General features: G+C 36.6%; 1 protein-coding gene across 4 annotated transcripts; it reads left to right on the top strand.

Moving 5' to 3' along the window:
- Window positions 1-18,143: 18,143 nt before the first annotated feature.
- Window positions 18,144-48,924, top strand: ZNF566 (zinc finger protein 566). Of its 4 annotated transcripts, none has more exons than XM_032614601.1 (5): window positions 18,144-19,396; window positions 28,488-28,549; window positions 31,760-31,886; window positions 32,187-32,285; window positions 46,862-48,924. In XM_032614601.1, exons 2-5 carry the CDS (start codon window positions 28,541-28,543, stop codon window positions 47,884-47,886), a joined length of 1,260 nt encoding a protein of 419 aa, XP_032470492.1. In that variant the 5' UTR covers window positions 18,144-19,396; window positions 28,488-28,540; the 3' UTR covers window positions 47,887-48,924. The 4 variants fall into 4 exon arrangements, with proteins under 4 accessions (XP_032470492.1, XP_032470493.1, XP_032470491.1 ...); XM_032614602.1 differs by having other exon boundaries at window positions 32,190-32,285; window positions 46,862-48,720; XM_032614600.1 differs by lacking the exon at window positions 18,144-19,396 and adding an exon at window positions 25,335-25,402 and having other exon boundaries at window positions 32,190-32,285.
- The last annotated feature ends 14,915 nt before the right edge of the window (window positions 48,925-63,839 follow it).

The following is a 63,839-nucleotide window of genomic DNA, read 5'->3' as shown; positions in this document are numbered from 1 at the left end:
AAATATTTGCAACACACATATTAGTATCCACAATAGAATCCACAAAGAATTCCTACAACTCAACAACAAAAACAAACATACAAAGAAGAATTTATGCCTATCCTCAAACTATTCCAAAAGATTGAAGAGGAGGGAACACTCCTAAGTCATTCTATGAAGCCACCATCAACCTGATACCAAAACCAGATAAAGGCACTATCAAAAAAGAAAATTACAGGCCAATATCTTTGTTGAATATAGTTGCAAAAATCCTCAACAAAATATTAGTAAACCGAATCCAACAATATATAAAAAGGATCATACACCATGATCAAGTTGGATTCACTCCATGATCACAAGGCTGGTTCAACATATGCAAATCAATCAGTGTGATATACTGCATTAACAAAAGTAAAGACAAAAACCACCTGATCATCTCAGTAGACAAAGAAAAAGGATTTGACAAAATTAAACATCCATTCACAATAAAAACTCTCACTAAAGTGGGTATAGAGGGAACATATCTCAATATAATAAAAGCCATTTACGAAAAACCCACAGCAAGTATAATACTCAACAATGAAAACTGAAAGCCTTCCTGCTAAATTCAGGAACAATACAAGGATGCTACAGCAATCAGATAAGAAAAAGAAATAAAAGTTATCCAAATTAGAAAGGAAGAGGTAAAACTGTCACTATTTGCAGATGACATGATACTCTATATAGAGAACCCTAAAGTCTCCACACAAAAACTACTAGAACTAGTAAATGAATTCAGCTAGGCAGCAGGACACAAGAGTAACATACAGAAATCTGTTGCGTTTCTTTACACTAATAGTGAAATATCAGAAAGAGAAAGTAAAAAAAAAAAATTCCGTTTAAAATCACATTAAAAAAATACCTAGGAATAAACATAATCAAGGAAGTGAAAGACCTATACACTGAAAACTATAAAACTTTGTTAAAGGAAATCAGAGATGATTCAAAGAAATGGAAATAATATCCCATGCTCTTGGATTGGAAAAATTAATATTGTTAAAGTGGCCATACTACCCAAAGCAATCTACAGATTTAATGTGATCCCTATCAAAATACCCATGACATTTTTCACATATCTAGAGCAAATAATTCTAAAATTTATATGGAACCACAAAAGACCCAGAATTGCCAAAGAAATCCTGAGGTAAAAAGAACAAAGCTGAAGGCATAACCCTTCCAGACTTCAGACAATACTACTCAACTATGGTAATCAAAACAGCATGGTACTGGCACAGAAAGAGACACATAGGTAAATGGAACAGAATAGAGAGCCCAGAAATAAACCCACACACCTACAGTCAATCTATGACAAAGAAGGCAACAATATATAATGGAGAAAAGACAGTCTCTTCAACAAGTGGTGCTGGGAAAACTGGACAGCTACATGTAAATCAGTGAAATTAGAACACTCCCTCACAGCACATATAAAAATAAACTCAAAATGGTTTAAAGACCTAAACATAAGATGTGATACCATAAAACTCCTAGAAGAAAACATAGGCAAAACATTCTCTGACCTAAATCATAGCAATATTTTCTTAGATCAGTCTTCCAAAGTAAAAGAAATAAAGGCAAAATAAACAAATGGGACCTAATCAAACTTAAAAGCTTTTGCACAGCAAAGGAAACTATCAACAAAATGAAAAGACAACCTATGGACTGGGAGAAAATATTTGCAGACAATGAGACTGATAAGGGGTTAATATCCAAATTATATAAAGAGCTTATACAACCCAATACTGAGAAAACAAACAACCCAAACAAAAAATGGAGAGAAGACTTAAATAGACATTTCCCTAAAGAAGACATACAGATGGCCTAATTAAAGGCCACATGAAAAGGGACATGGAAAGATGCTCAGCATCGCTAATTATTAGAAAAATGTAAATCAAAACCACAATGAGTACCACCTCACACCAGTCAGAATGGCCATCTGTAAATGGCCATCTGTAAGGTCTATAAATAATAAATGCTCGAGAGGGTATGGAGAAAAGGGAATCCTCCTACACTGTTGATGGGAATGTAAATTGGTGCAGCCACTATGGAAAACTGTATGGAGGTTCCTTAAAAAACTAAAAATAGAGCTACCATATGATCCAGCAATTCCACTCCTGCGTGTATATCCTGGAAAAATGAAAACTCTAATTCAAAAAGATGCATACACCCCAATGTTCATAGCACCACTGTTTACAATAGCCAAGACATCAAAATATCCCAAGTGCCCATCAACAAGATAAGTGGCCTAAGAAGATGTGGTATATATATACAATGGAATATTACTCAGCCATAAAAAAGAATGAAATATCGCAATTTGAGGCAACATGGATGGACCTGGAAAATGTTATAGTTATTGATGTAAGTCAGACAGAGAAAAGACAAATGCTTTATATCACTTATATCTAAAAAATAATACAAATGAGTCTATATACAAAACAGAAAGAGACTCACAGACATAGAAAACAAACTTATGATTACCAAAGGGGAGAGGGAGGGGGGGTAAAAATTGGGTGTATGGGATTAACAGATACAACCTATTATACACAAAATAGATAAATTACAAAGATTTACTCTACAGTACAGGGAATTATATTCAGTATCTTGTAATAACCTATAATGAAAAATAATCTGAAAATATATATATGTATAACTGAATCACTTGCTGTACACCTGAAACTAAACAATATTATAAATCAACTATACTTCAATTTTAAAAATTGTTAAAATGGTAAATGCTGTGTTATGTATACTTTACTACAATAAAAAATCTCTTTCCTGGTAATAAGTATGCAATGAGTAAATGTTAATCATAATTATTATCTAGTATTTAAATGAGTAGTCTCACATCAGTAAGTTAAAAAATGATAAATCTACAATATTGGTCTAAGCTATGATTAAAAGAATAATATTTGTTCAGAGAAGGTAGAGACTAATGCTAATTGAAAGAGTTTTTTCATCTCAGGTAGGAATGCAAAATTAACATCAGAGGAGGTTTTTATATGGACAGAGCATATAATAAAAGAGGCAGATGTAGGGAAGAATACAATGTGAAAAACTTGAAATGGAGTACAGGAAGAGTAAATCTTGCCAACTCCAGTATAATTGATTTTCCTCTCTAGTACCTCAAGCCCTTGAAGGTTTTGAATCCAGATTCTGTGACCCAAAATGCCTTCATTTGGCATAGTCTCCATAGACAACCTGGGTCATGAACGGAAACTATGTGAAGTGATCCCTCAAATGTGAAAAGGAAGGGTATGTCTGTCAGGCAACATTTTTCCCATCTTGCAACCATAGAGACATTTGTTGAACATCTACTATAGCCCAGGCCATTGAGGAGCTATGTGTTTCTAGAAAAGCCTCAGTCATATACTTTACCAAATGTCCTAAGTATGAAGTGCAAAATGTCAAATCTATTTTTCATTCAGTTATTTATTGATCCCATCATTGAATCAGGTCCTGCTGTTGGCTAATGGATATGGAATACACAGTTTGCTCCCTGAGGCTCACATAGTGTAGTACAGGAAACAGATATAGGGTTAAATAATCATAAATGTTGTGGAATAGAAGCATGTGAAAGATATGCAAGAGTACAGAAGAGCCTGTGACAAATTTTGAAGCTGGGTCTGGGGAGGCTTCTCAGAGAAGGTAACATTTAAACTGAGTCTTGAAGGGTGAGAGTGACATCATTGGGCAGAGAAGGGAGAAAAGATCATTCCTAGGCAAAGGATAACCTATGTACAATTGGTCAAGAGCTATATTACAGAAATTGTAAATATGCTGTCCCCAAGCTAGAAGCAGCTTCCCACCCACTTTACCTGACTGGTTCTGACTCATCAGCTCAGTGGTTAGTTTCTCAGGCAAGTAGCCTCTGTGATACCTGATTAGGGCAAAACTGCTATTTTTACTGGTCATCAAACAATATAAATCCTCGTTGTAACACTTAAAACTGCTGAGAATTTCCATTTTTTTATGACTGATAGATATCTGTCTCCCTATGTATGCTGCAAGACTCAGGCACAGTCTTAGCACAGTTTCTGGACCACAGAAGGTGCTCAATAAATATCTGAGGAATTAATGAATGAATGAAGTGAATAAACCCCCTCAAGACATGACAAGTGAGTTGCCTATGACTGATAAATAGAAGACAAAGACAAACCCCCAGGATTCCTGATCTCTGGCCAGGGCTCTTTTCAATAACAAAAAGCCCTGGGTTAGGGAAAAATTTTGTAGATATTTTGAAATTCAGCATTTTCCATCAATATAAAGACAAAGTTATATTCTTCTTAAACCGCTGTACCGTTCTTTTTTGTCGTCATCTCCAAGGGCTCTCAAATGACCTTGAAAGGTCACAGACTTTGGAAGCAGTGATTTTTCTCTCTCTCTTTTGGGTACTGATATTCACACTATTCCATCTCTCAGGGAACTGTGAGATGAGATCTCAGATTTGACAAATATTTCCATTATCTGCCCTGGATAAAATGGGAATGACTTCTACTGTGCTTTTTTACTCTCTTCACACAAGTGATTCATGGTGTATTTGTGAATGGAATACTAGGACAAATGGTATCTATATTTCTATATTTATTAAATATTTCCAAATTGCATTAAAATTGTTGTACCAATTTATATTCTCTTAGCAATGTATGAGAATCCCCACTGATCCACATCCTCACCAACCCCTGTTTTCACACTAATTTTCCCAAACATATTGATTGTGGAATGGTAGATCACTGTGGCTATAATTGGCATTTCTTTGGTTATTTGTGAGGATAAGCTTCTTTTCAAATGTTTCTTGTCTATCTAGTTTCCTCTTCTGTGGATTTTCTGTTCATGTATACCCTTCACCCACTTTTTTTTTTGCATTTACAAATAATTATGTATGAATTGTGTATATAATCTGAATACTAATCTTTTGTCGGTTATACATGTTGCAAATATCTACTCTCAGACTACAACTTCTTTTTTCACTTTATGATATTTTTGGATGCCCAATAGTTTTAAATTTTAATATAATCACCTTACTCTTTTATGTTTGCATTTGGGATCTTGCTTATGAATTATTTCCTACTCCATGGTATCAAAGCTATTGTACTATATTTTCTTTCAAGAGTTTAACAGATTTGCTTTTCATAGTTCTTTCTCTTTTCCCCCTATAATTGATATGTAACATTATATTAATTTCAAGAATGCAACATAATCATTTGAAATTTGTATATAGTGTGAAATGATCATAATAACACTAAAATCCATCACCACAGTTACAATTTTTCTTTTATTGTGATGAGAACTTTTAAGATTTACTTTCTTTGAGACTTTCAGATATACAATACAATATCATTAACTATAGTCACCATGCTGTACATTACATCCCCAGGATTTATTTATTTTTTAACTGGAAGTCTGTACCTCTTAATAACGTTCATCCATTTCACCCACCCACCCCCACTCACTCCAGACCTCTGGCAATGACCAATCTGTCCTCTGTATCTGTGAGTTTAGTTTTTGGATTTTTTTTTCCCACATATAGGTGAGATCATATGGCATTTGTCTTCTGTCTGACTTATTTCACTTAGCATAATGCCCTCAAGGTCCATTAGTTTTGTCACAAATGAGATTTCCTTCCTTTTTTGTAGCTGAATAATATTCCATTGTATATAGAAGATATACAGATGGCCAACAGGTATATGAAAAGGTGCTAAACATCATTAATCATCAGGGAAATGAAAATCAAAACCATGAGCTATCCCCTCACACCTGTTAGAATGGCTGTCATCAAAAAGACAAGAGATAACTAATGTTGGTGAAGATGTGGAGAAAAGGGAACCCTTGTGCACCGCTGGTGGGAATGTAAGTTGGTGGAGCCACACTAGAAAACAGTTTGGAGGTTCCTCAAAATATTAAAAATAGAACTACCATATAATCCAGCAATCCCACTTCTGGTATACAGTTGACCCTGAACAACATGGGTTTGAACTGCCTGGGTCCATTTATATATGGATGTTTTCAGTAAATACATACTACAGTACTACACGATCCATAGTTAGTTGAATCCTCAGATGCAGAACCGCAGATCCAGAGGGCTGGCTGTAAAATTATACTTGGTTTTCAACTGCATTGGGAATTTGTGCCCCTAACCCCTGCATTGTTCAAGGGTCAACTGTATATCCAAAGGAAATGAAAACAGGATTTCAAAGAGATATCCCCACTCCCATGTTCATTGCAGAATTATTCACAATAGCCAAGATATGAAAACAACTTAAGTGTCTGTCAATGGATGAATGGAATAGAAAGACATGGTGTATGTACAATGGAATATTTTTCAGCCATAGGGCTTTATTTCAAAGGAGCAACAGGATTAGTTTTCAGATTCAACTCTTTTGAATGTTCACTACTTTGGACTTTAACTTTTGAGTGGTTTTAGTTTTTAGACTTTAAACAGGAAATATGAATGGAAGGAAAATTTTCTCAAATTTGGTACCTCTTATGTTGGGTATTTCATTATTCCTTATTGCAGAATCTCTGTGATAGGCTTTATTAGACAGTAGAACTAAGCATAATTTGGGATGGAAAAAAAATTATAGACTGATGTGAAAAACCAGAGCTGAACAGTAGTTAAGATAGTAAAAATACATTTTATTCAGGACTATATCAATAGGGGGAAAGAGACCTCAGGCTCAATTCTGAATACAGCATGGACAAGTGGAGATTTATAGCCAGGGAACAGGATGAGGGTCAGTGGATGAAAAATTCTCAGAGGAAACATCAGGGGTAAGGGTGGTTCTGGCTAAATCAACCTAACAGGATTCTTGTTGAAGGCAGGCCAGCATGATCTGTCATCACTTGGGGGATAGCAGATGATGAGGAACCTGATCAGATATCAAGAGTGATCAGATGTCAAGGGTGGAGGGTTCTAGTTCAACTGACTTAGCAGAGTTCTTGCTACATCTAGATTTCATAATAAGTGCACAGATAGACCTAGGAGATGGTTCAAGAATCTGACTAAAGTTTGGTCAGGCAAAGAATCTTTGTCACAGGATTGTTAGCATTTGGGCAAAGCAAGACCTTGGGGTTAATTAAACTAATGTGCTATGAATGACCCAATTCAGAGACTTCTGGAGGCAAATTATACATTTTTATTAGCAGTCCAAAAGGATGCCCCAAGTAACAAGGGTTGGTAGTGGGGCAGTGGTCTCACGAAGATGCAAGCAAGGCTATACTAATAAATTATTGACTCCAGAGGGTTTTGGCCATATCCGTTGAGTTAACAGAACAAAACCTGGGGAACGTTAGCGAATAATGCTTCTTTCCCACTAATCCATTTTTCAAGAGGAGAGATTTTCCCTAAATATTCTTGGCTTCTTGCCTTACCTCTTATTTCTCTCCTGGAAAGGTGGAGCAAAATAGCTGATTAGAGAATTTATTGCTGCTTAGCTCCAAATTAACCCTTTGTTGCCCGATCTGTGAGAAGAGATCTTTCTTTTTAAACATTTTTTCTTTCACCAGCTAGCATGATGTTTAGTTTCGTCATTAGAGAGTGCTGGAGAAACAATGCAGCAGGAAGGAGTTCTTGGTTCGAGTGTGGCTCTCTCTCCAAGTTCCTGAAAATAGGCTCTCTTCTCTACTGCTTGGTTCCATAGTTTTCTCCAGTACAAAGTGCCTTTCTGGCACAGCTTTCTCCAGCATTTGGCCACCATGTTTTCTCTAGTTCTTTACTCAGTCACAGACATCATAGCCGAGCTCTTCAAACAAATGTGTCTGTGTCCCAGCCAGGGCTCTACTCCCTATGCCCTTTCTAAAGCCCTACAAATGCACACTTGGGGGACCTCATGCACCCAGCCATCTAGCAAGCCAGTACCTGGCCTTTATCAGCTGACAGCTACCAGGAGCTGTCCTGGCCCAAGCCCTTCATGGATATATGCTAGGTACCTACAAAGGGAGGCCTCTATAGCTCCACATTCCAGTAGTGTCCATAGTGATACCCCAACTCCCTGTACATGTCTATCTATCAGCTTCTGCTCATCTCACTGCCTGGTGTAAATCATATCTGGGGTCTGAGCGACTCAGCAAACTTCTCTGCTATAGTTGGTCTTTCATGAAGTATGAACTCCTCTCCTTCCAAGTTGGTCCTTCCTTAGGTACACTGCCTCAGCCCCAGAGACCCTTGAGTCCCTTTCCATCTCAACAGTATATAAAAAGAGCTCTATATAATTACTATTATTGCTTAATAATTCTTTATATTAAACTTCCCTGTTTCAGTTACTGTGTAATTTCCTGCCTTCTGATTAAACCTAGACTGCCCTGGCCCTACTTCTTTTCTCTTCTGCTGTGGAATCTGCCTGTCTGCATAGAGCACAAAGCATGCATTCCCTAGGCCACGCCTTGGGACTGGGTATTAAGAGCCTGTTTTTTCCACTGCCATGATTTACTAAGCCAGTCTATTTATTTCTGGAGTCCAGTCATGAATCTCATTGGACTCCCACATAAACCATCCTCCAATTTGCCTTTATCTACAATAAAGGCAATATTTAGCTTCCATATGTCTTAACACTTTGTCCCAAATCTCAGTTAAATAACAATTCATGGGAGGAAATGGGGTGATATATACTTGGCCTCTTCAGAAGACCCAGCACACAATGTCACATGATATAAAAATGTTACAGACTATCCCATGCTTTTATGATCTTGCTTATAGTAATTTCCATAAATAGCTTTTGGGAGGAGAAAAATCCAGACTTGCCACAACATGATCTATAAGAATGAATGAGAAAGTTTCTATTAGGCAGCAGTGGGATGGACAGAACTGGAAGTGTTAAGAGAGAGGACTGAAAATGATTAGTGAGCATTTCCTACTATACTCAAGCCTCCAGTCCGGTTGTCACACCCACATTTTGCTCACTCACTCAGCCCCCTCAAAAGGTAGACTCAGATTAAGAAGCCAGTGGAGGTTTGAGTTCAAGATGTTGACATAAGAGGCCCTTTAATATACAACCTCCCACAGACACACCAAATCTACAGCCACCTATGGAATAATTCCCTCTGAAAGAAATCCAGAAATGAGCTGAGTGACTCCTACATATCAGGAAAATGAGAAAAAATCCACAGTGAAACAGGTAGGAAAGTCTGAGACACAAACTCGCCATAAAACCCACTGCTGGCACAGTGACACACAGTCAAGAGAGAACCCAACTCCCAGCTTCTCCCTGAGGGGTAAAAGGTTTGGACCACATATCTGGCACCCTAACTTTTAAGAATTCCACCTGAGAGACAGACCCCCAAAATATCTAGCTCTGTAAGCCAATGAGATGTGTCCACAAGACTCACAAGGCTATAGTGAACTAAGAAACAGTTCTTAACAGTCTTGTGAAGAATCACTGTGGCTATTCTCCCAGGACTTGGCGCAGAAACAGCAGACTAATTTTGTCTTTTAACCTTCATACTAGATTTATAAGTGATTAACCCACCACCATTACAACACTAGATTATTCTGGACTTAACTAAATAGTTACTTTTACCAGTGAGATTTATACTTTCGTATGTTTTCCTGTTACTAATTAGCACCCTTTCTTTCATCTTAAAGAAGTTGGTCAGACAGTAGCTTTTAAAGTATGCAAATATATACTTCGCTGGTGGTCCACTGGTTAAGACTCTGTGCTTCCATTGCAGGGGGCATGGGTTCAATCCCTGGTCAGGGAACTAAAGACCCTGCATGCCCCGTGGTATGGCCAAAAAATTAAAATTAAAAAAAAACGTATGCAGATATATCTCTTCTGGGGAAGACTAGGAGATGGCTGTTTCTGTCTGCTCCCTCTGTATTAGCCCCTGGAAGAATAGCCAGTTAAGAACTGCTTAGTTTTGTTTTGGTTTTTTCTACCATCCCGTTGAACCCATGAACACAAGCACCACTGGCCACCACAGTCAGGCTATAAGGAATGTGTCCTCTGGACAGCAGCCACCATAACCAGGGGGCCAGACTTGTGCACAAGCTCCTTTCATGAAGACTCCAGCATGCAGACACAGAGGGAGAGCATAAAGATGGGGCCAACTGGTGTCCTGGTCTCTGGGGAGAATTGCAGTTAGCCCCTATATATGTGTTAAATTAGCAGCATACCCCTCAGGCCGCAGCTTTTAAGATGAGCAAATAGACCTCTTTCACTGAAAGACTGGAGTTTCAAATAAACAACCTAACTTCACACCTCAAGAAACCAGAAGAAGAAGAACAAATTAAGCCCAAAGTTAACAGAAAGAAGGAAATAATAAAGATCAGAGTAAATAAATAAAGACCAGAAAAACAATAGGAAATATCAACAAAACCAATAGCTGATTTTTCAAAACCATAACCAAAATTGACAAACCTTTAGCTATACAAAGAAAAAAAGAGAGAAGACTCAAATAAATAAATAATAGAGATGTTCCAACTGATACTACAGAAATACATAGGATAATAAGAGACTGCTATGAATATGCCAACAAGTGAGATAATCTAGAAGAAGTGAACAAATTCCTAGAAACACACAACCTACCCAGACTGTACTGGGGGGCTTCCCTAGTTGCGCAGTGGTTAAGAATCCGCCTGCCAATGCAGGGGACACAGGTTCTGGTCCAGGAAGATCCCACATGCCGCAGAGCAACTAAGCCCGTGTGCCACAACTACTGAGCCTGGGCTCTAGAGCCCATGAGCCACAACTACTGAAGCCTGCGTGCCACAACTACTGAAGCCTGCATGCCTAGACCCTGTACTCTGCAACAAGAGAAGCCACCACAATGAGAAGCCCTCTCACAGCAACGAAGAGTAGCCCCCACTCGCCTCAACTAGAGAAAGCCTGTGCACAGCAACGAAGACAGAATGCAGCCAATAAATAAATAAATAAAATCTATAAAAAGACTATATTAGGAAGCAATAGAAAATCTGAACAGGCCAATAATGAGTAAAAAAAGTGAATCTGTTATTAAAAACCTCCCAACACAGAGAACCCCAGGACCAGATGGTTTCACCGGCAAATTCTACCAAACATTTAAAGAATTAATGTCAATTGTTCTCAAACTCTTCCCAAAAACTGAAGAGGAGGAACATTTCCAAACTCATTTTACCACATCAGCATTAACCTGATACCAAAGCCAGAAAAGGACAAAAAAGAAAACTATAGATCAATATCCCTGATGAATGTAAATGCAAAACTTCTCAACAAAATATTAGTAAACTGAATTCAAGAACACATTAAAGGATTAAACATCATGACCAAGTGGAATTTATCCCTTGAATGGAAGGATGGTTCAACATTCAGTAGTCAATAAATATGATACTCCACAGTAATAGAATAAAAGGTTAAAATCACATGATCATCTCAATAGATGTAGAAAAATCATCTGACAAAATACAATGTCCTTTCATGATAAAAACTCTCAAGAGGGGGCTTCCCTGGTGGTGCAGTGGTTAAGAATCTGCCTGCCAATGTGGGAGACACGGGTTTGAGCCTTGGTCCAGGAAGATCCCACATGCCGTGGAGCAACTTATCCTGTGTGCCACAACTACTGAGCCTGTGTTCTACCACCCATGAGCCACAACTACTGAGCCTGCAGGCCACAACTACTGAAGCCTGTGCTCCTGGAGCCCATGCTCTGCAACAAGAGAAGCCACCACAATGAGCAGCTTGCGCACCGCAATGAAGAGTAGCCACCACTCGCCACAACTAGAGAACGCCCACGGGCAGCAATGAAGACCCAACGCAGCCAAAAATAAATAAATTAATAAATAAATAAAATTTAAAAAATATGTTAAAACCCTCAAGAGATTGGGTATAGAGGGACTATACCTCAACATAATAAAGGACATATATGACAAAACCACAGCTAACATCATACTCCACAGTGAAAAATTCAAAGTTTTCCCCTATGATCAGGAACAAGACAAGGATGCCCACTCTCACGACTTCTATTCAATACAGTACTGGAAGTCCTAGCTAGAGCAATTAGGTAAGACAAAGAAATAAAAGGCATACAAGTCAGAAAAATAGTAGTAAAAGGGTTTATTTGTAGATTATATGATTTCTATATATAGAAAATCCCAGACTCAACCAAAAAAACTGTTGGTACTAATCAATAAAGTTGCAGGGTATAAAATCAACAAACAGAAATCAGTTGCATTTCTATACAACATCCACGAAATATTTGAAAAAGAAATATCCCATTCACAATAGTATCAAAACCAATAAATACCTAGAAGTAAATTTAACCAAGGAAGTGAAAGATCTCTACAATAAAAACTATAAGACTTTGTTGAAAGAAATTGAAGAATACACAAACAAATGGAAAGACATCTTGTGTTCACAGATTTGAAAAATTAATATTGTTAAAATGTCCATACTACCCAAAGCCATATATAGATTCAATGCAATCCATATCAAAATTCCAGTGGCATCTTTCACAGAAATAGAAAAAACAATCCTAAATTTTGTAGGGAATCACAAAAGACCCCAAATTGTCAACACAATACAAGAAAGAAGAACAAATCCAGAGACATCATACCCCCTGATTTCAAACTATACTACAAAGCTATAGTATAAAACAGTTATGCTAGTGACATAAAGAGAGATACATAGTCCAGTGGAACAGAATAGAGAGCACAGAATTAAACCCCAACATATATGGTCAACTAATATTCAACAAGGGAGCCAAGCACCCTTGGTTTGGAGTGGGGAAAAGGATAGTGTCTTCAACAGATGGTATCGGGAAAACTAGATAACCACATGTGGAAAAATGAAATTGGATCTCTGTCATACATTACTAACAAAAATTAACTAGAAGTGAATGGAAGACTTAAACATAAGACTTGATACAATAAAGTGCCTAGAAGAAAACATGTAGAAGAGGCTCCTCAACACTGGTCTTGGTAATCAGTTTTTTGGATAGGACACCAAAAGCAAAGGCAACAAGCAAAAACCAACAAGTGGGACCACATCAAACTTAAAAGCTTCTGCATAGCAAAAGAAACAAACAAAATGAACAGCAACCTAAAGAATGGGAGAAAATATCTGCAAATTATATATCTGATAAGGGGTTAATATCCAAAATATATAAGGAATTCATACTACTCAATAGCAAATAAAACAAACCCATCTGATTAAAGAAATGGGCAGAGGAACTACATAGACATTTTTATAAAGAAGGAATCCAAATGGTTAACAGGTACCTGAAAAGATGCTCAACACCACTAAACATCAGGAAAATGCAAATGAAAACCACATTGACACATCACCTCACACTTGTTACAATGGCTATCATAAAGAAGACAAGAGATAACAAGTGTTGACAAGGATGTGGAGAAAGGAACCTCTTACACACTGTTGGTAGAAATATAAATTTGTTCAGCCACTAAGGAAAACAATATGGAAGTTCCTCAAAAAGTTAAAAATAGGGCTTCCCTTGTGGCGCAGTGGTTGAGAGTCCGCCTGCCATGCAGGGGACACAGGTTTGTGCCCAGGTCCGGGAAGATCCCACATGCCGCGGAGCGGCTGGGCCCGTGAGCCATGGCCGCTGAGCCTGCGCATCCGGAGCCTGTGCTCCGCAGCAGGAGAGGCCACAACAGTGAGAGGCCCATGAACCGCAAAAAAAAAAAAAAAAAAAGTTAAAAACAGAACTACTATATGATCCAACAATCCCACTTCTGGGTATATACCCAAAGATAATGGAAACAGGATACTGAAGAGATATATACACTCCCATGTTTATTGCATCGTTATTCACAATAGCCAAGGGGTATGGAAACAACCTAATTTCTCTTCAACAGTGAATGGATAAAAAAGATGTGATATATGTATATATATATATATATATATATACACACACACATATATATATACACACATAAACACACAGTGGAATATTATTCAGCCATGAGAAAGAAGGAAATCCTATCATTTTCACAACATGGATGGACCTCGAGGACTTTATGCTAAGCGAGAAAAATCAGGGAGAAAAAGACAAATACTGTATGTTATCACTTATATATGGAATCTAAAAAAAGCCAAATTCATAAGAACAAAGAGTAAAATGGTGGTTACCAGGGGCTGGGGGCATAGGAGAGACATTAAAGATACAAACTTGCAACTAGTAGATAAATAAGTCCTGGTGATCACTGGATCACCATTAGCACAGTACATAGCACAGTACAGTGATTATATGCAACAAATTTGTATTATAAACATCACACCAGCTAACAGACTAGCTCTTAATAATTCCCACCACAAAAACGAAATGATAATTATGTGACATGATAGAGGTGCTATCTAATGCAACAATGGCAATCATATTGCAATATATGAATGTATCAAATCATCATGTTGTATACCTTAAACTTACACAATGTTATATATCAAATATAATTCAATGTAAAAAAGAAATTAAATTCATAGTTTAAAAATTCCAAAAAGAGAAAATTCCAACCCAGATGGTTTTGCTATTGAAGTCCACCAAATAGTTAAAGAATACATAATGGGAATTCTGCATAATCTCTTCCAAAAAAACAGAAGGGAAAATGTCCTAACTCATTTTATGAGGCTAGCATTACTCTGATACCAAAACCAGACAAAGACAGCACCAAAAAAAAAAAAGTAAAAGTACAGACCAATACCCTTGTTAACATAGACACAAATCTGCTCAACAAAAAGTTAGCAAATCACAACTAGCAATACAGTATGTATCACAAGCAAGTTGGGTTTATCCCAGGAATGCAAAGCTGGTTTAATATTCAGAAATCAATTAATGTAATCCACCATATTAAACTAAAAAAAAGAAAAACCATATGATCATATCAACTTATGCAGAAAAAGCATTTGACAAAATTTAAGGTCTATTCATAATAGAAACTCTCAACAACCTAGGAGTAGAAATGACTTTTCTTAACCTAATAGAGGACCTAACACTAGTGGTTAAAGATTGAATGCCTTCTCTCCCAGATCAGGGATAAGACAATGATGTCCACTCTCATTGCTCCTATTCAACATCATACTGGATGTCCTAGCCAGTGAAATAATAATAATACCCCAAAGTCCACTGCAGCACTATTTACAATAACCAGGACATGGAAACAACCTAGATGTCCATCAACAGAGGAATGGATAAAGATGATGTGATACATATATACAACGGAATATTACTCAGCCACAAAAAGGAACAAAATTGGGTCATTTGTAGAGATGTGGGTGGATCGAGAGTCTGTCATACAGAGTGAAGTAAGTCAGAAAGAGAAAAACAAATATTGTATATTAACACATATATGTGGAATCTAGAAACATGGTACAGATGAACCTACTTTCAGGGCAGGAATAGAGATGCACAAGTAGAGAATGGACATGTGGACACAGGGGGGAAAGGGAGGGTGGGACGAATTGGGAGATTAGGATTGACATATATACACTACCATGTGTAAATAGATAGCTAGTGGGAACCTGCTATAAAGCACAGGAAGCTCAATTTGGTGCTCTGTGATGACCTAGATGGGTGGGATGGGGGGGTGGGAGAGAGGTCCAAGAGGGAGGGGATATATGCATATATATAGCTGATTCACTTCATTGTACAACAGAAACTAACACAACATTGTCAAGCAATTATACTCCAATAATAATAATAATGATAATAATAACAACAATGATAACAATATGAAGAAGGAGAAGGAGAAGAAGCAGCAGAAACAGAAGCAGCATACTGTGGAACACAGTACGGTGGTTCATCAAAAAACTTAAACATTTAATTACCATATGATCCAGTAATTCCACTTCTAGGTATACCCACCAATTAATTGAAAGCAGGGTTTCAAAGAGATGTTTGTATACCATGTTCACAGCAGTATTACTCACAACAACCAGAAGATGGAAACAACCCACATGTCCTTCAAGAGATAAACGGATAAACAAAATATGGTATAAACATACAACGAAATATTATTCAGCCTTCAAAAGGAATGAAATTCTGATACAGGCTACAACATGGGTGAACCACGAAAGCATTTATACTAAGTTAAATAAGCCAGGCACAAAAGAACAAATATTGTATGGTTCTACTTACATGAGGTACCTAGAATAGTCAGATTCATAGAGACAGAAAGTAGTATAGTGGTTACCAGAAGGGAGGGGTGATCACTAATTATTGTTTCGTGTGTACAGAGTTTCAGGTTAGGATGATGAAAAAGTTCTGGAGATGGATAGTGGTGGTGGTTGGACAACAATGTGAATGTACTAATGCCACTAAACTATACATTTAAAAATGATTAAAATGGTAAATTTTATCTTATGCATAATTTATCACATACACAAAAAAGATAGGCCTAGCATGGAAACAAATCTGTTGGTCATGAGCCAGTAAATGTTGATGAAGCCATCGTAGTGGGATATAGTTGCTCAAAAAGAAAAAAATTACAGATTAAGAGAAGATGGTCAATAACAGAATCCTGACTTTAAGAAGGCCAAGTGGAAAACAATTCACTAATGTTTTTGTTGCTGTTATTTTTGTTTTAGTCATCAGAGGATTAGAATTAGAAAAATGAAAGAGAAGTTTGAAGGAAGTCAAGGAAATTGTCAAGAATGGGGTTGTGATACCTTTCTGAAAAGAAATGTGATGAACACAAAAATCTTGGATATGCATCATCATAACTAGATCTGTAGGATAAAATCCCAGAGGTGGGATTGCTCAGTCAAAGGATAAATGCGATTGGAATTTTGAAAGATGCTGCCAAATTGCCTTCCAAATAGTTTGTACCAATCGGCAGTCCCTCTAACAAGGTAAGTTTTTAAATTTGGGGAATATTTGCCATTCAAGTCTATAAGAAACAGTATCTCTACATAGTTTTAATGGCATTTATCTTCTTATGAATGAGGTTGAGTGTATTTTTGCATACTTGAGAACAATATGTAGACTCTGTTCTGAGTATTTTTTGTTAATCTCGTTCTGTTTTTATTGGGTTGTTAGTCTTTTTTGTTTAATCAATTTTTTTGAGTGCTCCTTATATACTAGGGAGATTAGCTATTTGTAACAAAAAATGCAAATTTTTTCCATCTTGTCACTTTAACTTTTTTTTTTTCATGTAGTAGCAATGATCAATCTTTTACATCTTGATTTTGGGATTTTGAAGTTGGGAAGGCCTTCCTCATTCCATGGTTATAAATTAATTTAAGTTTTCAGTCTTTGTAATTTATTTATTTTTTTGTTTAAGTTTTAAGTTTTGACCCATTTGGAGTTAACTCTGGATTCAGTACATGGCATAATCTATTTTCTTTTTTCCAGAAAGGCTACCAAATTGTTCCTATTACCATTATTGAAAAGTTCATTTTTTCCAACTGATTTGAGATGCCCCATTCACCAGACACTACAATTCTTTATTTGGTTCCATTTTTGATACTCTGTTCTGTTCCACTGGTCTGTCCAGTCAGATAACTAGCCCGCATTATTTCAAATCTTGAAGTTTTAGGGTATCTTTTGTGATCTGGTAAGACTAGCCCCAACTACCTCCCACTGCCTTTTTTTCCCCCAGATATACTGTCTATTCCTACCTTTGTCATTCCACTTGAACTTTAGAATAAGCCCTATTTAGAAAAATATATTATTTTCAATGGGATCATATTAAATTCATAAATTAATTTTAAATGACATGTTGATGATGTTAAAGATTTCTATTCAAGAATATGGTATAACTTTTCATTTGTTAATTCTTTGTGTCCTTCATAGTGTTTAAGTTTTTTATGTAGGTTTTATTTATTTATTGCTAAGATAATTCTTAAGCATTTTCCTATTCCAAGGTTTTGTTTGTACATATGAAGTTTATTTACACGAATTTTATACCCAACAACCTTATTTTCCCCTTTTATTTAAAACTACATTAAAAGTAACTGTAGTAAAATTCTTGGAGAAAGTATCTTTGCAATTAGAAGCAATTTATTTCTACACCTACCAAAATCCACCTGGCCTGGGGGTGGGGGGTAACCCGGAAAAAAAATTTAGTAAATCCATTGATCTGACTAGGCTCCTTGAAGAACTTTAAACTTAAATTCCTTGATCTCTCTAGACCATGGTGTTTTCATCAGAAAATGGGACTAACACTCCCGACTTTCTTTTTAACGAAAGCGCTGTTTTTATTTCTATTCCATGATTGACGCTTCTGGTTTTACATAAAAGTCAAGCTTTCAATAATTTATTAGCTCAGTTACGTAACCTTTCTCCCATCAAATCTAAAAAAAAAAAGAGAGAGAAAATGCTTCCAGATCTATCCTTCTTGTTATTGTTTTCCAATGAGGCTCAGGGATTATTTTCCAATATACAATCCCAGTCATACATACGGTGATACTCATTTAAATTATCAATGACACAGACACACACATACAATTCTGTTCCTGCCCCTCTCTACTACCCCCAACACCCTAAGTCACACACATCCGGGCTTTCGTTACTTTGCCTCCTGCACAACCTGCCTCACCGCCCCCTCATTCTCCTCACGCCCCGACTACCACCGAGAAATCAGTAAGTAGCACAGAACAGCATCAACCCCCTTCGCAGCATCGGAAACGCATCCCGTTTTGTTTACCCCTCCCTGTTTCACGTTTAGCGATTCCTCCCCCTTCAACCTCCCCAATATCTTTGCAGGTTCCTGGTTTCCTCCCCTTTGTCCTCCCTGACTAGATTTGGGTCTCAGAAGCTCAGGTCCCAAAAGCCCTCTGCACCGAGGAACCCACAAACCAAACTCATGCCCGAAAAGCCAAAACGGCGACCCAGGATGCCTACGCACTCCTTGGGCGCAGTGACACTCCCAGAAGTCTCCGGGGTGTGACCAAGCGCAGGCTATGAAGAATCAAGACGAATTTCAAACGACCCATCCACCGCTTTTCCTGCTCCCTGACTACATTTCCCAGAAGGCTCGCCTGTGCAAATTATCTCCCTTTGCGGACTAGTTCTTTTCTTCCAGAGCCTGTTCAACTCCAGGGGATAGTAGGGCGGGCCCGGAAAGTCCACTTTCAAACGCTTCAGAGTGAGCTTCTTTGGGAGTCACGGCCCGAGGCTGAGCCAGGCTCCGTGAGGCCTCCGATGCGCGGTTTGATGACGGAATGCAATCCTTTCGGCTGGGTCGCAGCTGAGCTCTGAGAGGAATCCGAGCGGCCGGCGGTCATCTTGCTCACCGCTGCGACGTCTCTGACTACACTTCCCAGAGGACTTCTCGGCAAGAACGTTATTCTCGCTTGAATTCAGCCTCAAAGTCACGCGCTGGCGGGACCCTCAGGTCTGCACGGGTGACTGTTCCAGTCCTGTGGAAGGTTGTGCTGCTTTGGAAGCTTGGAAGACCTGAAGGGCGGAACCAGAGGAGAGGGCGGGACCGGAGCCTCGGCTTTGTACCGCTGAGGGGGTGAGTTTGAAATTGTGTGATTGTGTCTGTGTAGTGGTATGTGATGAATGAACGCGTGATTGTGTCTAGCTGTTCCTGTAGTGAGCGTGTGTGTGATTCCAGTGATAATCGTGTGCAGCAAATCTGAGAGCCTGTGACTGTGCTGGTGTGATGGGATGCGACCCAGTGATGTGCGTGTAATCACGTGCGGCATTGTATGTCGGGGTGTGAGGAGCTTGTGACTCGGTGGATGTGATAGCGTTTGTCCCCGTAGAGGGGTGTGACTGTGCGACTGTGGGCTGCAGAGTACACGTGGGGATACCTCTGGATACTGTGTGGTTTTAATCTGTGGTTAGTGTGACTGTGACTGTGCGACCATGTGCAGGTGTGCAGTGCCTGTGACAGTGCCGGTTGTGAATGACTGTCCTCTTGGTAAATGTGTGATTGTGCTTATGTGACCATTTGAGGCCCTGAGTATGCGACCCTCTTGTTGGGTTGTGGGTTATCTCTAGCTGTATGTCACCATGGTGATTTAAGTTTGTGTGTGATTATGTTTGTGTGACTGGCTAAATGTATGAAGTTTTTTCGCTTATGTTTACCTCTTTAAGCATTATACTGTAGTTTCCCCCCGTTTTTAAACTTTATATGAATGCTGCCATACTGTCTTTTATCTCTAACTTTGCTTATTTGTGCAACTATGTTTTTGAGAATTATGCATATTAGATCTAATAGTGGTTCATTTGTTTTCCTTGCTATATTGTATTCTATCCTTTAAAGTATACTACTATTATTCATCCCTTCTAGTAATGATGGACATTTGAGTTATTTCTAGTTTTTGACTTCATAGGCTATGCTGCCAGGAGCATTCTTTACATAGGGTACAATGCATGAGTTTACCTACCAATCGAGTTGCTAGGTCATATATCTTCCACTTAACCAAATAGTGCCAAAATATTTACAAAAGAGGGTGCCAGATTTATATTTGCACAGCAGTGTTTGAAAAATCTCATTGCTCCATGTCCCTACCAAAACATGGTTCTGATAGTTTTTTAAAACGTTTTTGTGACATATAGCACATATACAGTAAAGTACACAAATCTTCAGTATACAGCAATAAAACAGTTTCCTAGATCAACATAAAGAACTTTGCCAGCACCCCAGAAGTTTCCCTCATGCCCCTTCCCAGTTATTCCTCTCCCAGAATCAGTATTCAGAATTCTATAACCATTAATTAATTTTACCCATTCCTGAATTTCATATATAAATGGAATTATATGGCATGTGTTCTTTTATGCCTGGCTTCTTTTGTTCCACATTATGTCTATGAGATTCATCTATGTTGTTGAGTGTAATTGTACTTAGTTCTCATTACATTTCGGGGTATACTGCAATTTATTAATTGATTACACTGTTCAGGGACATTTGATATTTTCTATTTGGGGCTATTACGAATTGTGTTGCTGCTGTGGTTCTACTGTGGTTTTGGTGAACACGTAAATGCTCTTCTCTTGAGTAAATATTTAGGAGTGGAATTGCTAGATCATTGGGCAGGCATGTTTAATGGATACTACCAATATCTCATGTTGTACCAATTTACATTCCATCCAGTAATGTATGAGAGTTTCAGGTGTTCCCCATCGTTTCCATTATTTGAAATTATCAGTCTTTCAACTATTCTGGTGGATGTGTAGTGGAATTTAATCACAGTTTTAATTTGCATTTCCCTGGTGTGTAATGATGTTCAGCACCTTTTCATATCTTTACTGGCTATTTGAATATCCAATTTTTAAAAGTGTTCTCTTGTCCTTTTAATTTTTTTCATTAAAAAAACTTTTTATTTTCATATTGTAAACATAGTGCAAAGAATTCCAATATACTCTTCATTCAGGTGTTCACAGTACAATTATGAAAACCAGGAAATTTACCCTGATACAAGACGTTTGCTAATTTACAAACCTTATTTAAATTTTGCTAATTGTCTTATCAGTGCCTTGTTCTGTTCCAGAATCCAATCTAAGTTCCCAGATTGATTTAGTTGTCTTGTTTTGTTAGTCTCCTCCCATCTGACATAGTTCTTTAGTCCTTTTTATCTTTTATGACCTTGACACTTTTGAGGAGCACTGGCCAGTTATTTTGTAGAATGTCTTTCATTTGGATTTGTCTGCTGTTTCCTCGTGACTAAATTTAGACTATGCATTTTTGGCAAAAAGATCACAGAAATGATGTTGTGTTCTTCTCAATGTGTCATATCAGGAGTTATATCAGTATATCTCATTACTGGTAATGTTAACTTTGATCACTTGGTTAAAGGTGGTGTCTGCCTGGTTCCTCCTTTGTAAAATTACTGTATTCCTCTTTTTATTTAATAAGTATCTTGTGGGAAGGTGCTTTGGGACTATGCAAAAATACTGTTTCTCATTATACTTTCACTCATCAATTTTAATATCCATTGATAATTCTTTTTTTTTTTCTTGTGGTACGCGGGCCTCTCACCGCTGTGGCCTCTCCCGTTGCGGAGCACAGGCTCCGGACACGCAGGCTCAGCGGCCATGGCTCACGGGCCCATTCGCTCCACGGCATGTGGGATCCTCCCGGACCGGGGCACGAACCCGCGTACCCCGCATCGGCAGGCGGACTCTCAACCACTGCGCCACCAGGGAAGCCCCACTGATAATTCTTATCTGTAACAATTATTACTGTGATGTTTGCCTAGTGGTGATTTTCCCTTTCCATAATTCCTTCTACATTTATTAATTTAAATTCTAGTGTAAAGAAGAGTTGTCCCTTATTCCTCATATGTTTGTTCAATTATTTATTTATGAACTCATATATATATATATTATTCTATGCGTTCATAATCTATTATTGTTACATATTTTGTTGCTCAAATTGTCCCATATTTGGCCACTAGGAACTCCTTCAGTTTGACTTCTGTGTCTTTTCAACATGCCATTATTTTTTTGAGCACTGTCTTACTTTCTGGCACCAATATGTTCCAGGCTTGTATTTTTCCCTCCACTAGCCCTGGAATCAGCAATTTCTCCAAGGAGCCGTGGTTTCTTTTATTGGAGAGTGGATTTATAAACCAAGCTCTGGGCACTTGGTGTGCTCATTTCTACCTGGGTGTAATTCCTCTAGTTCCTGGCAACGGACAGAGCTAGAAAATAAGCAAATGTATATACAGACATCTCTATCTATCTATCTATCTATCTATCTTTATTTGTATATATTTAAAAACCACCAGTTCATACTCATACTTTCAATTCCAGTTCAATACCATGGGATTCTGTCAAGAACTGTGAAGTATCTGAGATTTTACCCTACTTATAAGTTAAAAGTTAGCTTGGGCAGCTTCATGGATGCTGGTAGAAGACATGAGATTTCGAGTCAGAGATGAAAGTTTGCTGCTCATGGTGGTAGAAGTAGCCAAAGTATCAGTATTTTCCTTGCACTGGTTCACTTGCACCCATAGGGTGATGCACAATACACAGGTATTTATGTGCTCCCTTGAATTTAGGGAACCTGAATCTTTTATAATGGGTAATAAGCATGCCTGGCTTTTGCTCTAGAGAGAGACTATCTCTGTCCTCCAAGGCTGTTCATTATGTAAACATCTTGCAGAAATTATCCAGAATAATAGCACTTAGTCTCTGATCTGGCAACATGTGCAGAAACATGCAAGACTCATGGAGGATTGTCTTCTTTGAGGTTTGGCCATTTCCTTATTTGTGACTCTTTTCTCCAACAGTGAGAAACCTGCTTCTTAGTATCAATAATTTTTTTACACATATCCTAGAATGTATATAAAGTAGTTGCAGAATTGCTAACCCATACTTATGTAAAAAATAAATGTACTAAGTACAGTAAAGTGTTTGTGTGCAACTTTTTTGTTCTTTAACTTAAACTTATATAGTCAAAACTGTTTCCAAAGTTACTCAATTTAGTTTTCTTCACTACCCTCTTCAGTATAGTTTTGTTACTCATTTTTCCTACATTTAGCTTTGTGTGTTACACTTTGGGTTCCTTCACATCCTGGTTGATTGTAACATGTCATAATATTTTGAGTATGAAAACATTAACATGGTTCCTGCCCACTTCTTGTACATAATCAGTCTCGTTAGTTTCTGTTTTTATCCTTCTGGTATTTCCTTTGCACAAATGAGCAGATACAGGTACTCTTTTGAATGACCTCTTTTTTTTTGCATTAAAGATAACATATTCTAGGTACTCTTTTGAACATTGCTTCTTTCACTTAATGACATATCCTGGACATTATTCTACTGCAATTCAAAGAGATACTAATAATTCTTTTTTACAGCTACATAATATTCCAGTATATGGATTTAATCATAGTTTATTCAACCACTCTCCTATTATGGGAATTTAGGTCAATATTTTACTACTAGAAATAGCGCTGCAATGAATACTTTGTATGTATGTATTTTTGTATTGCTGGAGGTGTATCTTCAGAGTAGAGTCCTAGAAGTGGGATTGCTGGGTCAAAAGGTAGGTGTGTACGCAGTTTTGTTAGGTATTGCTAAATTCTCCTTTAGAGCTGTTGTACCAGTTTTCATTCCCACTTGCAGTGTGTAAGAGTGCCTCTTTCTCCCCACAGCCTAGGAGCAGAATGTGTCCTCATGCATGCCTTTTGTTTTTACCAATCTAATACATGAAACATAGTATCTCGGTGTTGTTTTCTAATTTATTTAATTATGAATGTGCTTGAACATTTTAAAATCTTTTTTTGTGATTGCCTATTTATATCTTTCCCCATTTTTCTAGCAGTTTTTTAGCACTTTGTCTTTTAGGGTTAGTGGTTTTTTTATATCTTGAAAAGTAATCTTCGATTATTCCCAAGGTCTTGAAGATACACTCCTATGTTTTCTTTTAGAAGCTTTATAAATTTATCATTCACATTTAAGACTGTGATCCATATTGAATTAATTTTTGTGTATGGTGAGAGGTAAGGATAAAGGTTATTTTTTTTCCATTCAAGTACCCAGTTGTTGCACCACTATTTTATTGAACATACCATCCTTACCCATCTGAATTGAAAGGAGCTTTTATCATAAATCAGGTGGTATTATAAATGTGGCTCTCTTTCTGAACTGTATTCTTTTTTACTTTTTGTCTTTTGGCAGTACCACTGTCTTGAGATCTGTAGTATTAATCCTCTGACTTTTTTTCTTTTTCAAGAAATCAATTTCCTGTAGATGTTAGAATCAACTTGTTAATTCTCACCAAAAAAGAAAAATCGTTGCTGGGATTTTGTTTGTGTATCTATTTGTTAATATGGGAAGAATTGACATCAATATTGCATCTTCCAACTATTAAATATGGCTTATATGTACATTTGTTAAGGTCTTTAATTCCTCTCATCAGTTAGCTATGGTTTTCAGTGCACATCTTTTGTAGATTTATACCTGGGTATTTGCACATTTATTGTTGAAATTGTAAACAGTATTTAAATTTTGAAAAATTTCCAATTGCTGCTAAAAGTACAATTGCTTTTTGTATTTGTCCTTGTATTTAGCATCTACAAAAACACCTATTGTAGATGCTATTTATCAGGTTGAGGGAGTTCTCTTTCTCATTTGCTAAGACTTTTTTACATTAATGAGGACTGAATTTAGTTAAATGCGTTTTCTGTGTCTATGAAAGGATCAAATGTGGTATTGTTTATTATTAATCTGGTAAATTATGTTGATTTTCAAAAGTTGAACCAACCTTTTATTCCTGAAATAAACCCTACTTAGCCATAATTTATTACATTTTCCCCCCAGTGGGTTAGATTTGCTAATACTTTTTGTAGAATTTCTGCATGTGTGTTCATGAGAAATATTGGCCTATAATTTTCTTTTCTTCTAATGTCTTCATTAAGTTTTGGTGTCAGGCTTACATTAGCCTCGGATGAGTTGGGAAGAATTCCTTATGTTCTCTTTTCTATACATTGTAAGACTACAGTTAATCCTTAACTTTGGAAGAATTCACTGATGAAGCTATCTGGGCCTGAAATTTTCTTGATAGGTAAATTTTAAATTATGGAATCAATTTAACTTTTCAGCTATTCTGTTGTTTCTGTTTGTTTTGTCAGTTTTGGTATTTTTTCCAGGAATTTGTCCATTTCATCTAAGCTTTCAAACTTAAGAACATAAAGTTATTAGTATTCTCTTATTATCTTTTTAATGTCAATGCTATCTTTAATAATGTTCCCTTTTTCATTCCTGATTTTGTTTATGTTATCCCTTTCTTTTTTATCAGTGCTGTTGGTAATAGATCTTTCATTCCTCTGGGTACTATCAATAATTTTTCCTTTCTCTTTGGTTTTCAGCAGTTTGACTCTGATATACTTGGTTGTGGTTTTGCTTTTGTTTTGTGTGTTTGTTTTGTTTACCTTATCTATTATTCTTCAGGTTTGCTGAGCTTCTTGAAACTCTTGTTGAGACTTTTAATCAATTAATCTATTCAAATTTTTTAAAAATGTTTTTTAAATTGAAAAAATTTTTTTCAGATCAGTCTTCCCCATAGGCTCTTTGGTTGTTGTTTAATTTTTTATTTTAATTTTATTTATTTTTTTTATACAGCAGGTTCTTATTAGTCATCAATTTTATACACATCAGTGTATACATCTATTCAAATATTAATTCCTCTCCAATCTCTTCTCCTTCTGAGACTCCACTTAACGTTTGTGGTAGATCTTTTAACTGTGTCTCGTGTGTCCTTTATACTCCTGTTATTTTTTTTCTCCTGCACTTCATGTGGATATTTTTTGTTGGATTGTCTTTGAGTTCAGTGATCCTGTCTTCTGCTTGTCTGATCTCAAAACCATGCAATGACTTCTTTGTTTCTTTTTTTTTTTTTCTTTGTTTCTTAATTTGCCGAAATTTTATGGATTTCAATTCTGTTTAGTTTCTTCATCTTATCATCCATTTGCCTATCTTTTCCTTGGTTGCCTTTAACATTTTAATTATAGCCATTTAAAATTATTTGTTTGCCAGCTCCAGTATCTAAATTGTCTTTGGTTCTGCTGCTGTTTTCTGTTTTTATCTCCTTGCATGTCTAGTAATCTTTAATTGTATGATAGATATTGTGTCTAAAACAACCATGGGGACCAAAGCCAGCTACTACCTACTTCTAGCCTTCTCATTATATAAGAAAAATTAAACTGCTTTTCAGGTCTCTATTACTAACAGACAACTACAGTTCCTAGCATACAGGAAATTTTCAGGGTAATACTGGGAATATTTAATACATTACATTTTTTTAAATTAAAAGAGGTGTGTTATTTAGAAGAGTGCAAAATTCTCAAAAATTTTAAATCACTTATTAGATTGTAAGACTCTCTTCTGTGTAGTGGTATCTTTTGGCAGTGCTCCATGCCCCAGGTGTGGTCACATTGCAAATATTTGATGGTCTTGGCCACAGAGATTGTTGGCTTTAAAAGGGAGGAGCAGATCCTCCAGATGCAAGAATTCAGCCTGGGAGGATACCATCTGGGGCAAAGATGAAGAGGGTTGGGAATGTGACAAACATAGTATGGAGTTATTGAAGTGAGATGTTTCCTGCCCATTCTGCTTGGAAGGTACAGCACTTGAGGAAGTCCCTTTAAAATCAGGGAAAGACCAGGAAGAGAGACCAGAAAGGGGGACTTAAAAGTGAGGCGTATAGCAGAAGGAACTCTTTTCAAGTCTTTCTGGATTACTGTTGATTCTTTAGTATCAACAGTGCCCTCCACAGTCCCCCCTTCTTCTTTTAGCACAATACCTGGCATGTAAGAGGCTATGTGGTTTTTAAAAATACTAAGAACTTAGTAAGTAGTAATAATAGTTATTTAAAGGAATGCCTTCAGGTTTTAAGGAAGAGGCATTTGTGGATTACTTTGGTTTTCATTTCCTGGAATGTGCTTACCTGTGGGGGAATGCAGTGAGTAACTAGGGGTAGAAGTAGCCATTAAATAATTTATAACATGATACCATGGTGTTACTTCCTGAGTGGTTTTACATGAAATTATTGATAAATTGTTTGGTGATCAAGGAGCTTGGTATATATAGAGGATGCTCACTGCCCTTTACACTTTTATAATGCTCAGTTTATTACATTCCTATATCCAATAAACAAAAAACCACAAATTTTCTTAAATATTTAAACTTCGATGACAAATTCAGTTACTCCCCTTAAACAGTTTTAGACTTCTGTTAGTATAGAAGCACACAGAATATACACAATTATTATGAATTTTATTACTATACTTATAGTCAAAAGCTATTCTAAAGCATCAGTGATGTGGGTTTAGTCCATTTCTATGTTATTTCTGTAGTTTTAAACTCCTTTATATTGTTATGCTAATTTTAGTATCTTCCCCAAATTACTGTAAATTCTGTAAAATTACTTTGTTTGCTTTTCTGGATTTCAGTTTTCTTAAGTCAAGGCTCATTAACCCCAAAAGTCTTCTCAACTAGGCAAGATTAGAGGATCTGGTTTATCAACTAGATGTTTCTTGGTCAGGACTTGGGACCTGATTGTACAATCCAAGATCATTGAAAATTGGTTTGACCAATGTATATCCAAATTAAAATGCATATGATCAACTTTTAGGAATTAATCATTCAGAATTTATATACAGGTAAAATGATATATGTACAAGAATATATATCACAGCATTGTTTGTTATAGTGAAAGACTGGAAACAACCCAAATGATCATTGGCAGCAAATTGGTTGAATGAATTAATGTGTATTCATTTAGCATAATCCAATGTAGCTAAGAGAATTATGTACCTCTGAATGTACTAGTTGGGATCTGGTCCAAGATATATTAAGTAAAAATAGTAACAGTGTGTATAATGTGCTATAATTTGTACTTTTAAAAAGTACATCTTTGTGTGTATATGTGTATATATACAAGCTATGTTTCTAAGCCATGTCAAGTTGTCCAGATCTATCTGGCTCTAGTCAAAGCTTGAGGTTTCTGGAGTAGGGGATAATGAGAGATTTGCCCATTCTTCTCACTGATACCCCTCAACTGTTTGTGTAGAATGAACAGAGGGGAAATGATCATTCTGGGAGCTATGAGGCAAGTGGGGTCTTATATAGCTTCTTTGTGTTTCCTCCAGCTCTGCCTTTTTCCAGAAGAGGAACCCAGAGGAAGACTGCAAATATCAAAGCCATGGCTCAGGTGAGATACTGTTTCTTTTTGCTCAAATAGAGTCATTTTTACCCAATACGTGTAAATATTTGCTTTCCTCATCATGAGCTTTTAGGTGTTTTAAAAAAACAACTTTCAGACAGTTTAGTTATAAGCAATGTCAAAGTTCTCTTACTCTTGCTCTAAAGAACAGGTCTCTAATAAGCCAATTCAAAAATTTCTCTCTTGGTGGAAATATTTATAGAAAAAATAAGTGGTTAGATAATTATTGTTGGAAAAAAGGAAGGAATGTTTGGTTAAAGATCTTTATACTCTTAAATTACAGATAACTGTTAGAGGGCTGAGGGGTAGCTAACAAGTTCCTCTGAAGGGGTCTTAATCAGATTAAAATCCATTAAAAAATTGCTTATGGAGTTCATCAAGTATCTTTATTTGTTCCCACAAATTGTTAATTACATAATGTAAAAACAGTCTGACTGAGACCAGGTTTGGAAGAAAGTTTTTTTCACTGGTTAACATGGTCCCCCTTCAGGAACCTGACCCCTATTTCCTCCTAAACAACCCAGTGCCCTCCACAGTGCCCCCTTCTTCTTTTAAACAGTGTTTACAAATCCATTTAGTAAGTCCTTCAGCATCTTCTATCAGAGTTGTGTCAGAAATCTTGGTAGAACAGAAATGTGTTTTCCGTTTGTCAATCTAATTTGCTTTGGACAGTGATTTAATAGGATGGAGATGGGTAATTAGGGGCACCTCATAGGGAAAAGCCCTGATCATCTCCATAGACCTAGGTTTTCCAGTAAGAAAGTATGTGGAATGGTTTTGATTTCATTCTTAACACACAGAAAGATCTCCTATGTATGAGACTTTCAGGTTTGAAGGTATGACTGGTGGTTGGTACAAAGCTCTGACACCCTATGAGATCATCCATGATAGACATCAGTAATGCCATTGTGTGAAACTGGATCACGTTCTGCCAATTTCCTGTCGTTCAGAACAAAGGAAATTTACAGTTGAGCAATGGGCAGTTTTAGGTGAGATTGGGCCAATGTTGGGAAAGTCATTAAAGATCACCTTCAGCCTCAACGTCTGAAAGCAAAGAAGTTGTCATTTATGTCCGTATTATAGAATATTATTCAGTGAAAAATATATGCTTATGGAAAGAATTTAACAAGGAATAACTTATTATACAGTAGTGTGACATTAGAATGGATCAGTCTTGAATTATATGCAAATTTAAAATATTTTTTAAAGTCATATTATACATGTTCAGAAGTAAATAGTGCTATTTCAATTTGGCTCCACTACCAGTTCCACTCCCAAAAGGTAGCTGCCCTCAACTCTTGAATATTGATAATCAGTTTTACTCATTATCTCCTGACTTACTGCAGAGTGGAAAGGACATTATACTTACATATTGCACCCTTCATTTCCTCTGATTCTGTTATTATATCACAATTTTTGGTTAAATCAATAGTGTACACATTCTTAGGACTGCAAATATCACTCACTGCTGAGCCAATTCATGGCTTTTTTCTGTTACAACCTTTCATTTTTCCTGGGGTTAACTGCTTTCTTCCCCCCATTTTCTTAGTTGTCCATGTATTTACATCCAAAATCTCCAGAATCACTGCCACATGCCAATCAATACGTTTTCCATCTGGTCAAACACATCAATTCCTTTTGAACATGCGTCCCTATTCCCTTTTTCACCCTGCTCCCATCTAGTTGCTCTCTAGGTCTGTTTCCCAAAGATTTCCCTTCCCCCCCACCCCCGGATTTTCCTTCACTGTTCTCCCATGTTAATTCACTTATTTCTTGAATCCCATGTCTTCCTCTTTTCTAGTTTACTCTCTGATTTTGGTGGAGCACAGCCTCTGGTAGTTTCCTAAGAAATTGTGCTGAGTCGTTCCATATCTAGGAATTTCTTTTTTCAATTGTCACAACAGAATGAAAATTTGGTTATAGATTTCTAGATCAGAATTTCTTTTCTTCATCAGCATATTGAATTGTTCTTACCAGTTCTTGTTTTTAGAGGTTTTCTTAAGAACACCATTGCCTCTCTGGTTCTTTTTTTTTTTTTTTTAATTTATTTTTAATTATTTTTTTGGCTGCTTTGGGTCTTCGTTGCTGTGCGCAGGTGTTCTGTAGTTGCGGCGAGCAGGGGCTACTCTTCATTGCAGTGCGGGGGCTTCTCATTGCAGTGGATTCTCTGTTGCAGAGCACGGGATCTAGGTGCGCAGGCATCAGTAGTTGTGGCACATGGGCTCAGTAGTTGTGGCTCACAAGCTTAGTTGCTCCGCAGCATGTGGGATCTTCCTGGCCCAGGGCTCAAACCCGTGTCCCCTGCCTTGGCAGGAGGATTCTTAACCACTGCGCCACCAGGGAAGCCCCGCCTCTCTGATTCTTGATAGCTTTTGTCCAACCTGCTTTTAATGTCTTCTTTTTATCCCTTATTCTGAAATTTTACTTATAGCTATTTTGCAAAAGATAGTCATATGTATTCATAACATATTACATGACAAGCATTTGCTAGTTGTTTGTGTATACTATTTCATTTAATTAGGAAACTCATCTTGGCTGGATTTTGTACCTTCCCAGACTTACTTGGATAATGGAAGTGTCCCATTATACACAGGCAATTTCCTTGGAGGAAACAGATGACGTGGAAGCTCGGTGATTCAGTCCTGCTTATTTGTTTACAGTCCTCCAGATGCATCCCAGACATTCAGCCCCACTCTGTATGCTTGCTGGTTTTCACTTCTTCTAGCTTTATTTTAATTAATTAATTTATTTTAATAAATACATTTATTTATTTTTGGCTGTGTTGGGTCTTCGTTGCTGCGCGCAGGCTTTCTTTAGTTGCGGTGAGCGGGGGCTACTCCTCCTTGCAGTGCCCGGGCTTCTCACTGCGGTGGTTTCTCTTGTTGCAGAGCACAGGATCTAGGCACGTGGGCTTCAGTAGTTGTGGCACGTGGGCTCAGTAATTGTGGCTCGCAGGCTCTAGGGCGCAGGCTCAGTAGTTGTGGTGCACTGGCTTTGTTGCACCACAGCATGTGGGATCTTCCCAGATCAGGGCTCGAACCTGTGTCCCCTGCATTGGCAGGCAGATTCTTAACCACTGTGCCACCAGGGAATTTCCTCTTCTAGCTTTATTTTTTTCTTCTCTCTTTCTGTCACAAAAACACTTATGTTTATTAATCCAATCTAATTTTTAACAATTTAACATGGTTGTTGTTCCAGGAGTCAGTGATGTTCAGTGATGTGTCCATAGACTTCTCTCAGGAGGAGTGGGAGTACCTGAATGATGATCAGAGAGATTTATACAGAGAGGTGATGTTGGAGAATTACAGCAACCTGGTTTCAATGGGTAAGGATGTCCATAATAATTCAGATTCTGCCTTGAGAAGGTCTCCTTCTTCTGGTGTTATACTCACCTACCTTTCAAGTAACCATTTGGATTTCTACAGCTTGTTTCCAGAGGAATAATTTTAATACTGTAGAGTTAGAAAGAGGAAGCTGCATTGAGTTATGAGGGAAGTTTCAAGTCCTCTGTTATGTTTCATAAATCTGATGTATCTTTCTTTGACTCTTTCTTAATAATGAAGGGACTGGATTTGAATTCTGGGACATTCTCATCATAAACTTATCTCATTACTTCTTTTGTAAGCAGGACATTCTATTTCTAAACCAGATGTGATCTCCTTCTTGGAGCAAGGGAAGGAACCCTGGTTGGTTGACAGAGAACTAACAACAGACCAGTGGCCAGGTAAGTGAGGCATGGCAGGTAATGACCCAATTGGTCAGTGGAGAGACTGCACCTTTGAGATGAAATCTGGGAAGCTCCCCTTAAAAACTTTAGGCCTGTTGTGCAAAAGTAAGCCTTTTCAGCATGACCTTTCAAATGATCTTACCTTTTCCCCTTAACACACTCCACCTGCTCTTCTCCTCGTGTACTTCTGTCCCAATTCTAAACAACTGGTGCCCTCCTCCACATTCTCTAATAATATTCCTTTCTTTCCAAATTTGGATCTACTTCCTTATCAGCTTCTCATCCTCTTTTGTATTTAGTCTTTAAAAAGCATCACTGTCTCCTGAAATATTTTTTTTTCTACATTACCAAAGACTTATTTCCTTTAGGATTTTTAAGATACAGTAGCTCATACACTCATTGATTCATTCATTTACTGATTTTCTAATGTGTGTGAGGTACTCTACTAGGTACTGAAGAGATTAAAAAACAAATAAGCAGGAATTCTCTGGTGGTCCAGTGGTTAGGACTCCATGCTTCCACTGAAGGGGGCATGGGTTCGATCCCTGGTCGGGGAACTAAGATCCCTTAAGCCACATGGTGCAGCCAAAACTGAAAAACAAAAAATGAATAAGCAATTTCAGAATTTATAGCTTAATAGGGATATTATATATAACTCCTAAAATGTAGAAGCACCATAAGTGAGGTTAAAATAGGGAGCCCAGCAGAAAGTGAGGGCTAAAGAGGTAGAAGAAGAGTTGATCACATAGATGTCATAGAGGGAGATTTGAGCATGCATGTCATTGACTTTAATGGAAAAAAGGAAAAAAGGCTCTGTGCCTCCATTGAGAGCTTAGTGCTAGCAAAGATAAATTAAAAAAAAAAAAAAGGAAAAACCAAGACAGCACATTCCTTAATTCAGTATATGTTTTTAAAAAAAAATTTTTATTTTATATTGAAGAACAGTTGATTAACAACGTTGTGTTTGTTTCAGGTGTACAACAAAGTGATTCATTTATATATATACATGTATCTATTCTTTTTCAAATTCTTTTCCCATTTAGGTTATTACAGAATATTGAGCAGAGTTCCCTGTGCTATACAGTAGGTCCTTGTTGGTTACCTGTTTTAAATATAGCAGTGTGTACATGTCATTCCCAAACTCCCAATTTATCCCTCCCCCCCTTCCCCCTGGTAACCATAAGTTCATTCTTTAAGTCTGTGAGTGTATTTCTGTTTTGTAAATAAGTTCATTTGTATTATTATTTTTTAAAATTCCACGTATAATTGATAGCATACGTTATTTGTCTTTCTCTGTCTGACTTCACTTAGTATGATAATCTTCAGGTCCATCCATGTTGCTGCAAATGGCATTATTTCATTGTTTTTAACGGCTGAGTAATATTCCATTGTATATATGTACCACATCTTCTTTATCCATTCATCTGTCGATAGATCAGTATATGTTTATTGAATACCTGTTGCATGCCCAGCACTACTGTCAACCTGAGGTTACAGCAGTGAATAGAATGTGCAGACTCTCTATTTCCAGAGTTTACCCTCTGGTACTGGGAGAGATACACAAATAAATGAATATATAATATATAATCATGAGTGCTGAAAAGACAAACAAGGTGGAGAAAGGGGATGAGGTGGGTGCTATTTTATGTGACATGGTACAAGAAACTTTTTCCAATAAGATGACATTGGGACAGAGACCTGAAGAAGTATAGCTGTAAATCATTGTATGTGATTACTGGGAGGAAGAACATTCCAGAGAGAGGAAGCCAAACATTCAAGGGCCTGAGGCAGGTATGCATTGGCTGTGTGTGAGGAGCAGCCAGGAGGCCAGTGCTTCATCTATCCCAGTTGTTGTTATTAAAGTATTTTCAAATCCAAGACTTCATGTCATTTCACCCTTGTATAACCTCAATATGTAATTCTAAAAAATATGGAAATTTTCTCCCTTATATAACTTTAATGCTTTATCATCCCTAATAACTTTTACACTGATTTCTTGGTACACTGGATTGTTTTAGTGTCATTCTACTGAGTACTAGTGAGAGTGAACATTTTCACCTTAATGGTGCTACTGTTTTTAACTTGTTGGTGCTATATTTTACACTTTTTATCTATTACTGTCCTAAGTTATTCAGTCAATTTTTATGGACTTTATGAAATAAAAACATTATATACCCATTTCCACAGGGTGCTTTTTACTTTTTAAATTTTAATTTGGATTGGCATCTTTAAGTGTATGCTTTAATGTGTCTGTAGTCAGCTCTTCTGTGGTTACTACAGTTTCTAATTTTAGAAAATTAACTGACTTCTACAAACTTCATAGATATTTTGTTTTTAAAACATTTTTCTGCTATTTTCAATAGCATTTAAATCCATTTTAAAGTTCTTTTACAATAAGCTGTAAATTGAAAGTCCAAATCAGTCCCCCCACCCATGCCCCCCTACCTTATTTTAGCACCGTTTACTGAACAGCTGCTTATATCATCATTGTTTTATCTGCCTGTTCAGTTATAAGTTCTGATTTATGTTAGTTTGTATTTCAGGGCCTCTTTTTCTATTTCTTTTATCCATCTATCCACTTGTACCTGCAGAGATAGACAGGCGCAGGAGACAGTTTAATATATTTTAATTCTTTTTATTGGAAATTATCTCAAGTACAGAAAACTAACAAACTATAGGCAGATATTCAAACAGTTATAGAATGAATTCTCATGGAACCATCACCCAGGTCAAGAACTACAACACTATCAGCACAGATCTCTCTTTGTCCATAGTATCTTTGTGTCCCTTTATACTTTTACCACCTAAGAGAGCCACACAATTTTTTATAGTCAGAGTTGATTCATTTGATTATATGAATATACCACAGTTTATTTTTCAGTTCTACTTTTCATAGGCAGTTAGGTTGTTTCCAGTTTTTGACAGTTATAAATCACAACTATGAACATTTTCTATGTTACTTGAAAAGGATAGAAATGAATGGATCATAAGACATCATATCTTTAGCTGTCCATTTTTCAACTTTTCTTTAATGCTTATACTAGTTTACAATCCCATCAGCAGTATATAGGAGCTCCCATTGTTGCACGTGCTTCCTAATGTATGGTATTGTCAAACTTAGATTTTTACCAATTGCTGAGCATATAGTGATACTTTAGTGTGGTTTAATTTGCATTTCCCTTTTTACTGATGAGTTTGAACACGTTTTCATATCATTATTCGTCTTTTGAAATTCTTCTTTAGTCAGTTGCCTGTTTGTCTTTTTTACCTGTTTTTCTGTTAGATTGCCTGTATTTTTCTTAGTGATGTGTAAGAGTTCTTTATATATTTTGCTTATGAGTATATTCCATGTTCTAAAAATTGCTAATATCTTCTACTCTGAATTGTTTTTTAGCTTTCTTTATGGTTTCTTTTTGTGAACAGAAGTTCTTAATTTTGGTCAAATTTATCAATCTTTCTTTTGTGCTTCACACTTATTAGGACTTATGTAAGAAATTCTTCCTTGGCCTATATTTGAATCTTATATAAACAGATCATGCTATCTGTACTTTTAGTCCTGTTTAAGAAACCTTTGCTTACCATAATACCATAAAGATATTCTCCAATGTTTTCTTCTCGATGTATGATTGTTGTTCCTTTATAAACTTTTCTTCTAAGGGGCTAAATTTTTACTCTAATATTCAGGTGTGGTTACCTTTATTCTGCCATATTTTGCTTCTGGTTGTATTTTTAAATCTGAGGAGTTATATCTGTTTCTTGTGATAGGAAATCCTTGGCAGTCATCTCTTCAAACATTACCTTGCTACCATTTCCTTTTCTTTCTTAAGCTCCTATTAAACAGACATTAGAACATCTGAATCACCTCCAATGGCTTAAACTCTTCATCTCTTTTTCCATTTATACTGCCTTTACGTAGAATTCCTTGCCTCGATTTGTATTGATTCACTAATATATTCAGTTATGTGTGACCTTTTGGCTCTTCAGCTTATCCACTGTTCTTTTTTATTAGTATAGTTATTTATAAAATATAGTACATGCACAATAGGATATATATAACATTTAACTAACATAAAATTATAAGATAATAACATGTAAATCTCTAGATTTGCATACACAAGAGATTTGCTAGGAAATACACCTAGGAATATAATTGCTGGGTCTTGGCATACATTCTTTTTTTTTTTTCCCCCACCTTTAAAGAGTGATTTTTATTAAACTTTTTAAAGTTTGCTTTAAAAAATCAGTTAACCTGTTGGATCCTGATATCTCTAGATAGTCACTTCAAGTCTCTATTCCACTTAGCTTGTATAGACATATAGCCAAAAAAGAGGGTAAAGTCCTCTGGGGCTTTGTCGGAGAATTTAGTGGACATTAAAACACACCAGACAGGCTGTGTGGCCCAGTTGACTTTAAATAGGCATACTTTCTTATTCAGCTTTACCACGTAATACCAAACTGTTTTCCAAGTGTCTGTATCACCATCTTTCCCTGTAACTGATACTGTAAGATTTTTTCATTTTTTAACAATTTGATTGGTGAGTATAAAATCTCATTTTGGGGCTTCCCTGGTGGCACAGTGGTTAAGAATCTGCCTGCCGCAGCCGCATAGCACAGGGAGTTCAGCTTGGTGCTCTGTGACCACCTAGAGGGGTGGGATAGGGAGGGTGGAAGGGAGACGCAAGAGGGAGGGGATATGGGGATATGTGTATATGTAGAGCTGATTCATTTTGTTATACAGCAGAAACTAACACACCATTGTAAAGCAATTATACTCCAATAAAGATGTAAAACAAAAAGTATCTGCCTGCTGGGACTTCCCTGGTAGCACAGCGGTAAAGAATCTGCCTGCCAATGCAGGGGACACGAGTTCGATCCCTGGTCCGGGAAGATCCCACACGCCGCGGAGCAACTAAGCCCATGTGCCACAACTACTAAGCCTGTGTGCCACAACTGCTGAAGCCTGCATGCCTAGAGTCCATGCTCCACAACAAGAGAAGGCACTGCAATGAGAAGTCCGTGCACAGCAACAAAGACACAATGCAGCCATAAATAAATAAATAGAATAGAATCTGCCTGCCAATGCAGGGGACATGGGTTCGAGCCCTGGTCCGGGAACATCCCACGTGCCACGGAGCAACTAAGGCCATGTGCCACAACTACTAAGGCCCACGTGCCTAGAGTGCATGCTCCGCAGCAAGAAAAGCCACCGCAATGAGAAGACCGTGCACTGCAAGGAAGAGTAGCCTCTGCTTGCCGTGTGCAACAATGAAGACCCAACGCAGCCAAAAAAAAAATCTTATTTCATTGTTTTAAATTGAGTTTTCCTGGTTACTGTTGAAGATGATTATTTTTCCACATGTTTGGCCAATAGTGTCTCTTCTGTGTAATGCCATTTTTTTTTAAACTGCTATCTCTCCCTTCTCTTAATTGCAGTAGCTGACCCTATGCTCCATTTCATCTGATTTGATAATCTGCACTTTTTTTTTTAAGATTTATTTATTATTTATTTTATTTATTTTTGGCTGTGTCGGGTCTTAGGTGCAGCACACCGGATCCTCGTTGAGGCATGCAGCATCCTTCACTGTGGTGCACAGCCTCCTCACTGTGGCACGCATGCCTTTCTCCAGTTGTGGTGTGCAGGCCTTCTCCTCTCTAGTTGTGGCATGCAGGCTCCAGGGCACATGGGCTCTGCAGTTGTGGCACGCGAGCTCATCAGTTGTGGTGCATGAGCTCAGCAGTTGTGGCGTGCGGGCCCAGCTGCCCCGTGGCATGTGGGGTCCCAGTTCCCCAACCAGGGGTCGAACCCACATCCCCCGCACTGTAAGATGGATTCTCTACGATTGGACCACTACAGAAGTCCCTATAATGCCATTTTGATCATTTTTTTATTAGACTATTTGTCTTTTTCCTAAAATTTATAGGAATTCCTTATATATTTTCTAGGTACTAATTTTTCGTCAATAGCATGTTTTATAGACATCTTTTCCTATTGTAGCTTATTTATTCATTTTCTTTATGACATCTTTTGATGAACAGTAATCCTTTGTGTTATTATGGTTACATTATATATTTAATAGTTAAATTATATATAATTATATAATTTTATATAATTATACATAATTATAATTATATAAGTTTATTAAAAAATTCTGCTTGTTTTCCTTCACAGGCTTCACACTTTTGGGGTCATAAGAAACCTTTTCCTAGCCCCATTTTCTCCTGTTTTTTCTTCCAAGAATGTTTATGTTTTTACTTTCTTATTAAAGCCCTGTTAAGGTACCTGGAGTTGATTTTCACAAATGGTATGAGATCAGTTATAATTTTTTCCCCGTAGAGAAAACAAATTATTTTTGCCCCACTGAATGAAGAGTCCATTTGTTTTCCACTGATCCACAGTCACATATTAAAATTCCATGTATACATAGGTCAGTCTTATTCCATTGGCCTTTTTATCTGTACCTGTCCTAATTACTCTTGCTTTTATCAAGAGTCCTGATCTCTGATGGGACAGGTCCCTCCACCTTTTTCTTCAGAAGTATTTGGTTATACTTGTCTTTTTGGTCTTCCATATAAATTATAAAATTACATTAAGTAAAATTTCATTTATGTTGTTTTTTTGTCAACATCCATTCATGATAAAAACTCTGAACAAAGGGGGAACATATCTCAACATACTAAAGTCCATTTGTGACAAGCCCACAGCTAGCATCATACTCAGTGGTAAAAAATTGAAAGTTTTTCCTTTAAGATCAGGAATGAGACACGGATCCCCACTCTCACCACTTTTATTCAACATAGTACCGGAAGTCTAAGCCAGAGCAACTACGGAAGAAAAAGAAATATAAGTCATCCAAATCAGAAAGGAAGAAGTAAAACTGTCACTATTTGCAGATAACATGATATTATATATAGAAAATCCCAAAGCCTCCACTAAAAAAAGATAGAATTATTTATTTAATTTTATTGAAGTATAGTTGATTTACAATGTGGTGTTAATTTCTGCTGTACAGCAAAGTGGTTCAGTTATACATATATACATTTTTAAAAGCACTATTTCTTCTTAATGTTTTCTTTTTTAAAATATTTTCTTTTATTTATTTATTTTGTTTGGCTACGTTGGGTCTTCATTGCTGTGCGCGGGCTTTCTATAGTTGCGCCAAGTGAGGGTTACTCTTCGTTGTGGTGTGCAGGCTTCTCATTGCAGTGGCTTCTCGTTGTGGAGCACAGGCTCTAGGCACGTGGGCTTCAGTAGTTGTGGCACGCGGGCTCAGCAGTTGTGGCTCACGGGCTCTAGAGCACAGGCTCAGTAGTTGTGGTACATGGGCTTAGTTGCTCCGTGGTACATGGGATCTTCCTGGACGAGGGCTTGAACCTGTGTCCCCTGCATTGACAGGTAGATTCTTAACCACTGCGCAACCAGGGAGGTCCATTATTTTACTATTCTTTTCCATTATGGTTTGTCATAGGATACTGAATATAGTTCTCTGTGCTATACAGCAGGACCTTGTTGTTTATCCATTCCATATATAATAGCTTACATCTGCTAACCCCAACCTCCCACTCCATCCCTTCCCAAATCCCCTCCTCCTTGGCAACCACAAGTCTGTTCTCTATGTCCGTGAGTGTGTTTCTGTTTCATAGATAGGTTCATTTGTGTCATATTTTAGATTCCACATATAAGTGATATCATGTGGTATTTGTCTTTCCTTTTTTGATTTCACTTAGTATGATAATCTCTAGTTTCACCTATGTTGCTGCAAATGGCATTATTTCTTTTTTATGGCTGAGTAGTATCCCATTGTATATATTTACCACATCGTCTTTATCCATTCCTCTGTCAATGGAAACTTAGATTGTTTCCATGTCTTGGCTGTTGTGAATAGTGCTGCTGTGAACATAGGGGTGCATGTATCATTTTGGATTAGAGTTTTGTCTAATCCAAATGCCCAGGAGTGGGATTGCTGGATCATATGGTAATTCTGTTTTTAGAAAAACTGTTAGAATTAATAAATGAATTCAGTAAAGTTGCAGGATACAAAATCCACATACAAAAATCAGTTGCATGTCTATACACTAGTAATGAACACTCAGAGAAATTAAGAAAAAAATCTAATTTACAAGTGTATCAAAAAAAAAGAATAAAATACCTAGAAATAAATTTAACTAAGGAGGTGAAAAGACCTGTACATTGAACACTATAAGACACTGATGAAAGAAATTGAAGAATTCACAAATAAATGGAAGGCTACTCCATTTTCATGGATTAGAAGAACTAATATTGTTAAAATGTTCATACAACCCAAAGTAGTCTACAGATTCAGTGCACTCCCTATCAAAATTCCAAGGCATCTTTCAGAGAAATAGAACAAACAATTCTAAAATTTGTATGAAACCTACAAAAGACCCTAAATTGTCAAAGTAATCTTGAGAAAGAAGAATAAAGCTGGAGGCATCATGCCTCTTGATTTCAAACTAGATTACAAAGCTGTAGTAAAAATAGTATGGTATTGGCATAAAAACAAACACATAGATCAATGGAACAAAAGAGAGCCAAGAAATAACTGTGCTTTGCAAATAAGTCCATCTGTACCATTTTTCTAGATTCCACATATAAGTGACACTATATGATATTTATCTTTCTCTTTCTGACTTACTTTATATGACAATCTCTAGGTCCATCCATGTCACTGCAAATGGCATTACTTTGTTTCTTTTTATGGCTGAGTAATATTCCATTGTATATATGTACCACATCTCCTTTATCCATTCCTGTCGATGGATATTTAAGTTGCTACCATGTCCTGGCTATTGTACATAGTGCTGCAATGAACATTGGGTGCATGCATCCTTTTGAATTATGGTTTTCTCCAGATATATGCCCAGGAGTGGGATTGCTGGGTCATATGGCAGCTCTATTTTTAGTTTTTTAAGGGACCTCCATACTGTTCTCCATAGTGGCTGTACCAATTTACATCCCCACCAACAGTGTAGGGGTGTTCCTTTTTCTCCACACCCTCTCCAGCATTTACCATTTGTAGATTTTTTGATGATGGCCATTGTGACCAGTGTGAGGTGATACCTCATTATAGTTTTGATTTGCATTTCTCTTAGTGATATTGAGCATCTTTTCATTTGTTTTTTGCCCATCTGTATGTCTTCTTTGGAGAAATGTCTATTTAGATCTTGTACCCAGTTTTTAATTGGGTTGTTTGTTTTTTTGATATTGAGCTGTATGAGCTGTTTGTATATTTTGGAGATTAATCCCTTGTCAGTTGCTTCATTTGCAAATATTTTCTCCTGTTCTGTGGTTTGTTTTTTAACTGAGATATCCCTCCTCTAACCCTCTGTTCTTCCTCCCCAGGTGTGATTGTAACATAGCTTTATTTTAGAATTTTCCTTTATTATCATCCAGTGGATTCCCTTAGGATCATCCCTTTGATTCCCTTAACTCCTCCCCTTTGAATTTGTTTTGATTCTCTTCTGTATTTGCATGCCTTGGATACTTTTGTATACCTAGACTGTTGGATCTCTTGCCTTCCTCTTTCTTGATTTGTTTCCTTATTATTCTGAAGCACATCTTTCAAAAGCAACCAAGGGAAGGATGCAAAAGAAGTAAATAGAAAGTATATTTTGTGAATCCTTTCATGAATAAAAATGTTTTCATTTCACTCTCCTAATTTGATTGATAATTTGACTGGATATGTCATTTTAGGTGGAAAAACTTACTTCAACTTTTTAAAGGCATTGCTCCAAGGATTTCTAAAATCTTCTGTTATCTAGTGTTGTAGAGAAGTCTAAAACCCATTCAGGTTCTTAATTCTTTTAAGTGACCTGTTTAATCTCTTTGGAAGCTTTTAGCATTTGTTATTTATTTATGATGTTCTAATATTTCATGTTGAGGTATCATGATGTTGATTTTATTCTTTCATGTACCAGGGCACTCACTTATTCCAGAAACTAAAAATCTCTGAAATTTTCTTCTGTAATTTTGTTGATCATTTGTTCCGTATTGTTTTCTCTTTTTCTCTGTTCTCTATGTTTCAATGTTTATTGATCATTTTTTATGTCCAGTGCTTGGCACCATGTCTGACACATAGTAAGAGCTAATTAAATTTTTTGAATGATTGAACACTCGTAATTCAGATCTTAAATTTTTTGTGCTACCTCTAGAATTTCTTTTTCTTTTTTATAAATTGAAGTATAGTTGATTTACAATGTTGTGTTAGTTTCTGGTGTATAGTGAAGTGATTCAGTTATACATGTATATATACATATTATTTTTTCATATAGTTCTCTGTGTTATACAGTAGGACCTTATTTATCTATTGTTGTTTATCTATTTTATATATAGTAGTTTGTCTCTGCTCTTTTTTCTTTTTTCTAGTTTCCATCTCTCTCTCTCTCTCTCTCTCTTTTTTTTTTTTTTTTTTTTTTGCGGTCCGCCGGCCTCTCACTGTTGTGGCCTCTTCCGTTGCAGAGCACAGGCTCCGGACGCGCAGGCTCAGCGGCCATGGCTCACGGGTCCAGCCGCTCCGCGGCATGTGGGATCTTGCCGGACCGGGGCCCAAACCTGTGTCCCCTGAATCAGCAGGCAGACTCTCAACCACTGCGCCATCAGGGAAGCCCTCCATCTCTCTTTTTATGTTGTACTTTCTGTGAGGTTTTATTAAGTTCTCATCTTTGTATTTTTATTTAAAAAAACACTTTCAGTATTTCTTTTTCTGACATCATTCTCTATGGAATTGCTATATAACATTGTTTTTAGAAGCATTTTCTTTCCTTTTTTTTTTTAGAAACATTCTTCTTTTGAATTTTGGTTTTTTTCCCTCCATTGTCTCTCCTGTTTCTGTTTGTGTATTTTAAGCTCTTATTTTTTGTTTTTGTTTTTAATTAATTTATTTATTTTTGGCTGTGTTGGGTCTTCGTTGCTACACACTGACTTCTTCTAGTTGCGGCGAGTGGGGGCTACTCTTCGTTGTGGTGCACAGGCTTCTCATTGCGGTGGCTTCTCTTGTTGCCGAGCACGGGCTCTAGGCACACGGGCTCCAGTAGTTGTGGCATGCAGGCTCAGTAGTGTGGCTCACGGGCTCTAGAGCGCAGGCTCAGTAGTTGTGGCACATGGGCTTAGTTGCTCTGTGGCATGTGGGATCTTTCCGGACCAGGGCACGAACCTGTGTCCCCTGCATTGGCAGGCAGATTCTTAACCACTGCACCACCAGGGAAGTTCCTTAAGCTCTTATATTTAATGTTTTCCTGAAATAGCTAGTGACTCAAAGCTATTTGCTCATATAAAACTGTGGCATTAAAAAGCTGATTTGAGCTTGCTTGTGACAGGATTTGTAGATTTATTGGTGGTAGTTACTGTAGAGTGATCTGCCTAGAACAGTTCATTGGCTGACACCACCTATCAGGTCTTTTCTCTTGGACTGATTTTCTCCAGAATGGGATCCTCTACTTTCTTTCTGGAATTAATAAAATAAGCGTGGCTGCCCGATTCTTGAGAGTTTACTGGGTATAGTGGACTGTGGAATCAGCCTGCTATATGGAATAGGTTTGAGAATGTGAAGTCTGTCTATTTCTTACAGATTTTCAAGTAATTATCCTTTTTGCAACCCTTATGCACCCTAGTTTCAAGGGTACCTGGTGTTTGCATTCTTGAAAATATCTGGTATTCTACAGTAAGACTAATCTGTGACTTAGGTTTCAAGGCTCAAGGTTAATACATCATTTATTACTATTCCATCTATTCTCTAGTTTCCAAATTTTTGTCGGTGCTTTTTTCCCCACTCTCATTGTCCTTATGGAGTTTCTTCTTTTGTTGAATCTCATTACTATCTTTAGTGGCACCTCATGAAAGAGCAGTAATAAATGCATATATTCAATGTGCCATATTTGCAAAAAGTGTGTCCTTTTTATTTTTAATCAGTTAATTTTTGGACCACGTTGGGTCTTTGTTGGTGTGTGCAGTCTTTCTCTAGTTGCAGCGAGCGGGGGCTGCTCTTCGTTGTGGTGTGTGGGCTTCTCATTGCAGTGGCTTCTGTTGTTGCAGAGCACAGGGTCTAGATGTGTGGGCTTCAGTAGTTGTGGTGCCTGAGCTCAGTAGTTGTGGCTCAACGGGCTCTAGAGCACAGGTTCAGTAGTTGTGGCACATGGGCTTAGTTGCTCTGTGGCATGTGGGATCTTCCCGGACCAGGGATTGAACCTGTGTCCCCTGCATTGGCAGGTGGATTCTTAACCATTGCGCCACCAGGGAAGTCCCTGGAGGAAATTTTTAGACGTTTTTCATTAAGGAGTATATATTTAAATACTTTCTTATCGAGTCAGTCAGTAAATACTTGATCTTCCAATATGTACCATGTACCATGCTCAGAGTTGGATACACATTGATGAAGACAATAGACATTTTCCTTGCCTTCACAGAACTTAAGACCTATTGAAGGAAAAGATAGTAAATGAACCTAAATAAGTATGTAATTATAAATTATGAAAATCCTGTTAAGGAAGAGAACAGAGTGCTAAAAATATAATTACAAGGAGGGTGTAATTTGGTCATAGGATCAGAGAAGACCTCAAAAAGTATGATCTTTATGTAGAGATTTGGAAAATGAGTAATAGTTACCAAGGCCAAGAGTAAAAGAAAATACCTTCTATACTAAAGGAAAAGTACCTAGAAAGATCTAAACAGGGACTAATAATTAGGAGCATTTGAAGAACTATAAAATAGGACCAACGTGGATGGAGCTTAGAAACCAAAATGGAGCATAGTGTGAGATTTGGTTGAAAGGCAGGCAGGAACAAGATCATTCAGAGTTTTGTAGACCACATTCAGGAGTTTGGCTTTTATTGTAAGAGTAATAAAAGGAAACCACCAACGGATTTTAAGCAGAGCATTGGCAGGCTAATGCCATTCTAGTGACATGGATTCAAGACTACAAACCTCAAGTGGAGAAACTAGGTTGGAGGCTATTCCAGTATTCCAAGGGAGAGATATTTCATATTAGGTATTATATTGAATATAAAGGGAAGAGTGTCAGGATATATTTAGGAACAATATTAAACAGTATTTGTTAAATAATTATATGAGAGTAAGATGAATAAGATGATACTAGAATGATCTTCACTTTTTTGGCTTGAGGTTTTTCCTCTGGGTCCATAGTGTGGTCCTCAAAACACTTCACTTGCCTAACATCCGTATTTTTATATGGAAATTCTTCCATAATATTATCTCCCAAATACTAAATAATTATTTAATACCAAGTATTTTTTCATGTAGTATTCCCAGTCCTCACAATGATTATAAGAGTTAGTTATCATTCCTGTCATATAGACAGACAGTTGGGGGCTCAGAAAGATGAACTAATTTGCCCAAGGAATCAAAGCTTGTAATTAACTGAGTTTGAGTTCAAAACTCATACAACTGAATCTTGTACCTCTGATCTTTCAATAGCAATACACTGCCTCCCATTATATTCTTTTCACTTCTCTTTGAACCTACAAAGCCCTTCCTGTCGGTTGGTCATCACTACTACAGTGCTTGTGCACTTGTTAAGTACTCTCCTCTTTTTTCGTAAGTTCAGAATTACAGAATTCCAAGGCATAGTATTTTCATCAAACCCCAAGCATATACCATATCGAGCCACAGAAAATCCTCCCTATATAACACTCATGCTAGGTTCTTTCAGCACCTGACTTTTCTTAAGGTACTCTCCCATCTGCATTGCCACCTTCTATTTCCCTGTCATTGGTTGAAGAGAACGTAAGCCTCTAGTTACTTAATCTAGAATTTTCAGCAATGATGGAAATGTCTGATATTTGTGATTTCCAGTATGGTAGACACTAGCCATATATGGCTATTTCTAACACTAGAAATGCGGATATTGTCACTGAGGAACTGAATTTGAATTTTTATTTAATCTTAATTATGTTAAATTCAAATAGACATATATGCTAGTAGCTACTGTAATGGACAATACAGATCTAACCAGGGCCTGGCAAACTTTTCAACAGGCCAGATAGTAAGTATTTTAGGCTTGCAGTCAATGTGGTCTCTGTTGCAACTGTAGCTCAAAAACAGCCATAGACAATACATAAGGGAATAAATGTGGCTGTGTTCCAATAAAACTTTACTTATAAAAATTACTGCAGGGCTGCAGTACATAGTTTGCCAACCCCTGAACATTCTTCCTTAGACATATTCATTTAATCCTGACAACCACCCTATTAAGTGCTATGATCATTCCCCTTATTTTACAGTTCATGCTGTGCGCCGCTTTTATATGTGTGTTTGCATATGATGTGAGATTTTGTGTGTGTGTATGTATGATTAGAGCCATCCTATAACAAGGGAGTCTAAGGCATCTGTATATTGAGCAAGCTCCCATAAGTAATTCTGATATAGCAACGTTTAGAAACCAGTGGCTTACTTACTGTCCTCACCTTACTATGTCATCTCTCTTCACTCTTCTTTTCTTGTCCATTTTTAAAATTTTCAGTTTAATGCTCCCACTTTAATTGAAGTTTTATTTCTCCCAAACAAGAAAAATGTGAGTGATTGCTTTCATATTTTCTTTCAGTCCTGGAGTCAAGATGTGAGACCAAGAAATTATTTCTGAAGAAGGAAATTTATGAAATAGAGTCAGCCCAGTGGGAGATAATGGAAAGACTTACAAGACATGACCTTCAGTGCTCTAGTTTCAGAGATGATTGGGAATGTAATGGCCAGTTTGAGAAACAACATGGCTCTCAGGAGGGACATTTCAGTCAACTGATATTCACCCATGAAGGCATGCCCACTTTTAGTCAACATCCATCCTTTACATTACAGCAAATCATTAGTAATAAAGAGAAATACTGTGCAGCTAAGGAATATAGGAAAACCTTTAGACATGACTCACAGCTTACCACCCATCAGATAATTCATACTGTTGAGAAACCCTATGAATGTAAGGAATGTGGAAAGGCCTTTAGACATCCCTCAAGACTCAGTCATCATCAGAAAATTCATACTGGCAAGAAACCCTTTGAATGTAAGGAATGTGGAAAAACCTTTATTTGTGGCTCAGACCTTACTCGACATCACCGAATTCACACTGGTGAGAAACCCTATGAATGTAAGGAATGTGGAAAGGCCTTTAGTAGTGGCTCCAACTTCACTCGGCATCAGAGAATTCACACTGGTGAAAAGCCCTATGAATGTAAAGAATGTGGGAAGGCCTTTAGTAGTGGCTCAAACTTTACTCAACATCAGAGAATTCATACAGGGGAGAAACCCTATGAATGTAAGGAATGTGGCAATGCCTTTAGTCAGAGCTCACAACTTATTAAACATCAGAGAATCCACACAGGTGAGAAACCCTATGAATGTAAGGAATGTGAAAAGGCTTTTCGCTCTGGTTCAGACCTTACTCGACATCAGAGAATTCATACTGGTGAGAAGCCCTATGAATGTAAGATATGTGGGAAAGCCTATTCTCAGAGTTCACAACTTATTAGTCACCATAGAATTCATACTAGTGAGAAACCCTATGAATATAGGGAATGTGGGAAGACCTTTAATTATGACTCACAGCTGATTCAACATCAAAATTTGTACTGGTGATAAAACATAGAATATATGAAATGTGTGCAAATGCTTTTATTTACAGCTCAAAACTATTAACATCAACTATTTAACAAAAGAGAATTTATCTCTATATTAATCCCTCTAAATAGAATAAGGTAGAAACATCTTATTTGCTGACTACAGCTTGTTCAGCCCAAGAAAAATCATGTAGGAGAAACACCCTATGAGTAGAATACATTTTGGAAGCCATTTAATAAAAGCCCCTATTTCCCTTGCCATCAGGTAATTCAGTCTAGTAAATACTCAAAATGACAACAGCACTTCTGGCACCTTTCTAACCTTATCTTAAACATCAGAGAATACATGCTGAAGTGTAATCCTGTGACTTTCATTTTATTTTCCCCCCAATTTTTCTATAGTTGTAATATTCTTAATCTTTTAATCCATTTAAATTTATATAACTGTAAAGTCCATCTGCGTATATCATGGTTTATAAAATATCTTTATTTTTAAGATAGCTTTAATACCCAAGAGCAGTGACCTCTTTATTTTTGAAGATAGCTTATTCCTTTTGCTCTTTACAAAATTTAGATTTTCTTGTTGTAAAAACGTTCATGTAATGACTTACCACTCAGTAAATAGAGATCCTTTACTATCTTCATGGTGTTTTCCTTGTGTTGCTGTAATATCATTTCATCAAATCCCTATTGATAGACATTGTAGTTTCCTCCAGTGTTTTTGCCATTATACACAGTGCCCTGATGGGCATTCTCCCTAGGTATATCTTTGTGTCATGTCTTTTATTTTAATTGCAGAAATAAAGCCTCAATATATATTTTCCTTATAATAGGTTTAAACATTACAAGTAAGGCCTTTGACCACTATCCTTGTACCCATATCCCTCCTTGTTTAGTATTTATCCTTCCTGAGCATTTTTCTATGTTTTTATACATATATGTTTTGGTAGAAATTATAAAATGGGGATCATTATAATACCTACCTCATAATTTTGTGTGAGGATCAAATAAAGAGACACCAAGTGCTTAGAATCGTGCCTGTCATATAATAAATAGATACCCACAGAATGTTGGTCATTGTTAATTGTATTCATCGTTGTCATTATTAGTATTACTTGTTGAAAAGCAACTGTTTCTACAGACCTTACTCAACATCAGACAGGATAGATAATTGAAGAAAGACCCATTGAAGGTAATGAATTAAGAAATTTTCCATTATCACTTACTTCCTATGGAACATGAAGTAATCCTGGGTGTTGGTGGGGAAAGTAATGTGTGTAATGAGTAGGAAAGGCTGTATTCAGACTGGTATCCTTTTCACTACATCATATAATACCTAATATAAAGACAGATGATAATATAGACAAGACATTGGTGACACTGATGAAAAAGTATGAAAAGACAAACAGCATTATGTTTGAAAATGAACACGCATATGTACATAAAGAGAAACCCTATAGTGACTGATTTTTAATGTTATACTGAATACAGTACTTCCAATACATTTGAAAACCTAAACAAAATTATTTTTTAGGAAAATAAAAATTACAGTATTGACTCAAAGAGAATTAAACTCTTGAGAGACTCATAAACAGGGGTAAAAGGGGAAATTTAGCGTGAGATATAGTAGCTATTACTAATGAAGCATCAAACCCAATTTCTTTTCAGGCAGAACTCTTTTTAAAAAATTGGGGTATAATTGATACCAACATTATATTAGTCTCAGGTGCACAACATAATAATCTGATGTTTGTATACATTAGAAAATGACCGGCGTAATAAGTCTAGTTAACATCCGCCACCATGCATACTTACAGAATGTTTTTTCTTGTGCTGAGAACAGGAAAGACTTTATCAAGTATTCAAGGAACTTTTTGTTATATAGAAGTAGACATCTCATAACATACTCTAACATAAGCCTGATGTTAGTTAAGGATTAGGAGAACACAAACAGGAAGCTATTTTTCAGGGTCATCCATGAAGATATATACAAGCATACTAAAGAAAATAGCAAACTCTAGGTATCTATTAAATGAACAGAAATGAACCTGCATTGGGACAGTAACTGAAGAGGATCCCCAGTGCCCAGTTCCAGCTAATGAGTGCTATGAGAAAATGCAGGCCTTGTTTTGCCAGCTCTTCTGACTTTGGGAAAATCCAGAAATCTACATTTTTTTCAGTGTGTGATAGCCCTTGATTTTTTAAATGGCAGCTAGGGTTTTGTTTCTTTTTTTTTTAAACATGGTATGGACCAAAGATATATTGACGCTGCAAGTAGCAAGTGACCCATAGCTTACTTTTGTTCTGGACACTAGAGCAGTGAGTGTGCAAAAGGCTCACAGGAGGAGCTTTTAATAGTGCAAATCCCTTAGCCCCAAGGAGAATTAAGGGTGGCAGGGGAATAGTGAAATACAAGATAATTTATCTGGAATTTCTTAGATGTGAAAAGTATTTTCAGAGATAAAGTAGCTAAGCTCCAAATACAGTTTTTTTTTAAGGACTTGATCCAGTCCCATATTTTCTACATGCAGGTTTTTATTCTCAGCATCATGTCATTTAAAAACTAGGGTATATTTTATATGTTGTAATCCCATTCTTGAGCTATATAACTGTATACACATGCAGCTGAAAATAAGAATAAAGAGTTAACCTATTGAGAAAAATAAATAGCCAGACCATCACTCTAGCAGCAAATATGTCACTGGAATTATGCATTCTGTTTTAGACCAAGGGTCAGCAAACTTTCTGTAAAGGGCCGGAAAATAAATATTTTACCCTCTGTATGTCATACTATTTCTGTTGCAACTACTCACCTCTGCCATTATAGTGTGGAAGCCTACTAAAGTTTCTTAGGAAATCCTGAAGTTAAAAAAAAAGTCCCACCGCTTAGCTTTGTTTAGGTTTAGGTTAGTGTTTGAGATGGGCCTTTACTGTGCCTCAATTTCCATGCTCAGCTAGCAGCTTTCTACATTGAATGGTACCATTCTGTGGAAGGAAAATCCATATATCCAAAGTTACTATAGATCTGTCCTTCTATGCCCCACTCTCTTTTTTTCTTAGATCCCATATTAGAGGACTAAAAAACAAAACAGAACATTGAGCTACTTTATTTTTTATGAGGCATGAAGAAGTAAAATATTTAATAATCAATTTGAGATAAGTAGAGTGAGCAACATATCTGCAGATGGTAGAATTAGTAAAGAGGCTGTTTTATTCTAATATTCTGCATTACACTAAAATGAGAACTAAGTGAAGTTTTATATTCTTTTGTCATTTTAAAGTCATGTATTGAGTTCCTCATCTAAAATTACAGAAGTAATGCATTTGCATTTGAACCAATGCCAGTAAAAAGAAAAAAACAGTATCTCTGCTCCTCTCCATTCCGCACTCCCTTCCCTTTTGTCTATTTCCTTCTGAGTAAGGTCTAAACCTCGTGTATCTCCCCCATATACTTCTTCAAGCTTAAACAGTAACACAAATAAATGATTTTAGTATTTTTTACCCCCCCAAATGGATGATACCTTATACATTTCTCTGTAATTTGCTTTTTCACATTCAACAGTACATTTTGGATTTACTTTCAAATCAGTAAATGATGATTGAACTTAGTTGTTTTAATGCTTACAGTATATTCCACAGTATGCTTATACCAATACCTACTCAACTACAGTATTTCCCCAGTTGTGATATTTCATATTATCTCCTTTGCCGTTTAAAATTAGTGCTGCAATAAACATTCATATATTATATTCTTGTCTATTTATTTTATTTCTATAAAATAGGTTTCCCAAAACATTTCCAATGTTTTCCATGTTTCTTAGAAAATTTCAGAGGACAAGAGGATAAAGGAAAAAAGTACAGGTTTTCATATATGTGTTTATGTGGGTGTGTACACACACAGATTTAACACTTAATCCATCTGGATTGATTATTATATATGGTGTGATATAGTATGTTGGCTTGTTCTCATCCAGAAATAAAGCCAATTATGCCAGAAACAATTATTAAAGTATTGAACTATTCATCTTCTACTGAATTAAAACACTATCTATCATATATTAAATGCTCATATCCTCAGACCTATTTGCCAGCAATCTTTGATTTATACTTTTCAGTAACTTATTACTTGTAAATAAAAATACATATAATTACATAGTTTTTATTTGAAAGTAAAGACAAATGTTTCTTCATTAGAATTAAAAATTTTTTTAATCCAGTTCCAGTAAAAATCCTCATTGGGATTATATTTTGAATTATTAAGTTTAAATATAGGGTATCCCAAATGAATGCATCATTGACACTGACTGGATATTCATTAATATATATGTATGTCTTGAAATTTCTTTGAGAGCTCTTCATCCTCCTTACTCTCTAATATCTTTATAATGTATATAAAATATAATATATATAGTCCTTAAGATATGCTAGTAATAATTGAAAGTTTAACATATTTTATTAGGGTATTGATTATAAGGAGATAGATTCTTTTGATCTTTTATAATGTGCAGATAAAAGATATACCCATCTCACAGTATTACACCTATTTTCTTGTCTTATTTCATGTTGTAGACCTGATGACAGTGGATTTTGAGCAGGACTTCTTTTTAAACAGATTTTCCCCATTTTTACAGACTGAAGAGTTGGATTTTGAGGATAATTTCTGCTTCCTGTTTTCATCCCTACTCTTGTTTGTGTGTCATAAGAGAAATGATTTATTACCTTGGTGAAATGTATTAAAACACATAAATTACCTCCCTTTATTTGACCCTGAATTTCTCATGTTTCCTGGGGCAGGCTATGATTCTCTATGCTGACTCTGCAGACCCATTCCTCTGCTGGTATACATCCCAATATCTAGAGTTTGAATGAAGTATTAGGTTATGCATTTTAACTCCAGGTTCAAGCTGCCTCTTTCAATAAAGCATTACAAAAAAAATGACTTATTTCTCAATCAGTCTAGAAATCAGGATGAGAGAGTTATAGCTAATTATCACCCACAAAAAATTTTTCTATAGCCATTTTTGTTTTATTTCTAATTTTAGTGAAAACACATTAGTTACAGTCAATATGTTTTACATTTTATTAATTTGAGTGGATAAAGAATTCATTCAAATGGTTTTGAGTTGCTCATGGAAAATCTTAATGTGCTGAAGAACAAAGATACAGAACCAGAAACAATGTTCCAAATGATGACATAGAGCTTGTGTGGTGAGATCACCACTGCTGCTGCTGTACACAGAATCCCCAGCTTACACTACTGACACCATGAGTGCTGGGCTCTGGATGTTCCTGCTACTGCCACCTGTGTACCTGGGGTTACCCATCACCCAGATGGAATTTCCACAGTCCTTGTTCCTTTGTACTATCAGCTTGCTGTTTGGAGAGGAGTGTGTTTGAGTGTTGAAGCCTAGGTTCCATCCCTGTGCATTAGCTGCTGGGAAGACAGATACATTTTCAGATTAGCGAGGATCAACCTCTGCTGCTTTTATATTTATTTATTTATTTATTTATTTATTTATTTATTTATTTATTTTTGGCTGCGTTGGGTCTTTGTTGCTGTGCGTGGGCTTTCTCTAGTTGTGGCAAGTGGCGTCTACTCTTTGTTGCGGTGCGCGGACTTCTCATTGCAGTGGCTTCTCTTGTGGCAGAGCACGGACTCTAGGTGTGCGGGCTTCAGTAGCTGTGGCAGGTGGGCTCCAGTACTTGTGGTTCGCGGGCTCTAGAGCGCAGGCTCAGTAGTTGTGGCTCACGGGCTTAGTTGCTCCTCAGCATGTGGGATCTTCCCGGACCGGGGCTCGAACCCGTGTCCCCTGCATTGGCAGGTGGATTCCTAACCACTGAGCCACCAGGGAAGCCCCCAGCCTCTGCTTCTTAAAGACGGATGTTTCCCATCATAGCAAGGGTACACATGAACTGGGCAGCCAAATGAATGGCCAGCGTTTATAAGATGGCATCTCATTAATCATACATAATTCTTCCCACAGATGAAAATGAAAACCTCACTTAAAATAATATGGCCATTCCCCCACTCAACTGAAAATGTGCTGGGTAATATCTATACCTGTTCTCTATCTGTCAGGATCCTTTGTAGACATTCTGTAAACTTTGTCTTAAGTGGTAACAACCTACATAGAAGAAAACGAGTAAGAAGAAATGTAATCATAATATATAGGTATATATAAATTAGATAGATGCTCCAGTCTTCTTCTCTGTAAATGACAGTTGTGACACACTCCCTTTTAATTTAGTAGATTGGGGAGTTTTTATAGGTAAAGTGACCTAAACCATTATGAAAAAAGGATCTGAATCCTTGTTGATTATTATAGTTTTCTATTAACTTTTACTACTGGAAATGATTTAGAAGTAGGAGTTGACCCAGGGGAATCTTTGTGTTCTGTCCATGTTCCATTTGGAAATTTCAAACCTATCTTTCCCTTGAGAGCCAGGATCAATCAGCCTGGCAAACACCAGCCTACACCTTCTTCTTCTTCCACCCCAGCCTTTGGTCTGTTGTCCAGGGTCACAAGGAGCTCTAAATAGCCAAGTTATAGGCTCACTTTACATTGTATTGGAATCACTGTTGTGTCCACTGGTGAAAGTATTTCTTCATATATTCTCTACATTATCCTTAGACGATGTTTCTGATATTTAGGTTTGACTTTCAGAATATGCTGAGATTTGATTATAATTTATGGTCTCGATATAAGGGGAGGGGAGCATGAGAAAAGTAACACTATTGCAAGATAACTACATCAGACAAGATCTTCAAACAGGTATCTCTATTAATGCATCTTGGCTTAAAGTTTAGGTTGTCTGCTAGTAGTATAGTTACATGAATTGCTTATTGTTTGTATGATATAATTTAATTTCAATTAATTAAATTTCAATTTTTTTAATTTCAATTTTTTGTATCCTTAAGTTATAGATGTGTTTTCTAAACACAATATAGTTGCATTTTTAAAATTCAATATGACATTCTTTGTCTTTTAAATAGAGTATTAGATCTAATTTAGTCAATGTAATACTGATATATTTAGCTTTAAATCTACCATCTTTAATCTTTTGTTTATTTTGCCAATTCTATATTCTTTTTTCTCTTTGTTTTCTTCATGATTTTAAAAATTGTCATTTTGTTTTTACCTCTATTATTGGAAATTCTACATACTATTTCTATGCTTTAAGGGTTACTTCAGAAAATATCATGAATACTAAAACTTATCAAGGTCTAAAACAGTTCATATCTTTATTCACTCCCATGACAATAGAACATACTTAGAGTACTTTAGCTACATTTATCCACCCATATACCAATGTAGATTATTGTTTTCTTGCATATTTATTATCTTTTTTTAACCTCATAGACATAATTTTTTATAGTCAATGTTCATTTACATTTGCCCCCATAATTCCTATATTGCTTTTCATTTATTCTTGTTTCTCAACACTTCCATTGGGGATCATTTTCCCTATGTCTCATTATTATTTTATTTCAGTGGATAGTATTTTATTTCAGCTATCATTCCACTCTTCTAACTTTCATTGCTACTGTGAAAAGTCAGCTGTCAGTCTAATGGCTAATTTGAAGGTAACTTATCCTTTTTTGTTTGCTGTTTTAAGATTTTCTCATTGTCTTTGATTTTATGCAGTTTCTCCATAATGGGTCTAGGTTGAAGGATTTGAGTCAATGGTTTAGAGACTGTCATCATCTTTGGGAATTGTTCATTTATTGTTTCTTCTAATATTGAAGTTTAGTTGCAACTCCAACTCTATATGGCATATCTTTAAACTCTCTTTTATATATAGCCTCATTTTGTCTCTCTGTGATAGATTCTGTGTATTTTTATCTTTCTTCCAGTTAAGTAATTCTCTTTTATGTTTTGTCCAATTTTGTGCCCAACCTGTACAATAAGTATCTAATTTCGGTTATTGTACTTTTCCCATATGAAAGTTTTACTTTGTTCTTTTTCAAATCTGTAATTTTTATAGTTCCCTACACGTATTTTAAAGAAATAAAATTGAGGTTTAAACATAAGCAAAGTTCTTTGGTAACTTGTATCTATGATTCAAATGAAAGCCTATTGTCACTATCTTGTGTTTCTGCTGGTTCTCTTTCATAATATCTTGTTTCACTGAGGGCTTAGTTTCTTTTACCACATGCTTCTCATTGACCTTGAAAATAATTATTTGTGAAGATTCCCTGAGATCAAGAAATAATTAATATTACTTCTGCCAGGAAGATAAGGGTACCTGTTGGAGATTACCTTAAACCATGTTCAGGGCTTGAATTCCTGTCCCATACAGGCTTTGTCTACTCAGACTCTAAATATGCTTGAGGGCTAGTAGGCATGATATCTTATGCTTTTAGAATTCCAGTGTTTGTTCATTCTCTGTGTAACTAGAACAGTTTTCCAGCAAATACAAATGTTTTCAGGCTTGAGTGGCTTTCAACAGCACTGATTTTTCCCCTCCATGTTTACATGCTGTGAAGGAGGAGAAAAGTTATAATTCCTGAGACTCTGTTGTTCATCGTTGTTGTTTTTTTTAATCTTCTTTTATTGCAAAAATAAAACACACACAGAAAAACCACAAAAATACACCAAAATGAATTGTTATAAGACAAATACCCCTGTAACCATCACTCAGGTCAAAAAATAGAAATTTACCAGATAAGTCAGAAATTCCTCCCTATGTTCTGTCCCAATCATTACCTTGCCCTGTCTCCAAAAGTAACCACTACCACTCTCCTAACTTTTCTTCCGTGTGTTATTTTTTCTTTGTGTTTCTTTATAATTTATCCATTTGTACATCTCTAAACACTATGTTTTACCTTACTGCTTTTTTTTTTTTTTAGATGTTGGGGGTAGAAGTTTATTAATTTATTTATTTTTGCTGTGTTGGGTCTTTGTTTCTGTGCGAGGGCTTTCTCCAGTTGCGGCAAGTGGGGGCCAGTCTTCATCGCGGTGCGCGGGCCTCTCACTATCGCGGCCTCTTGTTGCGGAGCACGGGCTCCAGACGCGCAGGCTCAGTAGTTGTGGCTCACGGGCCTAGTTGCTCCACGGCATGTGGGATCCTCCCAGACCAGGGCTCGAACCCGTGTCCCCTGCATTAGCAGGCAGATTCTCAACCACTGCGCCACCAAGGAAGCCCCATTACCTTACTGCTTTTTTTAATTTGACACGTCTTTTAAGTTTCTTTTAACCTACAATATTTCTCCATATTCATATGTTAATAACTGTTTTTTAGTTTTGCTGGGTATAAAATATTTGGCTCATATTTTCTTTCGTTGAGTATTTAAAATATGCTAATCCATTTTATATTTCTAAATATACTGTATTTACTCTCAAAATGTCTGATGATAACCTGACATTTTTTTTTCCTTTTAAAAGTCACTTATGGACTTCTCTGATGGTGCAGTGGTTAAGACTCCATGCTTCCAATGCAGGGGGCATGGGTTTGATCCCTGGTTGGGGAAGTTCCACATGCCAAGCAGTGCAGCCAAAAAAAAAAAAAAGTCACTTATATTTATTTCTCCCTAGGTGCCCAAATAATTTTTTTCTTTTCTTTAAAGTAATTTTACTAATATGACTTGTAGTTTGTTGTTCTGAATTGATATTCTCAGGTACACCATCTACTTTTTCAATATGCAATTGCAAATCTTTTTTATATCAGTATTATTATTATTATTCTAAGTTTTTAGTATTCTGTTCCTTTGCTTTTGTTTTCTTCTTCAGGAACTTCTGTTAATATGTTTGATCTTCTTTGTCTGTCTCCAATATTTTTCTCTGTCTCAAGTCTTTTTAAATTTCTTTCTTCATATCTTTCCAATTTTAGAAATTTTCCTAATTTTTACCTTCTATTTCTCTTAGGCATTTCTTGGTTTAGTCATTGTTGTATTCCTTCTGGTTGAGTCTTTATTTCCTTTTTTTAAAAAAATTTTTATTAGAGTATAGTTGATTTACAATGTTGTGTTAGTTTCAGATGTAGAGCAAAGTAAATTAGTTATACATATACATAAATCCACTCTTTTTTTAGATTCTTTTTCCATATAGGCCATTACAGAGTACTGAGTTCCCTGTGCTATACACTAGGTCCATATTAGTTATCTATTTTATATATAGTGGTGTGATATATCAATCCCAATTTCCCAGTTTATTCCTCGCCCCCCATCCCCTGGTAACCATAAGTTTTGCTTTATACATCTGTGACTCTATTTCTGTTTTGTAAATAAGTTCATTTGTACCCTTTTTTTAGATTCTACATATGTGATATTATATGATATTTGTCTTTCTGTGTCTGACTTACTTCACTCAGTATGGCAATCTCTAGGTCCATCCACATGTTGCTGCAAATGGCATTATTTTGTTCTTTTTATGGCTGAGTAATATTCCATTGTATATATGTACCACATCTTCTTTACCCATTCTTCTATTGATGGACATTTAGCTTGCTTCCATGTCCTGGCTATTGTAAATAGTAAATAGTGCTGCAATGAACATTGGGGTGCATGTATCTCTTCAAATTATGGTTTTCTCTGGGTATATGCCTAGGAGTGGGATTGCTGGGTCATATGGTAGTTCTATTTTTAGCTTTTTAAGGAGAGTCTTTATTTCTGAAATGACTTTTATTTCTAATTCTTTTCTGAGTTAGTATCCCATTTCTGATTTTTTTGGTTCTAATTTATATTGTTCTTTCATATTTTGTATCGTTTTCTAAATGCAGTATTAGCTCATTTTGGAATAGTCGGTTCCAATTTTGATCTTTCTGATATGCTTTCATTGTCTGTAAGGATGTTATTGCATTCCTTATTCTCTCTCTCTCTCTCTTTTAAAATAGTAACTTTTATGGAGTTGGTCTGATACCTTTCTGTTACTTATTTTTATATAGTAGTTTCCCTGAACCACTTTAGAAGGAGGTTTGATTCAGGGTAATTTTTTATACCTACAGAGCTGTTTCTGTAGGCTTCACACAGTGTTGAAAAAGAAATACACACACACACACACACACACACACACACACACATATATGGCCTTTCTGACACTTAATTGCTCTCTTCTTCCCTCCCACTTTTATCTGGACCTTGACTTCGATTCTGTTTTCCCTGTCCAGCTCAATTATGATTCCCCATTCTTTGCATTTTCTCCTCAGGGAGGAACTTTCTCCTGGAAAGAAATTTGGGCTGTCTACTTTGAAAGTTCTCACAGACAAAGCTTCACAAGCCCCTTCAGATCTTCCGTCGTGGACAACTTGCACTCCTCTCCCATTGGTGTGTGCAAAACTGCATCCCGTTTCAGCTGTTGTTCTCAACTTGGCCCACTCTGCTTTCCAGTGAGTATGTTTTGGTGTTCTCTTGCTTTCAAGTTACTTCAGATGTCCAATTACTTGGCTTGCCTTCCTTCTTCATAGATGCACAGATTCACCATGCAGGTATTGCATTATGATTTTTCCCTATCTGCTTTTATTTGGGGATTAATGGGTATGTTATCTGTATTAGTTTGCTGGGGCTGTCATAACAAATTACCACAGGCTGGGTGGCTTAAGCAACAGAAATTTATTTTCTCACAGTTCTGGTTGCTATTAGTCCAAGATCACGATGTCAGGAAGTCTTTTCCTACCTCTTTCCTTGACTTGCAGATGGCCACCTCTTCTCACTGTGTCCCCACATAGCCTTTCCACTGGGCCAGCACTTCCCTAGTGTTTCTCAGAGTATCCAAATTTCCTCTTTTTATAAGAAGAGACTGGATTAGGGCCCACACTAATCATCTTAATTTAATCATCTCTTTAAAGCCCCTGTCTTCAAATATGGTCACATTCTGAGGTACTGGGAGTTAGGGTTTCAACATATGAATTTGAGGGGAGGTGCAATTGAGCCCATAAAATTGTTTCATCCAGTTTTACTTAAATGTTGCCAATAGGTTTTTGGTTTTACTGGCTGCTTGCTCTATATATATGTGGGGATTTGGGACGATTTAAAAACTTTGCTAATGTAACTCCTATTTTTCTAGAATCATTTTTACTTTTTATTGGCGTTGTTTAATCAGCTTTATTGAGGTACAATTTACATGCAGTAAAACTCACCAATTTTAAGTGTACAATTTGATGACTTTTGAAAAATGTATACAATCATGTAATCGTTACCACAAGCTGATTTAGAATGTTCCCTTCACTTCAAAGAGTTCCTTCAGGGACTTCCCTGGTGGTCTAGTTGTTAAGACCCCATGCTTCCAATGCAGGGGATGCAGGTTCGATCACTGGTTGGGGAACTAAGATCCCACATGCTGTGTGGCACAGCCAAAAAAAAAAAAAGTTCCTTCATGCCTTTTTGTCATCAACCCCTTCCCCAATCCCTGGCCCTGGCCTCTGGTAGCCACTAATCTACTTTCTGTCCACAAAAATTTCAACTTTTCTAGAATTTAATATAAATGGAATCATACAGTACATAATGTATTATGTAAGACTTCTTGTATTTAACATAATTCTTTAGAGATTCATTCATGTTGTTCTGTGTATCAGTAGATTATCTAATTCTTTTTTTCTTTCTGAGTAATACAGCATTGTACGGAAATACTCTGATTTGTTTATCCCTTCACTGATTGATGCACATTGGGTGGTTTCCATTTTTTGGCAGTATGAATAAAGCTACTATGAACATTCAAGTGCAACTCTTTGGATAAGCAGGTATTCATTTCTCTCGGGTAAATAAAGTCATATCTGGGTCATATGCTGAGTATATCTTTAACTTTATAAGAACATTGACATGTACCATCAATGTTTGAGAGTTCCAGTTGTTCCATAAACTTGCCAACACTTAATATTTTCAGTTAAAAATTTTAACCATTTTAATGAGTGTGTAGTATCATCTCGTTTTAATTTACATTTTATTTATATTTTAATTTACATCTCACTGTTTTAATCTACTAGTGATGTTGAGCATCTCTTCATGTGGGTTTTTGTTCTATTTTGTTTTGTTATGCCATTCACATATAATTTTTGGTGTAGTATCTGTTAAATCTTTTACCAGTCCTTATTGGGTTATTTGCCTTCTTATTGTGTCATGCATTATTTGTATATTCAAGATACAAGTCCTTTATTAGACATATGGTCAGCAACTATTTTCTGCCAATCTGTAGCTTGATTTTTCATTTACTTAACACTGGATTTTGTAGAGAAAACGTTTTTAGTTTTGATAAAATCAATTTATCATTTTTTTCTTTCATGGTTCATGCTTTTTACATCCTATCTAAGAAATATTTCCTAAACCAGGGTAACTAAGGTTTATCACTTTTATTTTTAAATGGATTGAAAGAATTCAGGTTTGGGCAGTGAATAAAAAAGAAGCTCAAGTCGTAAGTTTAAGTAATATATCAATTATAATGAAAATATGGGAGTCAGGGAAGACTACTCTATAATAATAGTCTATGGCATGAGCATATCAAAATTCATTTGCCCACATTTTTTTGAGACTTCAAACACAATTCTTTAATTACTTGGGTTTGCTTCCCCCATACCTTCCAACACTAGGCAACCACTAATCTATTTTCTGTCTTTATAGATTTGCCTATTCAATATGTTTAATGTAAATGCAATCATATAATATGCTGTCTTTTGTGTCTGCATTCTTTCACAGAGCATGTTTTCAAGGTTCATCCATGTTGTAGCTGTGTCAGTACTTCATTCTTTTTATGGCTGAATAGTATCATGTTGTATGTATACTACATTTCATTCCTTCATTCATTAGTTGCTGGACATCTAGGTTGTTTTCACTTTTTGGTTATGATTAATAATGCTATGAACATTCATGAAATTTTTCTGTGGACATATAGTTCATTTCTCTTGGGTATATATATCTAAGAGTGGAATTGCTGGATTGTATGTTTATATGGCTTTAACAGTTCGAGGAACTTCCAGACTGTTTTCCAAAGAGGCTGCACCATTTTATATTTCCACCAGGAGTGTATGAGTGTACTGATTTCTTCACAGCCTTGTCAACAATTGTTATTATCTGTCTTTTTTATTACAACTATCCTAATACATGAAGTGGTATCTCATAGTTTTGACTTGCAGTTCCCTGGTGACTAGTGATGTTGAGCATATTTTCATGTGCTTATTGGCCTGTATATATCTTCTTTGCAGAAACGTCTATTCAGATATATTGTCCATTTTTAAGTTGGGTTGTCTTTTTACTGTTAAGTTGTAAGAGGTCTTTATATAATTCTAGATGAAAGTTCCTTATCAGATATATGACTTGCAAAATTTTTTCCCATTCCGTGAGATGTCTTTTCACTTTCTATTTTTTATTGATTTATTTTTATTTTTTTAATTAAAAAAAATTTTTGGCTGCATTGAGTCTTTGTTGCTGCACATGGGCTTTCTCTAGTTGTGGTGAGTGGGGGCTACTCTTCGTTGTGGTGTGTGGGCTTCTCGTTGTGGTGGCTTCTCTCATTGCAGAGCATGGGCTCTAGGCATGTGGGCTCAGTAGTTGTGGCACGTGGGCTCTAGGGCACGTGGGCTTCAGTAGTTGTGGCGCATGGGCTTAGTAGTTATGGCTTGCAGGCTCTAGAGCACAGGCTTAGTAGTTGTGGCACATGGGCTTAGTTACTCTGCGGCATGTGGGATCTTCCCAGACCAGGGATTGAACCCATGTCCCCTGCATTGACAGGCAGATTCTTAACCACTGCACCACCAGGGAAGTCCTCTTTTCACTTTCTTTCACCAGTGTCTTTTGAAGCACAAAATTGTTTTTTAAATTTGATAAAGAACAATTCACATATCTTTTCTTTTATTACTTGTGCTTTTAGTTTCATATCTAAATCATTGCCTAATCTAAAGTTTCACAGATTTACAGCCATGTTTTCTTTTAGATGTTCTATACTTTTTAGCTCTTATATTTAAGTATTCGATCAAATTTGAGTTACTTTATGTTTATGGTGTGATGTAGGGGTCCAACTTCATTCGTTTCCATGTGAAAATGTGGTCTCAAGATGATTTGTTGAAAGACTATTACTTCCCCTATGGAATTGTTTTGACACCCTTCTCAAAAATCAGTTGATTGTAGGGCTTCCCTGGTGGAGCAGTGGTTAAGAATCCACCTGCCACTGCAGGGCACATGGGTTTGAGCCCTGGTCCGGGAAGATCCCACATGTCATGGAACAACTAAGCCCATGCGCACAACAACTGAGCCTGCGCTCTAGAACCTGTGAGCCACAACTACTGAGCCTGCATGCCACAACTACTGAACCCCGCATGCCTAGAACACATGCTCTGCAACAAGAGAAGCCACCACAATGAGAACACCGCACACTGCAACAAAGAGCAGCCCCTGCTTGCCGTAGCTAGAGAAAGAATGTGCAAATCAATTGATTGCAATCTGAGGGTTTATTTCTGAATTCTCAGTTCTATTCCATTGATCCATTGATCCTTATACCACTATCATACTATCTTGACTACTGTAGCCTACTGTTTTGTATTTAGGAAATGTAAGTCCTCCATCTTTGTTCTTTTTCAAGATTGTTTTGACTATTCTATGTCCCTTGTATTCAAATATGAATGTTCAGATCAGCTTGTCAACTTATCAAGGAAGCCAGGTGGGATTTTTATAGGGATTGCACTGAACCTATAGATCAATTTAGGAAATTTGCCACTTTAACAATATTAAGTGTTCTGACTCATGAACATGAAATGCCTTTCCATTTATTTAGATTTTCTTTAATTTCTTTCATCAATATCTTATAGTTTAAACAGTATAAGTTTTACACTTATTTTGTTGAAGTTATTCCTAGATATTTAATTTTTGATGCTATTACAAATGGAATTTTTTCTTATTTTCAATTCTGATACTCATTGCAAGTCTATAGAAATACAATTAATCTTTGTATATTGATCATGTACCCTGCAAATTCTTTAAACTCATTTATTAGTTCTAACAGTTTTTTAGTGGATTCCTTAAGATTTTCTATACACAAGACCATGTCATCT

Source organism: Phocoena sinus, chromosome 19 (assembly GCF_008692025.1).
Source record: "Phocoena sinus isolate mPhoSin1 chromosome 19, mPhoSin1.pri, whole genome shotgun sequence".
Taxonomy (NCBI): domain Eukaryota; kingdom Metazoa; phylum Chordata; class Mammalia; order Artiodactyla; family Phocoenidae; genus Phocoena; species Phocoena sinus.
Note: the sequence above shows the minus strand (reverse complement) of the source record. Positions and strands in the feature narration are given on the sequence as shown.

What these genes read in the sequence shown, in the direction of transcription:
- ZNF566 (XM_032614599.1), top strand. Translation starts at nt 25,369, where the DNA reads ATGAAGCTATCTGGGCCTGAAATTTTCTTGATAG. An exon ending in ATATCAAAGCCATGGCTCAG is followed by an intron (nt 28,550 to 31,759) that starts GTGAGATACTGT and finishes TTGTTGTTCCAG; the next exon opens with GAGTCAGTGATGTTCAGTGA. An exon ending in CAGCAACCTGGTTTCAATGG is followed by an intron (nt 31,887 to 32,186) that starts GTAAGGATGTCC and finishes TTCTTTTGTAAG; the next exon opens with CAGGACATTCTATTTCTAAA.